Source organism: Camellia sinensis, chromosome 5 (genome assembly GCF_055761805.1).
Source record: "Camellia sinensis isolate YWXY chromosome 5, ASM5576180v1, whole genome shotgun sequence".
Taxonomy (NCBI): Eukaryota; Viridiplantae; Streptophyta; class Magnoliopsida; order Ericales; family Theaceae; genus Camellia; species Camellia sinensis.
Genome location: NC_138965.1, coordinates 201,673,476 through 201,734,524, shown reverse-complemented (window position 1 = coordinate 201,734,524; position 61,049 = coordinate 201,673,476). Strand labels below are relative to the sequence as shown.

The following is a 61,049-nucleotide window of genomic DNA, read 5'->3' as shown; positions in this document are numbered from 1 at the left end:
AGAGACCTGCATGGTCGGCCATACAAGGCCTCCAAGCCCGGCTCTGAGATTTCCAAGGCTCAAAGCCGATAATCAACTAATAAATTTTTGGGGCTCTTCACATTTTTTTTTTCATTGAATGAAAAAAAAAAATTGAAAGTAAAGGACAAAAGATTTGTGTCAAAATCACAAAAAATACTTAGCATTACATTACAATAACTAATAAGTATCGCTTGATCTTCAATCTTTTTGTATTTTTCAAAGCAAATAAATCAATCATACTTGCATAATCTAATTTTTTTGCAAAATCATTTTCAATGACTAACAATGCTAATTATTTTAAATGGACCTTTCAATTTTTTAATGGATCAAATTATTTTAAGTTAATTTGGGCCTTCCTTAATTTTTTTTGGACTTAAAATATACTTAATATATTAGACTAAACTATAATAAGAGACCCCTTTTTTGGGTCTATTTTCAATGGATAACAATGCTAATTTTTTTGAATGACCTTTCAATTTTTTAATGAGTAAATTTATTTTGAAGTTAGTATGGGCATTTTTTAATTTTTTTAGACCTAAAACATACCTAATATATTACACTAAATTATAATAGGTGGGAGCCCCTTTTTTTAGTCTATTTTAAGGGGCCCTAGGCCATGGCCTAGTGGCGTATGCCTCAAGGCCGGCCCTGAAGGCCTCAAACGGTGCCATACCGATACTCGACTGAAAACTGTTGTTGTAGGCAAACTCCACCAAGGGCAAGTGTCTCTCCCATGACCCACTAAAGTCAAAGATACAACCCCGAAGCATATCCTCAAGGATCTGAATAGTACGCTTGGACTGCCCGTCAGTCTGAGGATGATAAGCTGTGCTAAAAGTCAACCTAGTGCCCAAGGCACTCTGCAAACTCTGCCACAATCTAGCAGTAAAACGCGGATCTCTACCTGAGATGATCGACACTGGGACCCCGTGTAACCTCACTATGTCCTGAATATACAAGTCGGCAAGATGATCTACCGAATCTCTCACGCGCATAGGGATAAAGTGCGCCAACTTGGTCAACCAGTCTACAACCACCCAAATAGCATCACTACCCCGCTGAGTCCTCGGAAGACCTACAACGAAGTCCATAGTGATATGCTTCCACTTCCACTCGGCAATAGGCAAGGGTTGTAACAAACCCGCTGGCCTCTGATGCTCAGCCTTCACTTGTTGACAAGTAAGGCACCCAGACACAAAAACTGTCACATCTCTCTTCATTCCCCTCCACCAAAACTGGCGACCCAAATCACGATACATCTTAGTGCCTCCCGGATGCACCGCAAGGCGTGAATGGTGAAACTCTCAGAGTACCTCATCTCGGCAAGACTCCGGTACAAATAATCGGTCTCGGTATCTCACACTCAGGTTGGGATACACAGACAAACCCTTCTTAACCTTCCCACTGAAGATCTTCTCTCGGAGGGATTCCACCTCAAGGTCACCTCTCTGTGCTTCTGACACTCGACTCACAAGTGTAGGCTGTGCAATAACAGAAAACAAGGCCGCAGCCTCAACAGATTCGCTCAGAAGCAAATCAAACTCGCCAAGTGCACCTAACATCTCCCATTCTCGGATGGCTATACAAGCTACATCACTAATGGATTTCCTGCTAAGGGCATCGGCCACAACATTGGCCTTCCCCGGATGATAATGCAACTCGAAGTCGTAATCTTCAATAAACTCCATCCACCTCCTCTGCCTCAAGTTCAAGTCTTTCTGTGTAAATAGATACTTCAGACTCTTATGATCTGAGAACACCTTAAATCTCTCACCATAAAGGTAGTGCCTCCAAATCTTCAAGGAAAAAATCACAACTGCTAACTCTAGGTCATGTGTAGGGTAATTTCTCTAATGTATTTTCAACTGCCGCGAGCCATAGGCTACGACCTTCCCCTCCTGCATCAACACATAACCCAAACCCGCTCGTGAGGCATCACAATAAACCGCATAACCCAACTCTCTCTCCGGAACAATCAAAACCAGAGCGGTGGTCAATCTAACTTTCAACTCTTGGAATGACTTTTCACAAGTCTCACTCCATACAAATTTGACCCCTTTCCGCGTCAATCTAGTCAACGGTGAAGCTAGCCTGGAGAAATCTTTCACAAACCGACGGTAATACCCAGCTAATCCCAGAAAACTGTGGATCTCAAAAACACTCTTAGGCTGTGCCTAATCCTGCACTGCCTCAATCTTGGATGTATCAAAAGACACCCCTTCCCCAGAAACCATATGGCCTAAGAACTTGACCTCTCTTAGCCAGAACTCACACTTCCCAAATTTGGTATACAGCCTATGAGCTCTAAGCAACTCCAACACCACTCTCAAGTATTCCTTGTGCTTTTCCTCAGAAGGTGAATAAATCAGAATGTCGTCCCTGAAAACGACCACAAAACGATCTAGGAATTCCCGGAATATCCGGTTCATCAAGTCCATAAAGACTGCCGGTGCATTGGTGAGCCCAAAAGGCATCACCAGAAACTCATAGTGGGCATACCACGTACGGAATGCCGTCTTCGGAATATCTTCCTCCCTGACCCTCAACTGATAGTAACCCGATCTCAAGTCTATCTTAGAGAAACAACGGGACCCTTTCAACTGGTCAAACAAATCATCAATACGAGACATAGGGTACTTATTCTTGACCGTAGCCCAATTCAATTTCCGGTAATCGATACAAAGTCTCAAAGCCCCATCTTTCTTTTTAGCAAAGAGGGCCCCCACGGCGAAATACTAGGGCGAATAAAGCCCTTATCTAGCAATTCCTAGAGCTGAATCTTTAACTCACTCAACTCGGCTGGGGAAAAACGATAAGGTACCATAGAAATTGGCGCCGTGCCGGGCACTAGATCAATAGAGAACTCAATCTCTCGATGAGGTGGTAAGCTAACAAGGTCCTCGGGAAAAACATCCGAATACTCACAAACCACTCTCGACAATACAGTCTGGATCTCATCACACTCACCACTCATGAAGCTAGTGAGAAGACCACTAAGCTCACTCCGCCCTCGCGGATCATACACCGGTGGTAACACACTACCAACCCGATCCCCCAAGAAATGGAAACAATCCCCGCTCAAGGTACATACTGTGACCCTCTGGCAGTAATAATCGATAACAGCCCTGTATGACGAAAACCAGTCTATACCCAAAATCACATCGAAACCCGACATAGCCATAACTACAAAAGAAAATGGAAGCTGGCGGTCAGCGACCTCTATATCACAGCCCTGACACCCCTGTTTCAAAATCAACTCACCCCCAACAGGTGATACAACACATATAGGAGATGCTAACTGTGCCAACTCCAACCCCAAAACAGACGCAAATGCAGCAGATATAAAGGAATGTGATGCACCCGTATCAATCAACACATTGGCAACCGAGTTGCAAAACAAAAAGGTACCTCTTATAACAGATGGAGCCGATACAAGATCCTGCGCGGTAACAGCATACACGCGCCCAGAAGGTCTCTGATCTACCTGCTCACCCCTAGAAGCAAAAGATTGTTGCACAAACTGGGACGACGAAGCTCCCTGATTGGCCCTCGAGGCCTGAACTGACTGTGCTGGCTGAAAACTCTACGTCTGCCTCGAACCAGACGCACCCGATGTGGCACTCAACTGCGGGAAAAACCTCTTCAGGTGCCCCACCTCACCACACTGATAACATGAGAGCGATTAGCCACTGCCTTAACTCTAGCTCTGAGGTTGAGTCGAAGATGAAGCTGCTCTCTGACCTCCTTCCCTCTGCGGGTAAGCTAGAGACTTGTGGCCCAGCTGACCACACTTGTAACAAGTAATGTCTCCCTGACTGTCTCTCCCTGAACCTGCACTCGGCACTGGAAAGGTAGATCTAGAAAAACCACCCTGAGACTGCTGAGGGTTAGGACTCCTCTGTCTCCTGCCATCCCCCTGGCCATCATGACTCCTCTTGGAGCCCCTCAACCTCTCCTCCTCCTCATGCATCATAATCTCCGCAGTGTCCACAAGGCGCCCATACTCCCGAGTCATAGACCCGCCAGCTCTCATCTTGAGCCCGTGTCTCAATTTCCTCTCAAACTCGAGACAACGGCGTTCTTCTGACGCCACAAGCTCAAGTGCAAACCTGGATAAACTAGTAAATGCGGCCTCAAACTTGGCCACTAATGAACTCAGTTGCTTTAGCTAGCAGAACTAATCTCTCAACTTCTCCCTGACAGCGGGAGACAGAAACTTCTCCTAGAAAGCATCTACAAAGGCCTCCCAAGTGCCACCCACTCATCATCCTTAAGTGGCTCTTTCGGATCCCCCAAAAACTCATCCGGATTAGACTGAAAAAACTCCCTCTTAAGAAAATGGAGGCCTTGCATCAACAACCTGGGCCTGAACTTGATTCTCAGCTCTGAGAATGCCCATGGATTCCCTCAAAGCTCCTGCTATCTCGCGGGCTAAGACGCCTATGGCCTGCTGACCTACTGGCTTGGCCACATTGGCCTGACCAACACCCTTCTGCTGTGCCGGAATCTCATCCGGTATAGGCACCTCCCGCCTTCCAGGCCTACCTCGTCTACCACCACGTCCTCGTCCTGACATCCTAATAAAGGTAATGAAGAACATTAGTACATTCACAAATGTGCTAAAGCTATAACACTCGCGTCCTAATACAATGGACAACAGTAATTCACTCCACGTAAGCACATAATCACATAAGCACTTACGAATTTCATTTCCGGATAATGACAGTCCCGAGGTATTGCTAGAGTTCTAATTAGAAACAACATTGATCATGTGCTTTTCTAACAAGACTCCCAGAAAGCCAAGGATACAATCAACATCCTAGAAATGACATTCCATACCCATCTAGTCACATAAACATGTTATCACATAAGCACATAACATTATACCTAAGTCTCTAACAAGCGAGACAAACCCATTGTGGTACTAACCACTTCTCGCGTACCTAAAGTATTCGAATCCGATATGCTCTGATACCAAGTTGTAACACCCTCAAAATAATACTTAGAAACCCACATTATTGACATGTATAGACATAAGTAAACAAAACTTAATTCCATTCATCAGAGTATTCCTTACAAATGTATTACATGTTGACAACAAAAGTAAATACCCAACGGCTTACAACTTTCCAAGCCAATACTTGGTTACACAAAAGAGAGTACTAACTCATATCATATAAAGCCCTTGGCTTGAATGTACATGTAATACAACAAAAGATAACAAAATAATAAAGAGTCTTCAACTCCTAGAACCTCCCAAGCTATGTCTTTGGAGGTGACATATCACCTGGACTTGAAAATAATGTCCCAAAAAGGGTGAGCCACAGCCTAGTAGAGATATACTAAACCAAACATAAGCAATGACTAAAACAATAGCATTTGATAGATGGTTAACATTTAATAATCAGTTTATATCACCATACAGTTCCATGACAATCATGTCCGTGTTACGTTTCACTTTCCCTTACTTAACCCGATCATTTCATAAGCATGGCTTAGAACCTGGCCAATCATTCAGTAAGACTATATCTCATGTTATAACATTTCCATACTTTACAATTCAAATAAGATCGCAACTCATATTAAAACACTTCCAATACTTCAAATAACACACATATTTGCTGTATTATCACTTCCATTCAATACACATATTTGCTGTATTAACACTTCAATCTGACACACGTATTTACTGTATCAATGGAGTCCATCCCCTATCTCCTCCCAAATAGGTTTGAGAGTCCATCCCTTATCTTCCCTCAAACCATGAAGTACATCCCCTATCTCCTCCCACTCAATATACATATTCCAAGTATATAAATAATTATCATATACAAGGATCAATCAATACACATATTTGATATATTATTCCAACCGTCATATTCAATGATGTATTCAATGTAATTAGTTTCGGTTTTTCCTAATCAACATGCAGTGTCTACAACAATCAAGACTATCCTCCACCGATAGCCCAAAGCAGTTATTTCTAAATAGATAATAAATGCATCAACATATATAATATCAACAATTTCATTGGTGAGTGATTAAATTATCCAACTCCACCATTCAACTTTATAATTCTCCTATTCAAGTTCATATTCCCACAAATTAATTATTCAAATTAATTTGTCACATAACTAGGGCATTTTTCCCTAATTTAAAATATCAACCTTAAGGTTCATTTTCATCAATAATACAACAATAATTCCATTTCTAAATGTCTTACACACATATGGGTTTTATTATTTGAAAACCCCTCTTTTATAAATTACACAACAACCCCAACTTTTTCCAAAATTACCCAACATCACCAATTAATCAAGATGACCAAAATTAAAGACAAAACTCATAAGATGGAGTAGGGTACCCCAACCTCGAAAATAGAAGCTTAAAGGAGTAGATGAGAAAAAATCAAAGTGCTCCAAATCCACTATTTTTCAGATTAAAAGGAAGCCCTCAACACCCTCTACCTTTCTTACAAAGAGGTTAGGGTAGAAACACACTATAAGTAGATCAATCCCTAGAGAGAAGGTATATAGAGAGAAGGAGAGTCGGTTCTAGGGTTTTGAAATAAAAAAGGATGAAAAAGTGAAGTGTAATCCCGCTGTTGTTTACTGATATAACACAGGCTCGCTCGAGCGAAGGATTTGTCGCTCGAGCGACCAGACACGAAGAACCCTCGCTCTGAGCGAATAAAGTCTCGCTCGAGCCAACAATTTGAAGCTTCAGGTCTGTAACCCAGAAGCACGCTCGAGCGACAGAATGCTCGCTTGAGCGAAGAAACTCAAAACATACACCTCGCTCGCTCGAGCGAAGGAAGCTCGCTTAAGCCAAGAAATGCAACTCTCAGGTCCAAACCCAGACGCAGACGCATGCTCAAGCGAAGACACCCTGGCTCGAGCCACCAGATACAAAACTTAACTCTCGTTCGAGTGAAGAAACCCTGGTTCAAGCGAAGGATCTAAAACAAAGAGCTCGCTCGAGCAACAAAAGTCTCGCTCGAGCGAAGGACCAAAATTCTGGGCAGCAACCATTTGTTCCCAATCACACCCAACCTGTAACAAACCTACCCAATACATCTTATAACTCAAATACAAAGTATTGAAGGATGGAAACAAGATATAAACAACAATCAACACCATGGAACCTAAGTCCGGAATACTGTACATAAAGGGAAAAACCCGGGATCGCTATACTGACACCCCCTGAGGTTTCTGTTTAATACAGATTTTTCTTTTACGTTTAAAAAATTACATTAATATCTCTGAGATTTGTAATTTCATTACAAATTGTTCCCTGGATAGTTGATGTCATGTCTTAAAATTTTCTAAATAACCATTTTGCCATTTTTCTTGCCATTTCTTCTCCCTATCATTATAATTATATTCTATAACTTTCCATCATTAAATCTTACCTGAACATATCCTTATTGAGTTATATACAAACATAAATTTTATATAAAATTTTCAAACACAATAATGTAGCTTAATGGTAACCTTTCATTTTAAAACAAAATACCTATAAACATGATTTATAATTACAATATCACTATTACAATATTTTTATGATATTTTTTGTATAAATTTTTATATATGAATAGAATTTTGTATTTTTATTTCCACCATCATTTTTCTTTATCGTCTGTTCACCCACATTTATTATGTTATTACCAAACACCGTCATTTATATTTATTACCGTATTACTAAACTTTTATATTTTTGTATTTGGTGAATTAAAAACAAAATCATAAAATATTATACTTCTTAAATTTATCTAAATTAGGTGTATCTATAAAAAGTAAAAAAAATTATTTAAAATATTTTAAAAAAAAATTCAAAAAAAAAACACGAAAAATGAAGAAATTTAATTTTTGGTGTCAGTTAAACTAAAGAAAATGATTGTTATTTATTTTGAGATTATCTAAACAAAATATTGGTATTATTTTATTATTTTATATGTAGAAAAGTTAAGGGACAAATATGTCATTTTAATTTGACATGTGATAAGTGTAATTTTTTAAATGTGAAAGAGAGATCTGTATTAAACAAAAATCTAAAGAGGTGTCAATGTAATTTACCAAAAGAAAAAGTATATATATAAATATATATGGGTCACTACTTTTTTGATCCATCTGTGACTCCTCGACCCAAAGGGCCGCACTTAACCCATGAGAAAGACTGGCCCTAATGGGCTAGACTTCAGGACTAGTGAATGGGGGGCCCAACCACTCATCAGCTAAAATTTTCCTATTGTTTTTGTGGGTACATGATCTGGTAAAACTTTCATGATGAGGCATTGTTCAACGGTTGATCATTAATTTTTTCTTTTAAAATTTCAGAAAGTAATCAAAATAATGTTCTTAAATTTTCGAAAATTGTTTTGAAACAGAAATGAAAACAATATGAAAAAGATGGGTGTTTTTAAACTTTTTCATCATTTTTGTTTCTATGAACAAGAAAAAATAAATAAAAATGATACCGAAAGACGCCAATTGATCCTCATAGCACACTAAAGACACTTTTCTTGTTCTACAAAGGAACAAAAAGTTTTAAAAAAGGGGCTTTTCTTGATGTTGAAGCAGAGGAAGAATGAATATTAACACTTAAAAAAAGCACAAAAATTAGATTCTTTTCGTATTAAGGTAATTTTATCAAGCATTGTGGGAAATAAATCAACATGTTGCCTTTTTCACAATAAAAAAAGGAAAACTTGCATCCCACAATAGTAAGACTCAATTCTTAACATCACGTCCAGTCAAAATAAAATGCTACTAAACCGACTTTTGGTCTCCAATGTGTTCCCTTGGCTCATAAGCACTTAAAAGAAAATTAAAAAAGAAAACAACATAGGCGTAGGTGAAGTGTTGAATATAAAAATTTAGAAAGCATTTTGTTTTGCATGTTTTTGTTTTTGAGGAGCCAACCCAACTGGAAACATGGTTCCTGAATTTGTGTATGTACATGTATGGTCGGCCACAATCTAATGTTGTTGAGTTCAGCGCCGGCCTTGAGGCATAGGCCACGAGGTCATGGCCGAGGGCCCCTTAAAATAAACTAAAAAAAAAGGAGCTCTTACCTATTATAATTTAGTATTATATATTAGGTATGCTTTAAGTCTAAAAAAATTAAAAAAATGTCCATACTAACTTAAAATAAATTGACCCATTACAAAATTGAACGGCTATTCAAAAAAATTAACATTGTTATCCATTGAAAATAGACCAAAAAAAGGGGTCTCTTATTATAGTTTAGTCTAATATATTAAGTATATTTTAAGTCCAAAAAAAATTAAGAAAGACCCAAATTAACTTAAAATAAATTGATCTATTAAAAAATTGAAAGGTTCATTTAAAATAATTAGCACTGTTATTCATTGAAAAAGATTTTGCAAAAAAATTAGATTATGCAAGTATGATTGATTTATTTGCTTTGAAAATATAAGAAGATTGAGGATCAAGCGATACTTATTAGTTATTGTAATGTAATGCTAAGTATTTTTTGTGATTTTGACACAAATCTTTTGTCCTTTACATTCAATTTTTTTTTTTCATTCAATGAAAAAAAAAAAAATGTGAAGAGCCCCAAAAATTTATTAGTTGATTATCGACTTTGGGCCCTGAAAATCTCAGGGTCGGGCTTGAGTTTGTCACAATGAATGCTAAAATCAGTAGTAGTAGTTAGATTTTACAAAAATGCATCATACTACTAATTTAACACTATTAAACAGATCACTAATGACGTGGTGAGATGTGGACCCCACATTGATGTGATAGTTTGACCTTTAATTTTTTTTCTTACATTGCCACGTCATTAGTATTGCTTTTAATGATGGTGTATTAGTGGTCTGAATCGGAACTCTTAGATTTTAATATTCCAAAAATTTTATTAAAAATTCTATTAAATATCTCAAATAGATGTGAGATTCACATGAGACTCACATTGTGTGGATCCTACATTCATGTGAGATATTTAATAAAAATTTTGATCAAATTTTAAAATTTCTAACATTACTTTAAATTTCATTCTAATGCTTTGACTAATTAACCATTTTATTTATTTATTGATTTTAATTTTTATGGGAGTAATCAAACCAGCCCACAAGTTAAATTTGATAAGTTCATTGCACAAGCTTCAAGATGGTCCAATTCAAACCCTGAACTAAATGAGACAAACAAAGTCCTTCTTATGCCTACCTAGCCTCCTAGTTTGCCTTTGCCATTTTGTGTTGGGAAATTTCATAAGCTAACAAGTAAATCTTTCTAGCTATTTGTTTATGGGTTTTTAAAATAATTCAGAAAATAATATATAGAATTTTATCAAGAATTTAATGTGTAGTCTAGATTCACTTCAAGTGAGACTCTTATTATATTAAATTTGAATCACCATGACATACTTATTTTTATGGTCAAAATATGATAAAATATTTTGTACAAGTATAATTACCCTTTGTTTATTGATTAATGATATATAAATAAGAATTTTATATAGAATTGGCAAAAATAGTTTTATCAAATTTTAAACCAAATTTTGCACAAGATTTCACAAAATTTGCCACTGGATTCACTTCTCAAAAGTCTTTTGTGGTCATAATTTAGCTCTGTTAATGTGACAAAAATAATTTTGTCAAACTATAAACCAAAATCTGCACAAGATTTTACTCATTTTTAAGTAAGGTCATTTAGTTCACCATTAGAAATAAACTTTTTAGATGTATAGTCAAAAGTAACTTTGACAAGCCTTATGACTTTGTCATTGGAATTTTTCTAACATTAACAGTATCTAAAATTAATTGGCAATTGGGTATAGCGATTTAAGTGTCTATCTACACAACCTTCTCTCTCCCTCTGGTTGAGTTCTTTTTAACTGCCTTGATTCTAGGGGAAATTAGAATTCAGTGATAGTTTTTTTTAAAAGTAATTAAGATTTAAAAAAAAATTAAAATTTTATTTATTAAAATTTATAAATTTTGTCATTGATTTGTAATTTTTCTTTTAAAGTTACACTGTATTATTATTTCCTTTCATTCTATGTTTGCCAACAATTAAAAATGTTACATTTTTTTAATCTTTAATTTTTTATAAAAATTTTAAATGTGTCATTTTTCAATATATATATATATATATATTTTTTTTATTTATATGTTTGTTAGGTAAATGGAGGATCAGTGAAAATAAAGCAAAATTAAAAAGTAATATTTTTTGGAAATTTTTTTTATACTGAAGAACAAAAAAAAAAAAAAAAAAGGAAAACAAATGGGATTTTTGAAAGTTTCCCTTGAGGCAACATTTTGTTTTAAAGATGTATGGGTCAACCCAATTTGTGCTATTTTAACACAGTAAAAATCTATTTTATATGGATTTTATAAATTGCTCCATTTGTGTGTAGTATTTACTATGCACAACAATATAATATTTTTTGTTCTATTATATTTTCTTTTCATATCTATCAACCACCGTCCACTAAATATTAATTTAAATTAGAGTTACAAAATATATAGAAGTTTCATTAAACAAAAAAACCTACTATGCAATTGAAAGGGAAGAAAAATCTCATCAACAAACATACTATTCATTCTTCATTTAGAATTAAGTAATGATATATAAACAAAAAATTCATACAAAATTTCTGTATATAATACTATGACTTAATTTTGATCTTTCACTTTAAAATAATCACACTATTCTCTTGATATTTTTTGCATACATTTTTTGTATGAATATTCTTTACAATTTATCTTATTTTTCTTCTTTTTTATTTTTTTATTTTTTATTATTTACCAAACGCTTATGTCAGTAATTCGAGAAGTTACTTCTTAAATTGCTTTTAATTTCATTTCCACATTTTAAAAAAAAATTGTTGCCAAACAACTCTTAGGCCCCATTTGTTTTGAGAGATAGGGGTGGGATTGAGATTGAAATGGAGGTGTGACGCACTATATGTTGTATTTATTTTGGGAGATGGAGAAAGGATTCATAATCCTATGAGATTGGGATTAAGATGGAGGAGGTAAAGATGGTATTAGAAAATTAGTCCCATGGGATTAGGTTATTTTTATTTATTATTTTTTTATTTACATGTTGGGCGTTTTTTTAAATATTAATATTTAATATTTTTGCATTTTTCGTTAAGTAAAAATCATAATTTTATTTGTTTTAATATTTTATATTTCTTTTATAGGGTAATAATTTAGCAATCCCCACAGTAACAACTACCATCAAAATATCCACAAGTTTACTTAATCTCCTTGCTATATCAATCACGTCACTATCAATTCCCTCCATTCTACCTCTCAAAAGAAACGGGCCTTAATGTTTCTTATTTTTCTCTTACAATAGCAAACCCCGCTACCTATCCCAAATCTTTGAATCGTTTGTTTATTATCTTTCAATATTCATTGACCTTTGTTGAACTTTATTCTTAGCCTTGTTAAAAAGGCCGTTTTAATCTTGTTACCAGAAGGACTTGCGCACTCCTTGGAATTGCTTTGACATTTGTTTATTGTTAATATTAATTATTGTGTCTATTATCATTATTATTTTTTTTGATTGGCAAAAGAAATTTTTATTGATGAACCACATATAAATTACATATGAAAGGCAAAACATCAATAAAGAGGAGCTTGGAGCTAGAAAAGCCTCCAACCTCCAAGTTGGTGAGAAACCAACAACACAAAACAAAGCATAAGCAACACCTAAATGACAGATAGGCAACAGCAGCCATTAGCAGCAGACCAACTTAGATATAGACCAGAAATGAGCTACCTAGCAACAAACCACCCAAAAAACCAGTTGCAGTCCTCACTAAAAGAAGTCACCAAGACCCCAGACTACACAACACTTGGCACAACTCCCCTGCATCCAAATGACTACACCTCTGCCCTCAGCAGCACATTTCCTGCACCTTGCACACGAAGCTAAGCCACCAGCACCATCAGATCAGATTTCACCCCCATACCTGAGCACCAAAACTGAGTATACCAGGCTAAACCAGCAGTAGAAATTGGAGCAACACATTAGAAATCACTTCAAATTGGAGCAGCACTGCAGATCAATACACAGCCTAAATAACCACCTAACACATTGACTTTCATCCCATTGAAGCATCCAACATGGACTCCTAACACAACAGCAACCAGACCAACACACAGATCAGCAGACCATATCAGATGCAGCTGAATCAGGTACCCTACAGCAGAGGACCTGAAGCAGAATTGCAAAGGGTCTGAACAGACAACCTGATTTGATTGAAATTGCAAACAATATCATCAACTGAATACTCAACCTCAAAACTCCATTTTATCCACAGAGCAATCTGTACCTTCACTTTATCACAAAAATCATCAAAAATGGGTTGTACCCCTTTGAACATACATTTGTTTCGCAAACTCCAAACTGACCATAACATAACAGCTGGAACTATCTCCCATAATCTTGAGACCCAATGCTTACTCTTACCAGTAGACCACCACTGTAACAAGTCCTGAACTGATCCAGGGATTGCCCAAACCTGACCACTCCATCTTATCATTTGAGTCCAACATTTCCACACCAGTGGACAAAACATAAGCACATGATTCAAGGATTTCACCTCAGCTTGGCAAAACACACACATATTATTTGCTGAAACAGGTAGCACCCCAATCCTCTGAAGGAAGGTTGCAGTCTATATTCTGCCTCTCCAAGCCAACCAACAAAAGAATTGCAATTTTGGCCGAGCTAAACCAACCCATACCCCTTTAGGCACAACCTGACCAGTCCCTATTTGAGCATCCCACCATCTTCTCACAAAAGAGACAGAAAAAAGGCCTGAACTATTTGCTAACCAAAAGCAAGAGTCAACACAATCAAACCTCAGCACTGTAGATGTATCCAACAACTCCATCAATCTCTGCAGCTCCTCAGCTTCCCATACAAATAACTGCCTTCTAAATTTAAGCTGCCACAGCCCCATATTACTCTTCTTAGCACTGATTTGTTGAAGGGACTCATCTTTCTCAGTGGATAAACTATAAAGCCTAGGGAATTGAATCTTCAGGTCACTATTGTTAAGCCATTTATCCTGCCAAAACAAGGTTCTCCTTCCATTTCCAACCTTAATTCTAAAATGCTCACCATAGAAATCCCCCAATTGCTGATTTTCTGAGAGCAATTTCACAATGTCCAACCAGGCTATGGACATCCCACCTGAAAAGTTCAGATCTGGAAGCCAACCTCCTCCATTCCTACCATACCTTGAACAAACCACAGTTTTCCACAAAGCTGAATCTTCATTACCATACCTCTACCACTACTTCAATAGCAAGCATTCATTCACCTCTCCTACGTCTCTCACACCCAAACCTCCTTGACTTTTACTTATTGTGATGTCCTTCCATTTGACCAAGTGCACTTTCCTTTTATTAACATTCCCTCCCCACAAAAAAGATGACTGCAACTTGACTAAGACTTTAACAACACCCTTAGGCATTCTAAAGAGAGAAAGAAAATAGATTGGCAAATTGGCAAGTACTGACTTGATCAAGGTCAATCTTCCAGCATAGGAAAAAAGCTTCCTCTTCCAAGAGGCCGGCTTTTTCTTCACCTTCTGCACAACTGGGTCCTAAGTACTCTGTTTCCTAGGATTAGCCCCTAAAGGGAGACCAAGGAAAGAAAAGGGTAATTTCGTAGTTAAGCAATTCAAAACCCTAGCAAACTCCTTAGATTGATCTTCTTGGAAGCCTACACCACACACTACACTTTTATGATAATTAATTCTTAACCCAGACATCACTTCAAAACATCTCAACACCCTCTTAATATTCTAAATATCCTCAATATCCCCTTCACAAAATATAATAGTATAATCAGCAAATTGGAGATGTGAAACACTCACATCATTGGAACCAACAGTAGCACCCCTACATAAACCCAGTACTTTAGCCCTAGCAAGTAGCAAATTAAGCCCTTCTGCATCAATAATGAACAAGAATGGAGAAAGGGGATCCTTTTGCCTTAACCCCTTTTGTGGCTGGAACTCCTCTATAGGTGCACCATTGACAAGAACTGACACCATAGTTGTAGAGATACAAGCTTTTATCCACCTAATCCATTTGACACCAAATCCAAAATTTCTCATCATTGCCAGCAAGAATTCCCAGTTTATTGAATCATAGGCTCTCTCAAAATCCAATTTTAAGATAATGCCTTTCTTCTTAGACTTTTTCCACTAATCCACAACTTCATTTGCTGTTAACACCCCATCTAAGATATATCTACCACTGACAAAAGCTGACTGCACTTCATCTATCATAGAGGGAAAGGCCTTCTTTAATCTTCTAGATAGCACCTTGGCCAAAATCTTGTACACTGAGGTAACCAAGCTGATGGGTCTATAGTCCCCCAAGCCTATGAGATTGTCCTTCTTGGGTATGAGCACCATGAAAGAACTATTAACACCCCTTGCTAGCTTCCCATTTGTGTGAAACTCATACATCATCTGCAATATATCACCTTTCATTATTCCCCAACATTTTTTAATGCAAGCTAAGTTAAAACCATCTGGGCCAGGAGCCTGAGTAGCTGCCCAGATCTCTTTTTCAGTAAACATTGCTTCTAAACCCACTGCCGCCTTCGGAGAAATTGTAACAAAAGGTCCAGAAATTTGTGGCCTAGAAGTCCAACTTTTAGCAAAATGGTTTCTAAAATGACTAAGCACTGCTTGTTTCACCTGAGTTGGATCCTCATGTGTCACTTCCTCCACTGTCACAGAATCTATCAAGTTCACTCTCTGCCTACTACTTGCCATAAGATGGAAAAATCTAGTATTTCTGTCACCAGACCTAGCCCACAACAATCTAGACTTTTGATGCCATATTCTTTCCTTGTCCCTACTAAGCTTCCATACCTGACTTCTAACCTCTCTCCTGCTTGTTGTTTCCAGCACATCCAGAGATCTAATTTCTGCCTTCAAATCCCATTCATGTAGTTCTTGTTCTGCTGACCTCAACATAGTATCAATATTGCCAAACACCTCCCTATTCCACACCCTTAAGTGACCCCGTAAGGAGGATAACTTCCTCATTAATCTGTACCTTGCCCATCGTGAAACCTGTGTGACCTCCCAAATGTACTTGATTTCAGTTAAGAATGTTGGATATGATGTCCAAGCATTCATAAATTTGAATGGCTTAGGACCCCAATCTCTATCATCTTCCTTCAACAAAATTGGAGAATGGTCTGAAATTGTTCTAGGTAATCCCCATTGATTAAATGAAAATTTTTCCAGCCAAAGTGAGTCTAATAAAAAACGATCTATCATACTCTACCTATCCCCTTCCAATGCATTACACCAAGTGAATTTTCTGCCTAACATAGGCAAATTAGACAGCTCCAACCGTTCCACAAACTAATTGAACTCCTTCATCCCCCTTTCTCTTCTTGAACACCCTTTCCTCTCACTCAATAATCTAATTTCATTAAAATCACCACCCACACACCATGGATTTGGAAAATGGGGTTGTAAGCACACAAGGGAATCCCATAACTTCCTCCTCCCCAACACCTCATTTGGAGCATATATATTAACAATCACATAATCAAAATGTTGAGCCAAGGTACCTGAGAGTAGAATGAAGTGCTTACTACTGCAACAGTCTTTTAGCTCAAACATTTGTGGCCTCCAAATACATAGCAACCCTCCTGCACTTCCTTCTGAATCCACCGTTATATAACCCATCTCTTCAAAAGGCCACATGGATCTCACAAAATGCTCCTCCATTGAATTCCTTTTGGTTTCTTGTAAAAGTAAGACATCCACTCTTCTATCCTTCACCAAATTCTTTATTTTGCCCCTCTTTTGTGACCTTCTCAGCCCTCTAACATTCCAAGATAAAATCTGCATAATAATCTTCTATTTTCTCCTTAGTCCCCTACTTAACATACTGTTAAGGTCTAACTGCCCCTTCTTCACCTGCAATTCTTTGTAAATCATTTTCTTCAAGTTCCACTATCTTGTTGACTAGCTCATCCTCTTTACCTTGACATTGCAAACCCAACAGTTTTCCTATCTTCACTTTGATTTTTAGACATTACTCCCCAAAAGCTTGCACACCACAGTTTGAGACATGTACCTTAGTTGTGCTTTGTACACTTTTTGTGCATAAGCATATGAGAGTATGCATATGCAGCAGAGGTTGGATTGGGCTTTTGTTAAACTTGCTTAAACATAAAAAAGAAAAAAATAAAAAGAATCCATTTTTGCAACTATATTCTACAAGAAAAGTTAAGTAAATGATCAAATCAAGAAAAACACAGTAAATGGTTGACAAGCTCAATCACTAAAGTTAAAAATATCAATTTCACTTTCACTAAAAAGGCAAACTTCCTTTTATGTAGTAAAATATTCGATGCCTCAAGGAGAAAAGTATTTACACCTTTATATTTAATTTTAGTTTTAGTTTTTTACTATTTTAAAATATTTAATTTATTCACTAAGTATTAATATTTAAAATTTTAAATGCTTACGTCTCCATGCCTTGGAGCTTACAGCTCATTTCATGAGGGACAAAATGTCTCGAGATACGCATTCACCTTCAAAATGTCTCGAGATACGCATTCACCTTTAAAAACTTTGGTACTGTGTACCAAAAATAATTCTTTGCAATGCCTTCACATTTTCCAAGAGAAATCTTTCTCTTTCCTACACTCTACTGTACCCGGAAAATAGGAAAATAACAATCCAAGGTTCATTGTTGTCATTATTGATATATTTATATACCTCATTTGATCAAACCTTATGCACATTCAAAATCATACATACTTTCATTTGATAATATTGATTTCCTTGACTTTAATTTAATTCTTCTTGGTTCATATTGACGTTTTCTACCGTATTGCACATTTGTGTTCTACATGTGAATGTGTGAGTAAACCGCGAGACATGTTTTCTTTATATACATCTAAATAGGTTTTAGTTTTACACTTTTGTGTGTTTCCAAAAATATTTGGGATTTCTCTCATGTTTTTGGAATGTTTATGTTTCCAAGTTGACCTCTACATTTTTTTTTTGATCGGCAAAATTTTTTTTTATTGATGAAAACATACAAGGTATGGTAAAATACATCAATAAAGAGGAGCTTGGAGCTAAATCGAAGCTCCAAGCGCCAGTTGGTGAGGAACCAACAAAAAGAGAACAAGAGAAGAAGAAAGGAGAAAAACAACAAAACAGCAACCAACATACACTTGAAGCAAAACAACTACACTTCCAATTACAAAACCTAGATAACAAAACAGCGTACACAACCAAAGTATTGAAAGTAGCCACAGATGGCAATCCAATGATACGTAGCAGCAAAAAACCAGAAAACAGACTACGACACATTGGAAATGCCTTGACTGCCATTGCCCTCATTTCCTTCATCCACCAGTTGAATCAATTACGAGCACAAAACACAAATAATATAACAAACTCCTCTGCCTACCAGCTGAACACAATGAGCACAACAACCCGCTGAACCAACTAGCTGAACCCTTCCATTGCCAGCTCAAAACAGAGTTCAGGACATCAAAACAAACCAGCCCAGAAATCAGACAACAGATCAGAACTTTAACCTCTACATGACAAATCAAAACAGAACTTTGATCCTTGAATGATGCTCAAATGAGTGCTTAGATAATTAGGTTTGCTAAAAAGGTTTTGTACTTTAAGCTTGCTTTAATAGTGGTGCTGTCTTGTATTCATCGAGAGGATTGGTTTTCCACTTAACTTGCACTAACAGACTGACCATCCTGCTGATCCAAAGCATGCTATTGCTAATGTGGGTCTAGGGGGAATCCAATACATGCAGTACTAGATGTACATTGTATTGCCATGCATAAAACGGGCGAGCACATCATATATGTATGTTGAATGTAGTAAGGCTTGTGGACAAACATTTTGGTAAGTCCTTGCCATTCGACATTATCAATCATCAAAAGTCCTTCTAGATGATAGGTGATAGTAATGTATGTGAAAATGACCAAACAAAAGAACTTGTATGCATGATTCACTTCTTTAATACTCCTTTGAGTTAGACAATGCATAAGGCAGATACGTTTATTTGTAATATTGATGTTTTTTTGCAATATTTTTTGAGCTGAAAGTTCAAGTTATTGCTATTACACCATTCATCCACCTCGACATTCATTTAAATTATTGTTTTTAGATTTATTATCTATTTATCAATTTATCTTGCAGAATGATAAACGGGAAAGGGTGGTAAAAGCAAGTCGGGATATCACCATCAATAGCAAAAAGGTCATATTCCAGGTGCACAGGTAACAAGATGTTGTTCCCTGCTTGTACATTTTCCATTGTCCTTTATCACTACACTTTACCTCTTTACTGGCAGTTGATTTAAATGTCCTCTTTAAGGTCTTCCATATGATTAATGGCGTATTTCTTGGCTTTAATTTCGCTACAATTCAATGAGTCAGTTTTGTGTGTACCGAATACCACACTAGATGATTGTGGATCAGAACTCTGCACTTGATTGGACTATCCAGGAATCGAGACCCTGCAGCAATGAGCACTATTAAAGCTGCTCGGCCAGGGTTGGCCGGATAACCCCTCCGGTGTGAGAGTGAGTGATCGGAGAAGATGAGAGGTACTTTCTAAGTGTAGAGAGTTGTGTTTTAAGTGAGTATCGTTCAGTTTAGATCAATTACCTTAAGTGTGAAGTAAGTGTAGTTTATATAGAACTCCTTACTTGTTGCTCAAGATGGTTTCATGAAATTTTTAGTGCTGCAAAGTTTCCTTTAGCATTGCTCAAGGTGGGGAACCATCTGGTAGTTAACAAGGGATGTATATACTCATTGTAACCATGCTTGTAATAGGTCACATTCCCTTGATTAACTGTTTCCGTGATTCTAGGGGGAGGGGACCAGCTGAGGTGGCATCCTCCATGTCCATGCATTCACAGCTTCCACGTTTCTCTGTTAGGTTCTTTTAGCTCGGTACCATCGTGCCTCGGCTCGACCCTCTATGAGATTGCTTGTAGAGATGGGCAGGCCCAGTAGGATATATTTGTATGGGCTCAGCCCCTTTTTGGTTCGGTCTATGGATCAGGTCCCGCAGCTCGGCCCAGCCTAGCATCGTAGTTGGACTGGCTTTTCCACTACGAGTTGGGCCCAAGTACTTAAGGACTTGGGTGAATTGTTGATCATGTAATTGGGCTAACCTGACCGGCCCCTTGTTTACCCTGCTCTTCAGGACTTGAGTCTAATGGATTGGGCCGGCCTAAGGCTTGGATCCGCCCCATTTTATATTTAGTCCCTTCATTTGCCCCTTAGCTTGCGCTAAGGTTCCCCTTGGGGGGAGCTATTGCTCTGTACTCAAGCATCGCGTCACTTCGAATTTGTCCCAGTTCGGCCTTGGTGACAGTTCAATCCTAACACACGTCTCCTGCATGTGTCCTTTCATGGTGACACGTGGCGGCGTGGTACTAGTGTATAGAGATAGTGCGCTGATTCCATACTGATGGTCATGATTTATGTACATTTGTGCCAGCTAAGTGCAATAAATGCTCTGGGGTTATCCATTTAAATCCCTTTGTCTATCTCCAAACTTTTAGAGAGGCCAGAACCCTCTCCGTTCCTCTGTGTTGGTCTCGACGATGCTCTGCCCAGACGTTTCGTTGCCATTCTTGTTCTCGTTTCAGGGCTGTCTACTTGTCGTTGATGTTTTAATCTCTGTAAGTTCTCTTGAAATTTATCTTTTCTTGTACTTTTCTGTCTTGATCGCCCTCTTTGGGCCTTGCGCCATTGTTTCCGGTGTCTGGTTCTATTCTTTGCTTAGTTTGAGTTTTGTCTTCGCCCTATTAGGTCTGGTTAATGAGGAAATTTCAGTCGTAAGTTGATACCCCTGAAGCAATGGCCTTGTTTCGCCGAGATTATGGTATCCCCGATGATGTGACACTTTCGCTGGCGAAGGTTGATGCCAAGCGCATCGACACCAGAAGTACTGTTGCTTTCCCAATCACAACCATTGTTAAAAGAGGGGTCCGATTTCCCCTTGATCCTTTGGTGCGCCTTTTCCTGCACCAAGTTCAACTTACCCCCATGCAGGTGTCTGTTAATCTGTTCTGAGTTGTCTGTGGCATCTCTGCTCTTAACAGGTTGTTGGGTTTGAACTTGGAGATTTGGGACATTTTGGGTTACTATACCCTTTCACACAACATGGATCACAGTACTTATTATCTCCGTGTTCGCTCGGCCGATTGTTATCTTGTAACTAGCTTACCTGATTCGAACAAACATAATGACGATTTTCTGCAAGTCAGTGGTAATTGGGAGTTTCCTATTGGGACTGAGTTCCAATTTGAACGGATGCCCCAAAAGGATGCCTACCCAGGTCCGAGTCCTTCTTCATAGTATTTATATGTTTTTTGCCTTGTTTTGAATGTTGTTTTAATGTTGTTCTTCATTTTTACAGAGGCTTCCCATTTTCAGCACAGGCCGAACTGAGAGAACACCGAGGCCATCAAGGCTATTTTGAGGTATAAGAAAAGGTCTGCGCCCAAGCTACTGGACTACCAGACGACTTATTGTTCCACCATCCCAAAAAAAGCGAGGCTTGTTGCCTCTCTTCTGGATTCTGACACTGAAACTGATACGTCCCTTGCCCCTCTGGTCACAAACCGCCGCCGAAGCCAAGGCTTGCCGTCTTAGAGGACACCTTCTCCTGCCCCTAGTTTCAAGGGGGTGGGTCAATATCAAAAAGGAGAGTGCTGGTGGACTTAGAAGTGGAGGCTTTTGGCTCTTATAACATTTTGGGGACTCTTTTGGTGAAGGCCGAACCGAAGAGCCTTATGGATGTGAAGTTGGAGATAGGAGCCTCTGGCCGTTATACTGTTGCTGCCAAACCCTCTGCTTCGTTTGCTGCAAGGGTGAAGAAAAGGAGGAGGGAGACCGACAAGGCGGTAATTAGAGAGGCTTTTGAAGATCCTGTTGAGGGTGATTCTTTTGAAAAGTGGGAGCCACCAATGTTACATCAGGGCAGACCCATTTCTACTTCTGATTTAGTTATTGCTTCTGTAGACTTTGCTTTTGACCTGACAAGACCTTGTTAATGCCAGTAGATATGGCAGATCACAATGGGCCCCTTAATATTCCGATTCTGAAGGGGACCCTTCAAATGATGACTGCTGTAAGTGTTTTTAGGATTCTCTTGGTGTTATTCTACTATTTGCTTTTCTTTTAATATCTTGTAATCTGCTGTGGTGTATTTAGAGGATGCACCTGTCGATCACCAAAGCTGAGGAACTGGAGAAGGTCGTACTGGAGGCTTCTATGAATGTTGAAAGACTAATAGTGAATTTGGAAGCTGAGAAAGAGGGACGTAGGACTGCTGAGAGGGAGGTGTTCCGTTTGAGCAAGGTTATTACCTCGGCTGAGAAGTCCAAGGAAATTGCCATTGGGGTACAGGCCCAACTTGAAGGGAAGGTGGCAGAGCTGGAGGCGGTTATTGCGGTGATGGCCGTTGAACGTTCTGCTTTGGAGGCTAAGTATTAGCAGTAAGGTTGGGATGAAGCCGGGGCTGCTTACAAAGAAAACGTGCTGGTGTTGCGGGACAAGCTTTTTCTGAAGGGTTGGACAAGTGCTCTGGCCGCTGCTCAGATTCCTAAAAGGTCTCTCGTGTTTCAAGATATTCCTGTTCCATCAAGGTCCTTGGGTTCAAAGACTGCTGCTACCCCTATTATTCTTCCAGCTAAGACTTCCCCATGAACTGATTCTGTAGCCAAGACTCTAGAGAGCGATACTGCCAATGAGACAGTGAACGTTGAAGGGGGTGGAACCCTGGAAATTGAAGCTGTAGGAGATGTGATTAAGGAGGCTTCTACTTCTCAAGAAATTGGAGCTACCTCTATTTTTCCTCCCTAATATGGCCTAGATAAGATTGTGGATACTACTCTTAAAGTTCCTCATGTTGATGAAAGTTGAAGTCACCTTTGGAATGATTTGAAGTTTTTTCTTTTTTTCTCTCTCTCTTTTGCTCTCTTTTGTTTTTATTTTTTTACTGTACTAGGGTTCAGTCTTTTTGAGGAGTTACCCCCTTAAGTTGGTCAAGAAAATTTCTCTTTCTTGTTGCTACTGTTTCGTGGGGCCAGTTATGCCTTTGATAGAATTTCACTTATGATATTGCAATTTGATATGTTTTGTTTTCATACTTGCATTTGTTCATACTGTTTGCCCCCGGCCGAGCACTATTGGGTCCATGGGGCCGAATAGATGCTCGGTCTTCATGGTTGCATTGATTGTTGTAATTTGAATGGGAGTAACTTAGGTCCAGGTTGGCTTTAAGAAAAAACAATTGTTTTCTCCCACCTGAAGCTAAGTAAGATTGGTACTGAAAAACCCGCTCTCTGGGAGAACTACTTAAGTTGGTGTTGGTGTTGATGTTGATAGTATAATTGCCATTGATTGGGACAAATAGATGAAGGCGAAAGATGTCATACTCAAGTCCAGGTTGGTACCAAGAAAACAATTATTTGCCCCTGCCTGGAGCTGAATAAGACTACTGTTGAAAGTGTGATTGTTGAAGGATTTACCCAAGTTTGTCCTAACTTTATTTGGGGTGCAGCAGTACTGGGGTGTTGATGTGATGATACTTAAGAAATTCTGTGATTGCCAAGAAAAAGAGTTAAAAAATTTGTTAGGGCGATTTCCACCAAGCAGTTCCACTTGGCTAAGGTCCGTTTTGGTGGCCAAACATAACTCCACCAAGCAATTCCACTTGGTATGTTTGAGTGCAAACCAAAACTAAATTCTGTTCGGTCCCTTCGAAACTTTTTCCGTGTGGTTAAAACCAAAGCTAAATCCGTTTGGTAAACACCAAAGCTAATTCCGTTTGGTAAACACCAAAACTAACTCCGTTTGGTAAACACCAAGCTAGTTCCATTTATTTTGAAATATGCCCCTTGGGCTTAAGTTATAAAGTCCAAGTTAAGTAATAATCTGTCCTGACCACAAAGCGTGTACAAGTACTTGGAAATAAAAGTTCAAATAAATGGGGAGGCATTCTCATTAAGCGAAAGATAGATGCTTTTACACTTGAGAGATAAATGTGAGGTTGAGTCTATTGATAGTATTTTTTAAGGTTTGCTACATTCCAAGGCTGAGGTATGGCCTTGCCCCTAATATCCTCCAAGTAGTATGCTCCGTTTCCAGTGACGATTGTAACCTTATATGGACCCTCCCAGTTAGATCCTAATTTTCCTTCGCCAGACACCTTTTTATGATCTATAACTTTCCTCAAAACCAGTTCTCCAGGTGTGAATTGTGTGAGAAAACTTTTTGGTTGAAACTCTTGATAAGCTGCAGCTGCTGATATGCTACAAGTCTGATCAGTGCTGCTTCCCTTCGGCCTTCTGCCATATCCAGTGCTTGTGCAATAGCTTCCTTATTATTTTCACTTTTAAACAACTTCGATCGGAGGGTTGGGAGGCCAACTTCAAGTGGGATAATAGCCTCCATTCCATAAGTTAGGGAGTAAGGTGTTTCCCCGTTGAGCGTCGTGCCATGGTTCGGTAAGCCCATAACACGTGGGGTAACTCTTCAACCCATTTTCTTTTTGCACTTTCGAGCCGCTTCTTTACTCCATTGATGATGGTTTTGTTCGACGCTTCTGCCTACCCATTACTCTTTGGGTATCCCAGAGAGGAGTTCCGATATTCGATCTTGAGGTCGGCACAAAATTTCCTAAAGATCTTTTCATTAAATTATGTTCCATTGTCTGCAATCAGTACTTGCAAGATGTCGAAATGAACCACGACGTTTCGCATGACAAACTACTTTGTTTCTGCTTCTTTGATGCTTGCCAGTGCTTCAACTTCAACCCACTTGGTGAAATAGTCGGTTACAGCAATGAAGAATCGTCTGTTCCCAGTGCCCCGTGCCAAAGGTCCAACAATATCTAGATCCCACTGGGCAAAGGGCCACGGGCTGGGGAGTAGAGTAAGAGTTTTGGCTGGCTAATGAATTAGTGGGGCAAACCTCTGACATTTGTCATATTTCTGAACGTACCGTTGTGCATCTTGCTGCATCCGTGGCCACCAGTATCCGTGAGTGAGGGCTCTGTGCGCCAATGACCTTCCACCAATGTGGCATCCACAAATCCCATCGTGAATTTCATAAAGAACATTTTCGACTAGATTTGGATGCACACATAATAGATAAAGACCGAGATAGGAGCTTCGGTATAGCTTCCCAGATGGTGAGACCCAAAACCGAGCTGATCTATGTCGAATTTTGTTGGCTTCCTTCTTGTCTTCGGAGAGAGTGCTAGATTTCAGAAAAACAAGTATTGGATCCATCCAACTCGGCTCTAGGTTATTGTAGATGACTGAAGATGCAATCCTTGGTTCTAGCACAAACTCAACCCAAACTTTTCTAGCACCTTTAGCATCTACTGATGAGCCGAGGTAGGCCAAAGCATCAGCGTGGCTATTTCTGTCCCGACTGATTCGTTCCATTCGTATGGATTGGAATTTTTTAAGTAGATCCTTTGCCTTGCCTACATACATGGCCATTCTTTCGTCTCGTGTTTCATAGACCCCAGTGAATTGGTTAACAATCAATTGGAAATTGTTGAAAACCAAAAGTTGTTCAGCACTGAAATGTTTAGCACTGCATAAACTGGCTAATAGTGCTTCGTATTTCGCTTCATTATTAGAAGCCTTCCAACCAAGCCTAAGAGCTTGCTCTCAGATAAATCCTTCTAGTGATATAAGTACTATCCCTGCCCCCGAGCCTCGGTTATTGGATGATCCGTCGATGTAAAGCTACTAGATGTTACCAATGAAGAGTTTCCATGCTTCTAAAGCACATTGCTTTCCTAGTTCGATGGTGCGTGGCACCTATACCGAGCTGGAGTTCTTGTGCTCGGTGCTCTGGGTGGGAGCAAATTCAGTGACGAAATCCACCAAGACCTGGGCCTTAATTTCTATTCTGGGTTGATATCGAATGTCAAACTCACCAAGTTTAACCGCCTATTTTGCTGTTCGACTAGAGAAATCAGCTTTGCTGATGACAGATCTGAGGGGGAATTCAGTGAGGACATTGATGGTGTGACCCTGAAAGTAATGTTGCAGCTTCCTTGGGGTGATGAGTAGTGCGTAAGCTAGCTTCTCTAAGGGTAGGTATCGTGTCTTGGCATCTAGTAGAGTCTTGCTAACGTAATATACTGGCCTTTGTTCCTTTTCAACTTCCCGAATTAGTACTGCACTTACGGCGTGATATAAGACTGCCAGATATAGGTACAGTTCTTTCCCTAGTTCTAGAGTGGACAAGAGAGGTGGTGTACTGAGATATTTCTTGAGGGCTTGCAATGCTTTGGTACATTCAAGACCCCATTCGAATGTAGCCTTTCTCCTTTGTAGCTCAAAGAAGGGCCTCATCCAATCTGAATACTTGCTGATAAATCGATTCAGGGCGGCTGTCATTCCAGCCAGCTTCTATAGCTCTTTAGCCTTTATTGGCACTTCGAGCTCTTGTATTGCTTTGATTTGATTCGGATTTGCCTCGATTCCTCTGTGAGTCACCATGTACCCCAAGAACTTCCATGTTCCTACCCCAAAAGTGCATTTCGAAGCATTAAGGCGAAGCTAATGGTTTTTCAGGATGTTAAAAACTTCTCTCAGGTCTATAAGGTGGTTTGTAGCGAGCTTGTTTTACACTACCATATCATCTATGTAAGCTTCCATGGTTCTTCCGAGCTGATCCTTGAACATTCAAGTGATCATTCACTGGTAGGTTGCCCCGGCATTCTTAAGGCCGAATGGCATTACTTTGTAACAATAGGTGCCTCTTGGAGTAATAAATGTTGTTTTCTCTTGATCTGGGCCAAACAGTGGTATTTGGTGATAGCCGTTATAAGCGTCCAAAAAGCTCATACGCTCATGTCCCGCTGTCGAGTCTACTAGTTGATCAATACGAGGTAGAGAAAAGCTGTCCTTGGGACAAGCTTTGTTAAGGCAGGTGAAGTCAACATAGACTCTCCATTTTCCGTTCTTCTTTTTGACTACAACTGTGTTGGACAGCCATTGTGGATACTGAACTTCTCAAATCACCCCCGATGCTAGAAGCTTGTCGACCTTGGCAATTACTGCTTTGGTGTGCTCAACTGAGGATCTTTGACTTTTCTGCACAATGGGCTGAGCAGAAGGGTTGATGTTGAGTTTATGGCAAGCAAAATCTAGACTTAACCTTGGAGTATCATACGCTGACCATGCGAATACCTTCATATTTTTCCTCAGCAAATCCAACAGTTGAAGTTTCTCATCTGCGCCTAGCGAGGTACCGATAAGGAAATACTTTTCTGGGTCATCTTCCTTTACTAGGACTTTCTCCAAATCCTCTACTATCTATTCCGTTGGTGTTCCTCTGACATCCTCCAAGACCAGTTATTCAGCTACTTCAACTGTCTGTACCCGATTGCAGAGTTGTTTAGCCTTCATAGCTGCCATGAAGCAATGTTTTGATGTAACTTGGTCCCCTGAGATCGGTTCTACCCCGTGTTCTATTGGGAAGCGGATGAGCTGGTGGTAGGTTGAGGGAACTGCTTCCATTTGATGAATCCAAGGACGACCTAGAATGGCATTGTAAGGAGAAGGTGTATTAATAACTAAAAATTCTATCTGCAGGGTTTTTTTCCCAGCGACAACTGGCAATACTATCTTGCCAAGTGGCCATTCAAGCTGTGAATTAAAGCCGACCAATAGAGCTGCCACCGGGGTGAGGTGCTGCTCAGATAGACCGAGCTTCCTGAACAAGTCGTAATACAATATATCTGCTGCACTGCCCTGATCTACCAGGACTCATTTACGTCAAATCGTTTCCCAATTCCCATAGTTATAATCAATGCATCAGTATGTGGGTGTTGAATATGTTTTAAATCCTTTATAGTAAATGAAACAGTGCATAAGGGGGGCTTAGGTACTGTTCATACCTTTTTCGACGCAAGCCCTACTAATATGACTTGTTGAATCTGCACAGCTTTGGCAATTTCTTCTTGAAGTACCTCCTCACGCTCGTGGCTGGTCGTTCCATGGATTAAATTTATTACCAACTGAGGAGGATGCTCAATGTTCGGTTCCAGTAGAGGGTTCCCTTGTTCGGCCATCACCTTATCCTGATCAATGTAGTCTCGGAAGTGTCCAACACTACCCAATCTTCTAGGTGTTGCTTCAATGCTCTGTAATTTTGAGTCATATGCCCCCTGTCTTGGTGATAGGTGCATCTGAGCTTCTGATTGCACTGAGCCGGATCTCCCAACGTTTTTGGCAGCCAAGTAAAGAATGGCTCTCTCTTGATCTTTTCCATAATACGATAGATTGGTTCCTTGAATACGGTCACAACTGTTTCATGGGATTTAGACTTGTCTACTTCATTCATCGTGACTCCTCGGTGTTCCCCTTGGTCTGCTCTTTTTTTGTGCCGAGCTGTTTGTTTAGTTGATGCTACCTCTATGGGGATCTGATCATCTTCGAGGCGAGCATACCGCTCAATCCTGGCATGCAATTCCTTCAGTGCTGTGGCTGGGCGCTTGGTAAGTGACTGTCTCAGCTTACTTTCTGGATGCAGATCGTGTTTAAAAGACATTACAACCATCTGTTCACTACAAACGTTTTCTTCCAGATCATTATACTCCTTCCAATACCTTCTAGCATAATTATACAGCGTTTCCTCCTGTTCCTTTCAGAGACCGAACAGTGTATTTGGTTCTTTTGGGATCTTAGTATTGGAGACGAATTTGGCCAAGAACTCTTCAGAGAGCTCTTCCAATCGTAAATCAATCCAGCGAGGAGACGATCGAACCATCGAAGTTTGGATTCTCTTAAGTTGGACGGAAAGACTTTGCACATCAGTGCCTCATCTCGGCTCTATAAGGACATCATCTGCCGATAATGGTTGATATGTGTCAGTGGGCCTGACTTCCCATCGTATGACATGATCTTTGATGGAGTGAATTTCTTGGGGGGTCTCATGGCTTCGATTTCTAGGGAGAATGGAGAGCAGATGAGTCGATCCAATGCTCGGTGCTCTCTTTGATGGATAGTACGGTCAAGATGATCCCGTCATTGCTTATTTTGTCTGTTGCCAATTAGCCAAGTACGGAGATCCTGAGGAGGATATTTTGTCTATTGGCTATCTATTTTTTTCCTTTTAGCCTTTCTCTAGCGTGAACCACGGGTGTGGCTGCTCGTTGCCTCATTTTGTATCGGGATTGGCTGGCTTTGTTGCCTAGATTTATTTCTAGAGACCTTCTTAACTGGTGGTTCACGAGATGGGCTCCTCTGTCGCAGGTGAAAGAGCTGTGCGTCGATCCTCTTCTCCGTCGGGTCGCCCATCACCCTTTTAAGTTGTGCTTTCAATTCCTGTATCTCTATTCCCATGGAATCAGTGATTCGATCCCTGTAATCCTTTTATAGTAGAAAATGATGAGAAGAACCTCCAGCGAAGGGCAGTCGATGCTTAACAGATTCGAGAGTCCGGTTGTTGTTTCCTGTCTGTTCTTCCAGGACTATTGGGAGTGCCAAACCTTTATCCTTTGTCTTCTCCATTTGTGGAGTCAATGCCAAGGATGGAATGTTTTCAATCCCCATCGCCGGAATCAAGTGCAGAACTCAGAGACGAAGACGTCCACGTTCACCGCACCAATTGTGCGTACCAAATACCGCACTAGATGATTGTGGATCAGAGCTCCGCACTTGATTGGACTATCCAGGAATTGAGACCCTGCAGCAATGAGCACTGTTAGAGCTGCCCGGCCGGGGTTGGCCAGATAACCCCTTCAGTGTAAGAGTGAGTGATCAGAGAAGATGAGAGGTACTCTCTAAGTGTAGAGAGTTATGTTTTAAGTGAGTATGGTTCTGCTTAGATCAATTACCTTTAGTGTGAAGTAAGTGTAGTTTATATAGAACTCCTTGCTTGTTGCCCAAGATGGTTTCATGGAGCTTTTGGTGCTGCAAAGTTTCCTTTAGCATTGCTCAAGGTGGGGGACCATCTGATAGTTAACAAGGGGTGTATATACTCATTGTAACCATGCTTGTAACATGTCACATTCCCTTGATCAACTGTTTCTGTGATTCTAGGGAAAGGGGACCAACTGAGGTGGCATCCTCCACGTGCATGCATTCACAGCTTCCACGTTTCTTTGTTAGGTTCTTTTAGCTCGGTACCGTCGTGCCTCGCCTCGGCACTCTATGAGATTACTTGTAGCGATGGGCTAGTCTAGTAGGATATCTTTGTATGGGCTCGGCCCCTTTTTGGTTCGGTCCAAGGATCAGGTACCGCAACTTGGCCCAGCCCAGCATCGTGGCTGGATTACCCTTTCCATTACGAGTTGGGCCAAAGTGCTTGAGGACTTGGGTGGATTGTTGATGATGTAATTGGGATAACCTGACTGGCCCACTTGTTTACCCTGCTCTTCAGGACTTGAGTCTAATGGATTGGGCTGGCCCAAGGCTTGGATCCGATCCATTTTATATTTAGTCCCTTCAAGTTTGACATAATATTTTCTCCTCTTCTCTATTCTTTTAAGTTCAGGATGGGCAATACAATACCTTTTCTAATAATAAAATTTGTCATTACAAATGAAAATTATGTGTTTATTTTGTTTTTTTTGTGTCGTCTGGAGTTATAACCTTTTCACTTTCTGGCTTTGTTTAATCCTATATATAAATTTATGAACTTTAATGTTTCAAAGTTTCTAACTGAAATAAAATGGTTTGCTACGGTGTTGATGTTGCAACTTTATTTTCCTACAATAGACTGAGTAAACATAACAAAAAAGAGGTTCTTGAGAAGGCTGAAAAAGATCTGGTAGCTGTGACAGATCAATATGTGGCCTGGCTAGTAAAAGAACTTGAGGGGACTGATTTTTGAAAGCTAAGACGAGCATACTCTCCCGGGGTTCTGCCTTTGTGCCTTTCTTACCTGCTAGGGCTATGAAAAAGATGCCAAAGTTGAATCATTTTGGGCCTTTGTATATTTACAAGTACAGCAGTATGTTGAAGCAGTGACACTTTGCAAATTCTGCAAAACTGGGACTCTTTTGAATCTTGGTGAGATTAATGGAATCCTCTTACCATTGAGTGATCCTTCTCTGGACCCATTGCAGATTAATGTCCTTGACTATCTCTTGGGGGTAATTTCCTCAATCTTGTGCCTTTTAATTATTTTTGTTATTCAAATCAAAATAGGAGAAGTGGTAATATCCATTCTTTGAATATAATAAATAGCGCTTAGCCATCTATTTGTGCATGAAAGAGCAGAGATTCTTCTTTGATAATAAAAATAAGTCAAATTGACTTATGTATACTGTTAAATTATAGTTTTGCACTGTCCCCCTTTTTCCTCCATTTTGATTTACTCTAAGAAGCACGAACATGGACAAGGGACACAACAAATTATGAAAAATTAAGACATGGACATGGAAATTTTATTTATTTATTTATTTATTTACTATCACTACAGGAAAAATGGGTTTAAACAGCGTTTTTTTAACAACGTTTTTTAAAACGTCACTTTTATTAATATTTAATGATGCTTTATAAAAACATCGCATATTCCTTTAATGAAACGACACCGTTTTGGAATAGGAGGCATTTAAAAACGCCTCCAAATATGTTGTGCCTCACGTGCCTATTTTGAATCTGAGACTTTGTAAACCCTTATTTTGAATCCTCACGCCTCTCTCTTGCTCACCCCCAATTCCTTCTAAACCATTGAGAGCAATTTTGATTCAGAGTTATTTTCTTTGAGATTCATACAGATTCATCAGAGCGATTTCGATTTGAAGCTCTGAAGCTCCAATTTCTCTTTCTCTCTCTCTCTCTCTCTCTCTCTATATATATATATATATATATTCATCCTTTGTTCTCTGCGATATCGATCTGAAGCTCTAAAGCTCTAGGAGATTGCGAAGAGAGAAGAGGGGTTGGTTTTGATCGCAGAGGAAGTGATCTCAAGAGAGGTTGTGCTGGATTTCTAGGATCGGTCTCAGAGCGATTTTGATTTTGAGATTCATCTTAGAGCGATTTCGATTTTGAAGTTCTTTCTCTATTTCGAAGCTTCACCGCGAGGTATTGATTTTTCTCTCTCTTTCAAGCTCTTCCTTCCCGTCTCTCTCGATTTGGTTATTGAGATCTATTGCTTATTTGTGTTGTGTGTGTGTATATATATATATAAATGTTTGGTTTCTTCATTTTTTTCCCTCCTACTATGTCACTGTTTAGCTTACCTAAAATCATAAGGTCCTTTTGTTACCTTTTCCCCTTCTTCTTTTTGGTGATCTCTTCCATTTTATTTTTTCTCTTTAAAATTAAAATTAAGGGTTAAAAGAATACATTTAGTTTATTTCAGTGTGAATGAGCATATAGTCAAATTGTTTTAGGGCTTTATGTAGCACATGGATTTTTCCTTCATTCTAATGACAAGCTAAAAGTAGTTGGTCTCCTATGCTTGAGGAGTTGCACAGATAATCTACTCTCTGGGGCTGTATTTATTTTCTTTTTCATTAAAATTAATACTACTACAAAATGTTTCTTGTGCTTTAGATTCTAGCATAATTGAGCGCTTATGTTTGTAGCCATAACACTACGAAAACAAGGTCTGTGCAATGCTAGCAAATCCAAATTTCTGTTTGATCCCAGATTTGACACCCCAAAGTAGACAAAAATGAAATGGAATGAAGTCAAGCATTTGATTTTAGTGTGCCCTCATTTTTCAGTATTTCATGTTTTGCGACGTTTGATAGTTAATCTTCGCATACTTGTTATGCGTACCGAATACCGCACTAGATGATTGTGGATCGGAGCTTCGTACTTGATTGGACTATCCAGGAATCGAGACCCTGCAGCAATAAGCACTGTTAGAGCTGTCCGGCCGGGGCTGGCCGGATAACCCCTCCAGTATGAGAGTGAGTGATCGGAAAGATGAGAGGTACTCTCTAAGTGTAGAGAGTTGTGTTTAAGTGAGTATGGTTCAGCTTAGATCAGTTACTTTCAGTGTGAAGTAAGTGTAGTTTATATAGAACTCCTTACTTGTTGCCCAAGATGGTTTCATGGAGCTTTTGGTGCTGCAAAGTTTCCTTTAGCATTGCTCAAGGTGAGGGACCATCTGGTAGTTAACAAGGGGTGCATATACTCATTGTAACCATGCTTGTAATAGATCACATTCCCTCGATCAACTGTTTCTGTGATTCTAGGGAGAGGAGACCAGCTAAGGTGGCATCCTCCATGTGCATGCATTCACAGTTTCCACGTTTCTCTGTTAGGTTCTTTTAGCTCGATACCGTTGTGCCTCGGCTCATCCCTCTATGAGATTGCTTGTAAAGATGGGCTAGCCCAGTAGGATATCTTTGTATGGGCTCGGCCCCTTTTTGGTTCGGTTTAAGGATCAGGTCCCGCAGCTCGGCCAGCCCAATATCATGGCTGGACTGGCCTTTCCACTACGAGTTGGGCCCAAGTACTTGAGGACTTGGGTGGATTGTGTTAAATTAAATGTGACCACATCATAATATGGTGTGCCTCTCCATACTTGATCATTTCCAATTAACATGTGTATATCTTCCCGCAAGAAAACGAATTGATCTGGTCAGTTGAATTTGAACTCAATGGATGCATTGTTTCCAAAGGTTGTGACCTTTAGCAAATAGGTGCCATTGTGGTTATAAATACATTGGCAGAATGTTTTCTTCTTACTTATTCAAAACCATTGGACATCTAGATTATTCAAGACCAAACTTGGTTTCCAGATTGCTCTGTCTTGCGGAATAAACACCCTCACGGGAACTTCGATCCGTTGCCATTGTTAGATTATCTTTCAGTGGTATCAGAGCCAGTTTTAACTGTAATCGCAAGTGTTGAATTTCAGATTGGAAGAAAGAAAATTTTCATAAATTCTTTTTGCCGGAAATTCAGAGCACCGCAAGCATTTGGTTTGGTAACTTCAATTTATTGTAAACCCAAATGTTTTTCCAAATATAATGACATCTAGACAGCGACTTTTCTTATGAAAAACTACTGAAATTTTGTTCCTACAAAACCTGTTATTTTTCTTTGGTCATTTAACCCGTCACCGGAGGAGAAAGCAACCGTAATAATACCGTTGCCGTTGTTTAGTTTGAAATATAAAAGCTCTGTTATGTTTGTTTTTGGGCTAGATCAAAAGAAATAAATTAAAGGCCCAATCCAACATAATACAATACATTTTTGAGTTTGAAATACAAAAGCTCTGTTATGTTTGTTTTTGGGCTAGATCAAAAGAAATAAATTAAAGGCCCAATCCAACATAATACAATACATTTTATTATTATTGTTATTTTTGTTTTATTTTATTAATATAATAATAAATAACATAATAACCTTGGATCCTCAATTATATATATATATTTTAATTATTATTTTCATAGTAACACATTTTGTTTTTAATATGGCTATTAAAAATACCATGGATTCTTCAAGAATCGAGATACTTAAAGGAAATAATTTTCGAGCATGGAAACGCCACATTTCTTATCTTCTTACACATGAGAAAATATTGCATACTTTTTCCACTTCTAAACCAGATAATGATTCTAATTAGTTCCAAAATAAATGGATAGAAGATGATGCAATGGCAAAGGCAAAGACAACTATGTTATATAATATGAAAGATAACATTGTTCCGCTTTTTGAAGAATATGAAACAGCAAGACAACTAATGGAAGCACTAGAAAGTAAGTATGGAGTTCGATTGGATACTCAAATTCAATTGCTCTTGGATAAATATAATAACACTCGTATGAGTAATAATGATAGTGTTGGTGATCATGTTAATCAAATGGAATTAATTACTAAAGAATTATCCAACGCTGGTCACTCTTTGTCGGACAAGATGCAAGTAACTACCATGCTTAATAGTCTTCCATTGTCTTGGGATCATGTTATCACATCTCTAACTCATAGCGGACGAGAGATTTCAATGGTAACATTGCCTGTACTCTTAGTTTTGGAAGAAGAAAGAATGAAGTGCAGGCGTAAAGAAGGATTATCTTCTAACTTGTTGATGGCACAATCTTCACCACGACCACAAAATAATACTCACACACCATTCAACAAGAATAAGACGACTTCTTTCAAGAAAAAATGGAAGAAGGGATTTCAGAAAGGATGGAAGAAACCGCAAGAATGGCAAAAGCAACAACATCACAAGCATCAGATAGGCCCATGTTACAAGTGCGGTCAAAAAGGTCATATCAAAACCAATTGCCCTCAGAAGAAGCAGAAAAAGGATAATAATCCTGTTGCCATGACAATTTCTGAAGCAATGGTGCTTGAGCCTTCATCAAATTCATGGTGGATTGATTCTGCTGCAACTAGACATATTGTGCAAAATAAAGTCATGTTCATTGATTTTACTGAAAAGAAGGTTGGTGAACATAGAATCTACATAGGCAACAACTCCTATAGTGATGTTTTGGGCATCGGCAATTGTCAATTCTCTATTGATGGAACTTCTATTGTGCTTCATGATGTGCTTTATGCACCCAATACTCGGCGAAATTTAATTTCAGTTCCGGTGTTAATTCAAAAAGGTTTTGAGAATAATTTTAGATTTAACACAGTATTGATTAAGAAAGGAAGTGTATTAGTGAAAGGTGTAAGAGTGAATGACATGTACTCTCTTCCTATTGATAATAAAGTACGTATTTCTGATTATTTGCATGTTTCTACTAGTAATAGTTCTTATTTGTGACGTTTAAGGTTAGGTCACATTAATAAAAATAAAATGTCTCGAATGTTTAAAAGTGGCTTATTGCCTCAAGTATGTTCCGATGATTTTGATATATGTGAACCATGAATCAAAGGCAAAATGACTAGCAAACCATTTTTCAAAAATTGGAAATCATTGGAATTACTCGAAATAATTCATTCGGACATTTGTGGCCCTTTAAGAACTAAAACTCATCGAGGCATGGAATACTTTATTACTTTCACTGATGATTATTCAAGATATGGACATATCTACCTTCTTAAACACAAATTAGAAGCAATTGAAAAGTTTAAGGAATATAAATTAGTAATAGAAAAGCAACATAGTTGGTCCATTAAACATTTGAATAATGATAGAGGTGGCGAATATGAAGCTATGGATTCTTTCTGCAAGGAGAATGGCATAAAACATTTGTTTACAATGCCATATACACCACAACAAAATGGGGTTGCAGAAAGACGAAATCGTACTCTCATAGAAATGACAAGGTCTATGATGGCTCATGCTGATCTTCCTATTCATTTTTGGGGGGAAACCTTGTCCACCGCTGCGTACATATTAAATAGAATTGAAACAAAAGCCAAACCTCTAACTCCTTATGAATGTTGGCATGGAACTAAACCTAATGTTCAAAATCTCAAAGTTTGGGGATGTAAGGCACATGTACTTATTCCCAAACCTTTAAGGGATAAATTGGGAAGCAAAACTTGGGAATGCAAGTTTATTGGTTATGTCGAAAATGGGAGTGATTATTGTTTTTATCATCCCGAACATGGATTAATAGAAAGTAGAGATGCTATTTTTTCTTGAATCCACTAATCTTGTTACTCCTATTGAACAAATTGAATTGCTTTCTGAAGTATCTCAGGATTCTTCTCTTTCTTCTTTATCACACAATCCACATATTCTCCCTGCATCATCTAATAATGGGAGCAAACGCAAATTACATGACGTTGTTTTACCTGCTTCGAATCCTGAGATAAGTGGGAGTAAGAGAGCAAAACGTCCATCTACGTTTTTGAAAGATCATTATGTTTTTCAAGTTGAAGAACTTAATAACTTAGTGGATGATCCTACTACTTATAATGAAGCAATAAGTAGCAGTGATGCTACTCAATGGCTTGACGCAATGAATGAAGAACTTGACTCGATCAAGAAAAATGATGTTTGGGAATTAACTGATCTCCCAAATGGAAGAAAATCCATTGGTTGCAAATGGGTTCTTAGAAAGAAATTCAAAGTAGATGGAAGTTTGGAGAAATACAAGGCTAGGTTAGTAGCCAAGGGTTTCACTCAACAACCTGGAATAGACTTCGTAGATACATATTCTCCTGTTGCAAAATTTGCCTCAATAAGAATTCTAATGGTAGTAGTCGCCAGGATGGATTTAGAATTGCATCAATTAGATGTTAAAACAGCTTTTCTTAATGGAGAATTAAAAGAGAAAATTTATATGATGCAACCTGATGGTTTCCAGAACCAAGGCAATGAGGATAAAGTCTACAAGTTAAAGAAATCTCTTTATGGACTTAAACAATCTTCAAGACAATGGTACTTGAAATTTCACCAAGCCATTTTAGAAATGGGCTATGTTGTGAGTCCGTTAGATCACTGTGTTTATATCTGGAAAAATGATGACAAGTTAACAATATTGTCTTTATACGTGGATGACATATTATTAGCAGGAAATTGTCCAGATATGATTATAAGAACCAAAACTTTCTTGGCATCTAGATTTGAAATGAAAGACATGGGTCTTGCAACCTATGTTCTAGGAATTAGAATTTCAAGAGATAGAAATTCAAAATTATTATATCTAGATCAAGAGAAATATCTAGACAAGGTGCTCAAAAGACTTAATATGGATAACTGTAATTCTTTAAGCACGCCTATTTGCAAGGGACAAAGTCTTAGTAAAAATATGAGTCCTCAAACTAAGTCTGACGTTGAGGAAATGAGAAATGTTCCGTATGCTCAGGCAGTAGGCAGCCTAATGCATGCCATGACAAGCACTAGACCTGACATCTGTCATGCAGTCGGATTGGTAAGTCGGTTTCAATCCAATCCAGGTAAGGAACATTGGCAAGCAGTCAAAAGAATATTCAGTTATTTAAAAGGCACTAAAAATTTGAAGTTATGTTTTGGTTTGTGTGATCTAGACATAAAAGGATACACTAACGCGGATTTTGCAAGAGATGTAGATGATAGAAAATCTACTAGTGGTCATGTGTTCTTGTTTGGTGGAACAACAGTTTCTTGGTTAAGTAAGAAACAGAGTTGTGTTCCAAAGTATACCATGGAAGCTGAATACATAGCTTGCAGCACAACCGTTAGTAATGCGGTCTGGATAAAACGATTTGTTGATAGTTTACAATTAGGTATACCTGTCAGACTGGCCAGTATGTTTTGTGACAATCAGTCTGCCATCTCATTAATAAAAAGTGGATCAAATAGCTCTAAGGGAAAACATATTGATGTTAGTTACCACTATATTCAGGACATAGTGGAGAAAGGTGAAATTAAAGTCAACTATATACCCTCAGAAGAGATGGTGGCTGACCCTATGACCAAAGGATTGTCTCTGGAAAAATTCAGAGAACATGTAGCTAATATGGGATTGAAAAATACCTAGCTAGGTGGTTTAGCTACTTATAGAAGAGCATAGTCAGATGACTCTGGGGACGCCTAGATAACCGATGTTTTGTGACTCTATCTTGCACGGAAACATGTGTTTGGTCAGGTAACAAGATAAAGGAACTGACAAGGTACAGATATCATAGTTAGTATGAGATGTAAAGTCCATAATATGCAACGTGCAAACTAGATGATATTGTCTGCTTGATCAGTAAAAAGTCATTGATAAGGTGTGTTAAGGAAAACCTTCAGGAATGGGTCTTAAAGGAAGTACCTAACAACAATTTCAATGCAGGTCGACACATGAAAAATGTGTATGGCTGAAGTCATTAATGGTGATTGGGTATGGACTATCAACCTATCACTGAAAATTGATACCGTTCACTTGTTATATAGTGAATTGAAGTCATTTGGAATGTGTTGTCAGTGGGAGAACACATTCATACGGGTGCAGTCAGATTGGTAGCAAAAACGTGCGCACGTATGGCCAAGTCACAATCAGACGTCGATCTATGAGGCAATTTCATAGATGAAAGTTGGCATGAGGCAAAATTTTGGTACCAAGGTAAACATGCATAACTTAGGAATTTTCATATCATTATAATGTGATCAAGTGGGAGATGTTAAATTAAATGTGACCACATCATAACATGGTGTGCCTCTCCATACTTGATCATTTCCAATTAACATGTGTATATCTTCCTGCAAGAAAACGGATTGATCTGGTACGTTGAATTTGAACTCAATGGATGCATTGTTTCCAAAGGTTGTGACCTTTAGCAAATAGGTGCCATTGTGGTTATAAATACATTGGCAGAATGTTTTCTTCTTACTCATTCAAAACCATTGGACATCCAGATTATTCAAGACCAAACTTGGTTTCTGGATTACTCCGTCTTGCGTGATAAACACCCTCACAGGAACTTCGATCCATTGCTATTGTTGGATTATCTTTCAGATTGTTGATGATGTAATTGGGCTAACCTGACTGGCCCACTTGTTTACCTTGCTCCTTAAGACTTGAGTTTAATGGATTGGGCCGGCCCAGGGCTTGGATCCGACCCATTTTATATTTAGTCCATTCATTTGCCCTCTAGCTCGCGCTAAGGTTCTCCTTGGGGAGAGCTATTGTTCTGTGCCCCAGTTCAACCTTGGTGACAGTTCAATCCTAACACACGCCCCCTGCATGTGTCCTTTCATGGTGACACGTGGCGGCGTGGTACTAGTGTGCAGAAATAGTGCACCGATTCCGTACTGATGGTCGTGATTTATATACCTTCGCACCGGCTGAGTGCAATAAATGCTCTGGGGTTATCAATCTGAACCCTTCGTCTATCTCCCAACTTTTAGAGAGTCCAGAACCCTCTCCGTTCCTCTGTGTTGGTCTTCAACGGTGCTCTGCCCAGACGTTCCGTTGCCATTCTCATTCTCGTTTTATCAAGCATACAATTACGAGATGACCTTTTGTTAATGTTAGTTGCTGGGCATGAGACCATTGGTTTAGTGTTGACTTGGACAACATATCTTCTGAGCAAGGTATTACATACAGTACCTTTTATCTTAATGAGTGTACCTTTTATATTAATGATTTGTGTCTCCCTTTTCTGTTGTTTATCATAGTAGATTCTATACTTCTTGAGGATTGGCTTGATGTTGATTCAAGGTCTAATAGTAGTGCATCAAATGACAAAGAGGAAAGTGGTTTTATTTATATTTGAACCATTATACTGAAATTCATTTATCTTTGCTTGTGACATTACACATTGGCTTTTTCCTGTTGGTATAAATTATTAACTGTAAACTTATTCTATTTCCTACTTTGACCATGAGCTCTAAAAAGTGCATGTAATGCTATACGTACGAAGAAAACTTGCAAAATGATCTGGCATGTTAGTAACTGCCTTCTTTTTAAAACACAGGTTGATGTGGGTGTCACATCAAGTTATAAATGGAGTTTTTGTACAAATTTTAAGTAAGTGTAACATTTTAATATGGGCTTATTGCTTTCAGAAGAGCGCATTGCAAGCGGAAGAGGAAATGATGCGAGGAAGGACTAAACTGAGGTTTGTGTCTGTAGATGGTGTGAAATTTATTGTACAAGTTATATTTCATGGACAAATTTTTCTGTCCAAATTTCTTCCACTTCTAGACAAGCGGGGAAGCAGATCCAAGGTATCATTCGTTCATCTTATAAGATTGAAAAACAAGCAAGGGGTATGAAATCTGAGTATGAATTACTTAAATGAGCAAATTGAACTTGTGTCAAAGACATTTTTTGGGGTATGTTGGTCCCTTTATTGTTTTTGCATTGCACCAGGCTTGAAAGATGTGATTGGAGAACTTTCTCGCGGAGAAGCATCTCGATTTCGATCCCAATTATAGGTTTCATGGTCATTAATGCGTGGAATTTCTAGAATTAGAGTCCTTAAACTATTTCTTTCAAGGCCATTATTTTGTTTAGATTATTTTGTGTTTTACCTGAGCATATATGTGTGTAGAAAGTAAGGAAACTTAGTTCATAAGGCTTGATAGAACTAGAGTTTGTCATAGTTTTATATATAACCTTTTATAGGTGAGTTTGTCGAAAAAAAAAATCGAATATTCTGTAATGTAGTGGAGTAAGTAATTTATAAAAAGAAGTATATTAAAAAATATGATTTTTTTTTTATCATGTCCCCATGTCCTTGAATATGAGAATTAAATGAATCAGACACTTGCATGGAAATTTTATTTATTTATTTATTTACTATATAGATGAATATAAATTTAGGTTACATAAATGTGAGAGGCATTAATGTATATGTGGTTATTTTTTTTTATTTTCTACTTTTTCCCTCTTTATTTCAATATATTTTACTTTCTAAAATAAATAGAGACATTGGTGTATATGTGGGTGACTCCAAAGAGGCTTTCTAAAATTATTATATATATATATATATATATAAAACCTACAAAGGTGTCCTGAGATGTGTCCAAACATTGGACATGCGTGTCTATGAAGTGTTCCCAACGTGTTCTACAAAAAAAAACTAGAAATTAAAAAAAATTGACAAGTCACGTGGCGTGTCAGACACGTGGACACTTGTGTCGGACATGGACACGACCCCCCTCTTGGAGTGTCAGTGCTTCTCAGGATTTACTAGAATATAAGAGTAAAGGGTCCAAAACTTGTTTTTTTCTTTTCTTTTATGATATCATATATGTGTTCCTTTTTTTTTTTTTCTTTTATGATATCATATATGTGTTCATATGTATTAGAATTAGAAGTGTGCTAACTGTTTACTGTTGTAGTTTAGCTTGCAGACTTGACAGGAGAGCTGATTAGGATGGCTATTGGTCAGATATCTGATGGTGAACTTGAGTATGCTGAGAAGATATGCAGGTTTGTACGTTAAATTCACAGAGAGCTGACCCTTCTTGCCCCGGATATGGATGATAGTAATGAGACGAAAACAAAGATGGATACTATGCGACAAAGCGTAGTCAAAATAGAAAATGGTATGCATGCTATTGGCAGTTATTCTGTTCCGATAATTCAAACTCAATGAAGTGTCTCTTATATAGATTGAGCTTCATGCTTCAATACTTAAAACTACTATTATGATAACTGTCAGATATGCACACTTATCCTTGAAAATAAACAAGACAAAAGTAATAAAGACTAATTTCTAATAATTTAATAAGATTTCCAGTCATTGTTATATTTCTGATAGGGAAACTGTGGGGATATATTTTCTGAGTACCAACACGTGGCAAGGTGACGCCGACGTGTCAGCCGACGTGCCACGTGTCCTGGTCGTGACGCCGAGGTGATTTCAGCAAGGCCGAGGTTATCCTTGAAGATATCGGAATCCGAGATAAGAGGATAAAATATAAGGGACAAGAGTCCTAGAATAAAGAGAAGACTTAGTCAAGATGAGGATAAAGCTCTTAGGGAGTTTATCTTTATCTCTTGAGGAGTCCAAAGTAAGTATTGAATTGGAGTCCATAGAAGTGAGGCTTCCAGTGGGACTAGGATTAAGTAAACTATAAAAGAGAGGCACCCCTGTGGGTCTAAGGTACGCAATTTATGCTTTGAGCAGTGAGTTTAGCACTTGATTATCTTTGAGAGATTTATTGACTTGATCGTCGGAGTGCCCCCGGGTGGAGGAGCCATCGCCAGAGCCTTTTCTTTCTGTTGCAGGATAACTGAAGCCATCTATTCTGCCAGTGCTCTCTAGCTGATTACTAAGCGGACAGTGTGATCAGAAAATCACTCACACAATTTGGCGCCGTCTGTGGGAACTTAGAAGAATAAATGGCTAGTAACGGACAGAAGGAAAAGATTGGGGATGACACTCCTGCTGGGAGTGGCAGACCAATTGACCTTGACGTTGAAGGAGACAACCACAATGCAAAAACTCATGACCAGGGCCACGAAGAGAAAGACGTCAGCCAAGAGGGTGACACTTCGAAGAGGACAGACCAAAGCAAGTACTATAACGAAGATAACCTCTAGGTATGGAGGGATAGGTGCCTTCAGAGGGATGAGGAAGTAAAAGAATTGGCAAACAAGTTGGCAGACCTGCAGTCGGTCGTCAACTTCATGATGCAAAACAATGTCATGCAGCCACCATACCCGCTGCACGACACGCCGATTCCAGCAACTAATACTCATAAGATAGGAAGGAAAACAATCCCCGAAGCCCCTCAGCACACCAGAAGCAGAAGGCACTCTCACTGACCTTCCAGGGAAATCGGACGAGAGGAGCCGAGACGAGAGGAGTCCCGAAGGACGTACCACAAGAAGGACCCAGAGCCCAAAGAACATCGACATGTTCAAGGGTAGGCGCTCTGCTTTGACACAACCCATGGAGAAAGATCAAAACGGGCTCACCACGAGGCCGAAAGTAGTGTGCCGAAAAGATTGAAGTCCAAAGATAGCCGAGCTCCAGGAAGGAGTAAAGAAGACTTGAGAGATTACCTCAAGAGGAAGCAACAGAATACTGAAGCCGAGATAACTTCCCCAGTTAAGCCGAAGACACCATTCTCGGTGGAACTGGACAAATTCGAAGCACCAAAGAGATTCAGTATGCCGAGGTTCCAAATATATGATGGTAAGTCAGATCCCAACTTTCACGTTGGACTATACCTGAATTCAATGGCATTATATAGTGGGAATGAGCCGTTGCTCTGCAAAGTATTCCCCTCATCCTTCGGGGAAGTTGCATCAGATTGGTTCCATAAACTACCAAAGGGAAGCATAAAGACTTGGGAAGGCCTAGTCGAGATGTTTGTGGCCAGGTTTGTGACAAATAAACTTCAACCCTTAAGGGTCGACGCACTGATGGCCTTAAAAATCACCAAAGATGAAGGCCTTAGGGCCTACGCAAAAAGGTACTACGAGGTGTTCAATCGAATGCCCGAATGCAACCAAGAGGCGGCAGTCGTGTCTTTTAAGAACGGCCTGAAAGATGACTGCCCACTACGGAAGTCTTTGGCAAAGACATTGCCAAAAAGCATAGAAGAACTCATGGTGAGAATCGAGAAGTATGCCAGAGCTGAGGAGGATACGTCGGGAAACAAAGAGACAAAGCAGGAGAAAGGAAACGGCTCGCCGAGGTAACAATGGACCGATTAAACAAGAAACAGAATTGAGGGCTAAACAGGCAGTAACGACTGTATTCCGAGTCCCGATCCACAAAGTCCTGGATCAAATACGAAACCAACCCTATTTCAGAGGACCGACAAGAACACCAGGGGAATTTATGTGAAAAAACGTCGGTAGGCGTTGTGCTTACCACAATGAAGAAGGGCATCCAACTCAGGGTTGCAGAGTCCTAAAAGCACACCTAGAAGACTTGGTGAGGCAAGGCCATCTGAAGGACCTTGTCGATGAGGCCAGGACAAGGGAAGAACAGGCAAGATTGCCTCAAGCACCAGCAGCTCCGTCTCCCCCAGCACAGCAACCACAGGCAGGAGGACCACGGGTGGTTAATGTAATTCACTCAAAAGTGAACAAAAACGACATACGAGGGGAGACCCAGAAGGTAAAACACCTACAGCACGTAAACCAGGTCGGACATAAAAGACCTCGGCCTGAAGAATGCCAGGGACCGACTATAGCCTTTACTGAAGCCGACCTAGAGATGGTCCAGCATCCACATAATGATGCCTTGGTAGTATCCCTCCAGGTTGGGGAGTGCCAAGTGAAATGCATCCTGATTGATCAAGGCAGCTCTTGCGACATCATGTATGTCAGATGTTACAAGGAGCTGGGCCTTCATCCTGATGACTTAGAGCAATCCAATGGCCCGATGGTCGGCTTCAATGGAACACCGACGTGGCCACTGGGCGCAACAAGCTTGGAAGTACAAGCCGGCATTAAGAAGGTCAGGACAGAATTCATGGTGATTGACACGCCTTTGCCATACAACATCATCTTGGGAAGGCTATGGTTGCATGCAATGGGGGCAGTTCCCTCAACATTGCATCAAATACTACGATTCCCAACAGAGCATAGGATAGAAGAAGTGAGAGGCAATCAGCTACAGGCAAAGAGTTGCTCCATGGCAGTAATGAAATCTACCTGCAGCGTGCGAGAGCCAGAGAAGGCAGAAATTGAAGATGATGACTTGGAAGTCCTAGAAGATGTCGGCAAAGAACCAGCCGAGAAGAGCGAAGAGGCGCTAAAGAAAATCCTCGTCCATGATGGGGATGAAGAACGTTTCTTTCTTCTCGGCTCGGGCTTAGCCAAAGAAGAGGAAAAAGAGTTGGAGACTTTTTTAAGAGCAAATATTGAGATGTTCGCTTGGACATCTTACGAAATGCCTGGCATTGACCCCGAGGTCACTTGCCACAAACTGAATGTTGACAGGTCGGCCAAACCTGTAATTCAGCGAGCCAGAAGACCATCGTTGATACACGTCGAAGCAGTAGAAGAAGAAGTAGACAAACTTCTGGAGGCCAGGGCCATTAGAGAAGTACACTACCCAACATGGCTATCCAATACAGTGGTAGTAAAGAAGAAGAACGGTAAATGGAGGGTCTATGTAGACTTTACCAGCCTCAACAAAGTCTGTCCCAAAGACAGTTTTCCCCTGCCCAAAATTGACCAGTTAGTAGATGCCACTTCAGGGCATAGAAGAATGAGTTTTCTAGACGCTTACAGGGGGTACCACCAGATCGCCATGTAGCCCCCAGACGAAGAAAAAACCGCATTCATCACCCCAAACGGCCTGTACTGTTACAAGATAATGCCTTTTGGATTGAAAAACGCAGGAGCAACTTACCAAAGGCTGGTAACCAAAATGTTCAAACACCTGATTGGCCGAACAGTAGAAGTCTACATCGATGACATGGTCGTGAAAACCAAGGAACCTAAGAGTCATCTTGCCGACCTAAAAGAGGTCTTTGATATACTCAAAACATACCGGCTCCGACTCAACGCATCGAAGTGCGCGTTGGAGTTGGATCAGGTAAGTTTTTGGGGTACCTGGTAACAAGAAAAGGCATTGAGGCCAGCCCAAATCAAATCAAGGCCATCCTAGAGTTGAAGAGCTCGACATCGGCAAAACAGGTTCAGATGCTAACTGGAAGGGCCGTAGCCCTAAACAGGTTCATCAGCAGAAGCTCAGACAAATGTAAACCCTTCTTCAACCTGGTGAAAAAGGCCACGGACTTCCTATGGACTGGGGAATGTAAGGCCGCTTTGTCCAACCTAAAGAAATATCTGACCACGGCTCCAGTCCTCTCAACACCTGAACCTGGGGAAGAACTGTTTTTATATTTAGCAGTTTCAGAACACGCAGTAAGTGCAGTGCTAATTCGAGAGGAAAAAGGGAAGCAAAAGGTTGTTTATTATGTAAGCAAAACCTTGGCCGATGCAGAAACAAGGTACCTACCACTAGAGAAATTGATGTTGGCCTTAATAATGGCTTCAAAGAAACTGAACCATTACTTTCAAGCACACAAGATTATAGTGCTAACAGAGCACCCACTGAAGTCCTTGTTATAACAAGGAGACTTAACAGGAAAAATAGCAAGATGGGCAGTGGCCTTGGGCCAGTACGACCTAGAGTTCAGGCCAAGAACAACAATTAAGGGCCAAGTTTTGGCCGACTTCGTGGCCGAATTCACGCTAGAATCCATCAAACATCGGGCTCCGTTGAGCCAAGATGAACAATGTCTAAGAAAACAAGGAGAAGCCCAGCCAAAGGCAAAAGAACAAAGAAAGGAAAAACTCAGACCCTGCAGCATTTACATCGGCGACTCCTTTCGCCTGTTTGTCGATGGGAGCTCAAACCGGCAAGGAGCAGGGGCAGGAGTAGTGTTAATATCTCCTGATGAAGAGATATTGGAACAGTCTATTCGATTAGGGTTTAAGGCCTCGAACAATGATATAGAATACGAAGCATTGATTGCAGGACTAAAGCTGGCAGTGGCAGCCGAAGCAGATGAGGTAATAATTTTTTGTGATTCACAACTTATAGTAAACCAGACAATAGGAGAATTTGCAACCCGAGATGAGAGAATGTTGGCATACGCAAAGGAAGTCATCAGGCTGACAGCCTTATTTTACAACTGCCGACTTCTTCAAGTTAGCTGAGATGATAACAGCCACGCCGACGCGTTGGCCAACTTGGCAAGCTCAATGCAAACTGGAAAAACAAGGACAATAATGATTGACAATCTATCAAGCCCGAGCATAGAACAACCGATCACAGAACAAGAAGTAATGTGTGTGGACTTGGGACCAAGCTAGATGGATGCAATTGTTGCATTCTTAAAAGAGGAAAAGCTGCCAGAAGACCATAAGGAAGCACACAAGGTCAGATTGAAGTCGGCAAGATTCAATCTGACAGCGGACGGACATCTTTACAGAAGGTCCTTCACTGGCCCCCTTTTAAGTACACCCTTTGCAGGTGGAAGATTTTCTATATGAAATTCATGAAGGGATTTGTGGAAGCCACGCTGGGGGCAGATCACTAGCTCACAGGGCCATTACCTAGGGGTATTGGTGGCCCTACATACAAAAGATGCAGAAGCCTACGTGAAGAAGTGTGAACAATGCCAAAGGTTCGCACCTTTGATACACCAGCCAGCTGCTGACCTGAACCCTGTATCCAGTCCATAGCCATTTGCCCAATGGGGCATGGATCTCATTGGGCAATTGCCCCAAGCAACTGGGTAAAGGAAGTACTTGCTGGTACTTCACGAAGTAGATAGAAGCAGAACCTCATGCCAAAATCCGAGATGTGGATGTCAAAAACTTTATATAGAGAAACATCATCACTAGATTTGGCATTCCAAGAGCAATAGTTGCCAACAACGAAACGCAGTTTGACAGCAAACTCATCAAGAACTTTTGTGCGAAATTCAAAATAAAGAATTACTTTTGAACACCAAGTTTTCCCCAAAGCAATGGGCAAGCAGAAGCATCCAACAAAGTAATTTTGGATGGGATAAAGAAGAGACTGCAGGTAGCAAAAGGAAAGTGGGTAGACGAGTTGCCCAATGTACTCTGGGCATATCAGACTACGCCGAGAAGATCAACAGGGAAAACCCCCTTTGCCATGGCCTACGGCACAGAAGCAGTCATCCCACTGGAGATCGGCTGTCACGACCCCATTCCGCCCCTAGTAGAATGGTGCCATGATGGCCAGTAATCCGAGATTACCGAAGGCCAACTTTCAAATTTCACACACAATCAGAGTATTACATATGGGGCTAACATGCGCGGAAGCAATATATACAAAGTTAATTAGTCCATAAGAGCTGTGCATAAGTTAAAAGGAATGGCATACATCTTTACATAGCTTTAATACAACAATGAAGTACAAAAGTACATCTTGACCAAAAGGCTTCTCAGCCATCAAATACAAAATACAATGAAATACAACTAAGAAGCATAATCTTCAAGATGCTGCAAAAGTGCAAAATCCACAACAAGTAGCAAGTACATCTAGGCGTCACCGCCGTCCTGCTCGTCACCTACATATATATAGAGAGGGGTGAGCTTGGATACTTAGTGAATGGTACAGATAATAAAGGGGTTTACATGAATGATATCTGAAATCCTTATCAAATCAAAGCATAACACGTCTTGTACAAAATCCAAGGGCAAATCAAGTTTATCTAACAAATCTTTCAAGTCTCGACAATTAAAGTCTTTCAAGGCTTTCAAGTTCCAAGGGATAACATTAACAAAGGTTGTGCTAGAAATGCTTATAGTCCCCTAGCACGTACGGACTTTCAAGATTGTGCTACAAATGCTTATAGTCCCCTAGCACGTACGGACTTTCAAGATTGTGCTACAAATGCTTATAGTCCCCTAGCACGTACGGACTTTTAAGATTGTGCTACAAATGCTTTTAGTCCCCTAGCACGTACGGACTTTCAAGATTGTGCTACAAATGCTTATAGTCCCCTAGCACGTACGGACTTTTAAGATTGTGTTACAAATGCTTATAGTCCCTTAGCACGTACGGACTTTTCAAGATTGTCATTCAAAACAAGGCTAGTACTTGGTATACAAGATAGGGATCATCATTCATGCTTCACAAAATACTTTTCCAAAACAAGCAAGGCAAAACTTTATCAAAACTTAATAACATAACTTTATTAAAAATACCACTCACATAGCTCTTCAGACGTTGGGGTCAAGGCATGTCCAAGTCCAACAAACACATGGCAGAGTCTGTTGAATGCACTTCTCAAAACAAGTCTAGCATGCATGCAAATGACCTCGGCATTCTTCAAAGGCTAAGTCAAATCGAAACAAAACACAGTTTCTCATCTCGGGAAAACATGCTGGGCGACTACCAAGTCTAGGCCGAGGTCCCACACCTCCTTGCCGAGGTGTTGCCTCGATGGCCACATTCAAGGGAATGAGGTCGGGAAAATCTGGGTTTCCCTCTCTTGAAGAACATGTCGAACATGAAGAACATGAACATGAGGAGGATGAATGCAAGATCATAATTTGCTATTACAAAATCTGAGATTTCATGCTATGAATTCAAAAACATGGACCTGGGTACCCATACTCGAAGATCTTATGGAAACAAACACAAAAGCATGAATTTTAATGCAAACTTTCGGATCAAACAAGGCTTTTATTCAAGAACACATGAATACTACTTTCTCTTTCTAAAACCAAACTTTCAATCAATGCATGGCTTGCAAATCAGGTTCGATCATGCAATGCAGCTAGATGATTAACAAAGACTACAAGAGTAGGTCAAGAATCTAACCTTAATACACGAATCTAACGGTTAGATCTCTAAGAATCAAGCTCGAAGATCCACTCCTTCACTCTAAAACTCCTTCTATAGCTTCTCTCTCTCAAGGCAAAGATATGATACAAAATGATAGGTTCTACTCACTGCCGGCTGATTTAACACTTAGCTCGGACACATGGCAACGGCTGGTTGGTTCTCCCCGAAAAGGTGGCTGACAAGCCAGAAAGAGTATGGCGAAAGGGTGTTTAACAAGTAAAGCGGCATGGCACTCTAACAAGGTACTGACATCGGGTGAAAACATCGGCTCCGGTAGGTGAGGTATCTATGATCCTGGCTAGGACGGACAACACTTGGCCTAGCTGTGCCACACCTCGGCCTAGATGTGCCACACCTCGGTCTAGGTCGCACCAATCCGGAACAAGATCATTTGGGTTCAAGGATAACATTTCGACCTAGATGATACACCTCTCGGCCTTGATGATACACCTCGGCCTAGAAAATGACATCTCGGCCAATATGCCAGGACGAAGGTAGGGGTCAACCAAAGTGGTTTCAAGGTGGTTCTGGTCTAAAGGTGACCTCGGCTAGACTCACCAGAAAGAACAAGACTCAACAAGTAAATTTCACATAAGTACAAACCAAGACAAAAATCTCATTCTAATTAAGACAAGTCAAGAAAATTCATTACTGCAACTTAGCAAAACAAGATTATACAAATGCTCATGCCCGAGGCTAAGGTGAGGAATGAGGGTCACTACATCGGCATCCCAGGGATCAGAATCCAAGGAGTAGGGAATGGAACTAATGACATACTTCTAGCCCGAGATCTGGATCTCTTAGAAGAAAGAAGGGAGAAAGCTGCAATTCAGCTCGCAGCGTACCAGCAGCAGCTTGCTAGAGCTTACAATAAGAAAGTTAATCCAAGGGATTTTCAGGTTGGCGACCTAGTCCTTAGAAAAGTTGTTGGCAACAAGAAGGACCCCAGAGAGGGCAAGCTTGGCCCAAACTAGGAAGGACCCTACAGAATCACTTCGGTATTGGGCAATGGAGCATACCGGCTTGAAGATAATGAGGGCAAAGCATTGCCAAGACCCTGGAACACTTGTAATTTGAGATTTTTCTATCATTAGATGTTCCTTGTTATTTTTTACTAACGTCGTCAATAAAATTTTAGCAGAGTTCTCCAAAGACTTGTGAATTGATAAAAGATGCATAATGTTGTTTCTGAATAATGAGAACCCAAGTGGAACTCAGGTTCACATTGGGGGCAGGGGCAGAGAGAAGACAAAAATGCTTAACGCTTGTTGAAATTTGTAGCAATTTACAAGTTGAAGTTAAGCCGAGATAATTGTTTATCTTCACTTGTTGAAATTTGTAGCAATTCACAAGTTGAAGTTAAAATCGGAGTAATGCTTAATGCTTGTTGAAATTTGTAGCAATTTACAAGTTGAAGTTAAGCCAAGATAATTGTTTATCTTCACTTGTTGAAATTTGTAGCAATTTACAAGTTGAAGTTAAGCCGAGATAATTTTTTATCTTCACTTGTTGAAATTTGTAGCAATTTACAAGTTGAAGTTAAACCGAAGTAATGCTTAACGCTTGTTGAAATTTGTAGCAATTTACAAGTTGAAGTTAAGCCAAGATAATTGTTTATCTTCACTTGTTGAAATTTGTAATTTACAAATTGAATTTAAACCGAAGTAATGCTTAACGCTTGTTGAAATTTGTAGCAATTTACAAGTTGAAGTTAAGCCGAGATAATTGTTTATCTTCACTTGTTAAAATTTGTGGCTATTTACAAGTTAAAGTTAAACCGAAGTAATGCTTAACGCTTGTTGAAATTTGTAGCAATTTACAAGTTGAAGTTAAGCTAAGATAATTGTTTATCTTCACTTGTTGAAATTTGTAGCAATTTACAAGTTGAAGGTAAAACTGAAGTAATGCTTAACACTTGTTGAAATTTGTAGCAATTTACAAGTTGAAGTTAAGCCAATATATATTAACGCTTGTGGAAATTTGTAGTAATTTACAAATAGATCGTTGTTTAACACTTGTTATAACTTGAGAAAAGTTTATAAAGTTGAGATTAAACTAGTATATGTTTATCCTTGTTGAAATTTATAAACAACTTGCAGGACAGGTACTTACCGAGGTAAATCGTCAGGTGACATAATTGAGGTATGTCACCCCGAGAAGATTGCACAAAGAAGGAAGAGTACATAAGACATGCAAAATGTTCTAAGTATAGAATGATGCACAAAGCAATAAAGAGAAGACAAGAAAAGATTATATTCATTCACCAAGAAAAGGGCACATCGGCCATACAAAAAGCATACATTGTTCCAAAAGATAAAGAAGCAACAAAATACAAGTAAGTAAAAGAAAAACATGAAGCTAAGATTCCTCTCCATCAGTTGGTCGAATTTGAAGATCAGATGCTGGTTGAGAAGACATCCCAGCAGCCTTATCCGCCAATATCTCGGCATCAATTTCTTGCAGAGTATCTTCAACACTCTTGTCCGCAGAGGAGATGTCGTCTAGTGCATTCTCGGGAACAGCTTCTATAGGTACCTCATCACCTTCCTCATCCTGAGTCAAGTCTAGGACTTGCTCATTCTGGGGAGGGGACTTGGCCCCATCGGCATCCTTGGATTTTCTCACCAAGGCCTGATCCTCATCCTCATCATTTTCCTTGGATTCGGATTCGCCGACATCTTGATTTGGAGGTTGAAATTGAGGGAATGGCAGAGGAATGGCATCAGGTTTTCTTAATGGCGAGTCCTCTGGGACGTTAAGTTTCTTCAGAAGGGACATCTAACCAAGGGTAAAACCCTTGTTGCATGCCTCCTTCACTTGTTGTTCGTAAGCATCTGTGATGTCGGCCATGCCTTGGGCATATGCCTTTTCATCAACATCTTTTATTTCAACCTCTTTGGTGGCCAAGGCTTCTTAAAGCTCCTTCTCGGCTTGGGCCATCTTCTCCTCGGCCTCCTTTCGTTGGGATTTAGCCACTTTTTTGATAGCCTCAGCAGCCTCAGCCTTCTCTTTGGCATTATTCTGAGCTTTAATTGCAGCCTCGGCTTGATCCTCCAGTTTCTTCATTTTTGATTCAAGGCCCTTATTGATCTTTTGGAGAGAAGAGAATTCCTTCTTCATGTCGGCCAGCTTTTGCCGATTTTCAAAGGATTGAATAGAAAATGAGTGGGCATGCTGGATTGCCTAAAAGAACACAAGGCAAAAATTAGCACAAAATTTTCTAAATACAAAACAGAAAGAAGAAAATTACCAAGAAGAAGACACTTACTTGAACGGAACGTTGAAGCATCAACGCATAATTCTCGTACTCGCTCAACTCGGCGTTGCGGTCAAGGTCGCCGGGAAGGAGCAGAGCTATGCTTAGGGCTACGCCGACATTGATATTGTCGGCACTGTCAGTAGCCAAGACTGGTTTGTCCTCCAGAGTAATTTTTGGGGACCAGGGGGCATCGCTCTTCTTGGATCCCGAAGTCGTAGCGGAAGAAGACCTCGGCTTTTTAGATTTTGGGGACTTTGATGGCTGGGTTTCTGAGCGCCTCTTCCCAGCAGAGGGTTGAGGTTTGTCACTCTCCGCCAACCTTGAGATAGGCAGGGTATCTTCAGACTCAACCTGAGTTACCTTAGGCTTTGGTTGAGCCTTCTTTATTCTTTTCGACTTTGATGGAGGTTGGGTTTGTGTTGCCTGCTCATCAATAGATGATGGAATACTGGCCAGAAGATCTTTTGCAACAGGCTTAGGGCGGCCCATCTCGGCAGTAAGGATAAGTCGCCGCCGACGTTTTCGTTCTGATATCGGGACCAAGTATGGAGCCGAGGTTGATGCCTGATCAGCTGGATCGGATGTTGATCCTTGATCTGTTCGTGATGTGGATGTAGTCAATGGAGTTATAGCAGAGGGTGGAGAAAGGCTTTTCTTCTTCCTTTTTGGAACGTCGGGCAAAGTCGACTTGTATGATGGAATAAAATTAAGAAGCATAGACGCTTTTCTCTTATGGACTGGAAAGTCCAGAAGTTTCTTCAAATCCTTGCTGGGGACAAAGGATTGGCGAAAATTTTTTGGTGGCTGACGAATAGCTGCAAGAAGAACAGACGTCAGAAACAGACAAAGTATTTAAGACTTCGAAAGAAAATAGGCAAAGATGAATACTGGGCTCTTACCCTTGCCCTCTAAAACTGATCGGGGAAGAGGGTAGAGATGAGCAAACTCCCAATTTCCCGAGGCAATAAGATAGTCATCACCAGCCCCCTTGTTGGAGTCTGGGAGGTCGGCTACGATTTTGAAGTCTGTAGACCTCGGCTTAAGGTAATAAATGTAGCCTTTTTCTTTCAAATTAAAGGCACACATGGTATAACAATACTGGATGTCGGCAAGGGTGATCCTAGCATTTTCCTGTTTAGCTAAGGCTATGACGCCAAAGATCACTCGATAAGAATTGATTGTCAGTTGCATAGGGTTCAACTTATAAAAGTGAAGAATCTCACGAAAAAGGATGTTGAGTGGGAGCCGGAGTCCGCACTCAGTAAAAGCTACAATGGGAAAAGGCATGGAGTTTTCTGTAGGCATGATGGAGTCATCATCCACAGCCAGCCTCAGATGGACATCGGCAGGGATGAAGAACTCTTGCCTAAAGTACTCAAGTTTGGTCGGGATATCTACCCTATGTCTCCACATACCCATGATATCGGCCTGAATTAGAAGGGTTGGAATTCAGAAAGAAGATATTTCTTGTTGATGGGACCTCGGCAAAAACCTAGGTTTGGGCTGGTACAGAAATTTGTAAGGAATGTTTCAGTTTTGCCCTAAATCGTGGGTTCTACAAACAAATCCCAAACCTAAAACTATGGAAATGAAGATCAAAGGCACAGATCTAGAAAAGACACAAAAAACAGAAAGCAAGAATGGAATTTCAGAATCAAGCACAGAGATGGTTTATCAAGAGCATAAAAAATACAAGAAATACAGGGCCAAGATTAGTAACAAAGATACAGGGAAGTAGTGAAACAATGCGTGTGTTCAAGATATGGGCAAGGGCAAAATCATGGGAAGGACACATTCAGGTGTATGAATCACAAATTAAAAGTTTCAACAGATGCAGTAAAGGCAACAAGTAATGAAGAATATCAACAGAATTGAAAACGAGAGGAACAATAGCTTACCAGAAAAAAGTGAAGCCGGTATGAAGATTGCCGAAGTCAGACGACAGTTACGGATGTAACGAGAATGACGAAAGCTTCACAGGAAGGGAGAATGGAAGACAACTGTAGAGCTTGGAGCTTAAGCAATGGCGGATTTGAAAGAAAGAGTTTAGAAAGAGAAAAAGCAAGAGAAATCAGATGCAAAAGTGAAAAAATGAAGAAAGGGGGAAGGATTTTGTCAAAAATGAAAACGACGGCAAAAAATAATCAATATGCCTAGAAGAACGCATACGTCAGACGGTGCACGTGAGAAAGAGACGGCTTATGGGCGCGTCACAGGTACGAACCAATAAGAAATAAACGCGTGGTTAAAAACGGTTGAATTGTGGTGTATGACAACTCATACGCATGGAAGAATTCTTGAAGTTCTTGTTCTTGAATAAAAGGATATCGGCCAAAATAATGATCTCGACTGAGATACTGAAAACCGACGTACTGGAAAAATGGAATGATATAGTTTCCATCACCTCAGATTGCCGAGGTAATAGAACCTAAGGGGCAGTTGTGGGGATATATTTTCTGAGTACCAACACGTGGCAAGGTGACACCGATGTGTCAGCCGAGGTGCCACGTGTCCTGGTCGTGACGCCGAGGTGATCTCGGCAAGGTCGAGGTTATCCCCGAAGATATCGGAATCCGAGATAAGAGGATAAAAGATAAGGGACAAGAGTCCTAGAATAAAGAGGAAACTTAGTCAAGATGAGGATAAAGCTCTTAGGGAGTTTATCTTTATCTCTTGAGGAGTCCAAAGTAAGTATTGAATTGGAGTCCATAGAAGTGAGGCTTCCTGTGGGACTAGGATTAAGTAAACTATAAAAGATAGGCACCCCCGTGGGTCTAAGGTACGCAATTTATGCTTTGAGCAGTGAGTTTAGCACTTGATTATCTTTGAGAAATATACTGACTTGATCGTCGGAGTGCCCCCGGGTGGAGGAGCCACCGCTGGAGCCTTTTCTTTCTGTTGCAGGATAACTGAAGCCATCTATTCTGCCAGTGCTCTTTACCTGATTACTAAGCGGGCAGTGTGATCAGAAAATCATTCACACAGAAACCATATACAGATAACATAAAACATCATTTTCAAAAAGAAAAAAACTTAATTTCCTTGAAATAGATTTCAAGAACATTGAACGAAACAAAATCTCTTCTACTTTTCTAACAGAAACTGTTTTCATATCATTTGGAAGCTTCTCTTTTTTCCTGTTAAATATATCACTAGATTCTGGTTTGATCTGCATTCACACTAAAATGTAATAGGCAACTGTTTTGCTTCATAATTTCACGATTTACTTTTAGTCAATCCTATAAAAAAAAAAAAAATTCTTCTGGTGTCTAATTTGTGTATTTATGCAGCTTGTTTTAGTGTCCATGTGAGAGGATCAGAGTGTATTCCGTTGCTTGGATCGGATGTTCCGAGTTACTCTTTGCTGGGGTTGTCTGACCTTGAATGACGAAGTAAAGACCACATCCCCTCATAGATCTTTTCGTGTTTCTCATTCAATATTACTATGCCCCTGTATTTACTCGCTCTTCCTTTTCTTTCTTTCTTTCATTTTTATTTTTTATTTTTTTATCCAGCTTTTCTCATCTGGAAACAAATTGAGGAAAAAGTTCTCTTGGTATATCAGCCAGAAATCTCAGATGCCATGCACGTTCGTCTACTGGATGGCATAGGAGATTGATTTTTCATCTGTTTTTGTTTTTACTCCTCGTTATCGTTATCGTTAGGAATGAATAATATCTTATTCACCCAAAATAATTTATTTGTCTTATTCACCCAAATTTTGTTTTTTAATGCCTTATTCACCAAAATTTTTTTTTTTTAGGTCTTATTTACCCCAAAAAAATTTATACCTTATTCACCCAAATATATATATATATATATATATTTTATGCCTTATTCATAAAAAAAAAAAAATTTTAGGTCTTATTCACCCCAAATTTTTTTTTATGTCTTATTCACCCTTTTTTTTTTTTTTGTCTTATTCACCCAATTGTTTTTTTTTTTTTTACATCTTATTCACCCAAATTTTTTTTTGTCTTATTCACCCAAAATTTTTCTTTTTGGTCTTATTCACCCCAATATTTTTTTTTTGTCTTATTCACCCAAAAATTTTTTTATGTCTTAATCACCCAATTTTTTTTTTTTTTTTTTTTATGTCTTATTCACCCAATTTTATTTTTTTTAATGTCTTATTCACCCAAATTTTATTTTTTATTTTTATGTCTTATTCACCCCAATTTTTTTTTGGTCTTATTCACTCATTTTTTTTTTAATGTCTTATTCACCCAAAAAATAAATAAAAATAAAGAGGTAATTGCATGAAGACGTCCTCAACTGTTAATATCAAATTACCTCATCCATGAACTTTATATATTTTGACCACTTTTAACTACAAAAATTCATCATTTCCACCCTTAGCAAAAAGGGTAGTCATTTGTATGTTTTTTTTTTTTTAAATTTTATAATTGAGAGGGTAAAATATATAGGTTTATAGATGAGCCGTAATGTGTTATTCAATAGTTAAGAGATCTTGATGAACGTATAGTAAAGGCTCAAATTTTGATATGACGCGTCATACAAAGCCTATGAACCTTATTGGTCAAGTTCTTATACATATATTATATGGTTAAGGTTTGGGATTTTATTTATTTTTTTAAATTGAAACTATAGTGATGAAAATAAACATTAAAAAAAAATTCAAATTATTTTTACTCCAAAAAAAGAGAAATGGCAAGTGTTTGAGGCCAAGACAAGAAAAGCTCAAAAACAATCTTGAGTAGGCAATTATATTATTGTCAGTGCTCCTACTTTTTGTCAACATGAACCAACCTTATAATTAAATTTGCATAATCAATTCAGGCCGGCCCTGAGGTTTGTGGGGTCTAAAGCGCACTGTGAAAATGAAGTCTCTCTAATATATTTTTTTTAATAAAAAATTTATGCATAAAATGATAAGTATCCACAAATTTTTTATTTAAGTATACTTGAACATATAATCATTAAAATTATAAATTAAAATTTACTTTCATATATAATAAGATAGGAAGAAATCAGTACAATGACTTAAAAACATTAAAAATTGGTTTTATTGCTTTATAGTTTAGCAATATCCAGCTTACAATTAACCCAACGATCACTTAAATACTACTCTTCTTGCATTTTTAGCTTTTAAGTTTGTATAATCTAATTTATCTACCAGATCCTTTTCAATAGACAATATAGCTAATCCATTCAATCTTTCTTGTGACATTATTGATCGAAGGTAGGATTTGATCAATTCTAACTTTGAAAAACTTCTTTCTCCAGAGGCAACGGTAACTGGAATAGTCAATAATATTCTATACGCAATCCAGCCATTTGGAAAACAACCATCCATCAATTTCAAATAATTCATCACCTCAATTGGCCTATTGATTTCTTTTGGCAAAATTTCTTTGAAGACTTTCAACTCAGAAAATAAATCTCTCCCATCAACATCCATAAGCCCATCATGTTTCAAAAAGTCTTCAAGATTAGCACAATAAGTCTTCAAGCACTCATCATTGGTAGAATTTAACTTCTTCAAATCAAACAAAAATCCAAAAGTTTCATCATATATTTGAAATTGTTCAAATCTAATCTTAAGTGAAGAAAGAGCTTGATTTATTATATATATAAAATAATTAACGCTAAAGGATTCTTCAGCTGATTGTGCAACCTATTACTAACATTCTCATCAAAATGTTTCTTTCTACGAATGACACACCTTTCACGAAATGTAGGCTCAATCTCCATTTCAATTGCAACTTCTTTAGCTTCAATCATGGCCTCCAAAAATCCAGTTTCTCTATACTTTTCAATAAATGTAATGAGTCCTTTTAATTGATGTATAGCAACATCAATATGCATGTCTTCAGCTTGAAATGTCTTGCCAACAGAATTAACAGCAAACAACAGATTGTACCAAATAATCATGCCAAGCAAAAACTCAAAGTTCTCAATTTCAGATGTAACTAAGGATTCAGCTTCACACTTTGTATTGGGATCATCAGCTTCTTTTTCCAACTGAATTAAAGCATCTCTAATTTGTGGAGCTTGGTACCCTATAGCTTTAACACTTTCAATGCGACTTTCCCAACGAGTTTGTGATAATGGCTTAGGTGTGAGACCTTCCACATTGTCTTTGAAAATTTTCCACCTCTTTGTAGAAGATGAAAACAACACATATATGCGTTGTACCACTCTAAAGAAATAGATAGCTTTGGAACAAGAGATAGCCATATCACAAAGAGCAAGATTAAGACTATGACACCCACATGGCATGTAGAATGCTCTTGGATTTATTTCAAGTACTCTTTTTTGTACACCTTTGTGTCTCCCTTTCATATTAGAGCCATTATCATATCCTTGCCCTCTTATATCACCAATATCAAGCTGGAGTGTGTGCAATGCCTCTCTAAGTACATTAAAAAGTCCCAACCCCAATGTATCATCCACTTTAAAAAATTCTAAAAAGAATTCTTCTACCTTTATCGGACTAGTTGAAACATCTACATATCTTATCACAAGAGACATTTGTTCTTCATGACTACCATCTGGAGTACAATCACGAATAATTGAAAAATATTTCACTTCTTTGATTCTTGCCACAATCGTACTCTTGATCTCACTCGTTAACATCTGTATCAATTCATTTTGGATTTTGTGGTCAAGATAATGGTAATGAATTTCACTCCTTTGAATACATTGAATGTGCTCTTGCATTACTGGATCAAATTTAGCAAGCATTTCAATTAAGCTTAAAAAGATTCCATTTCTTTCTTGATAAATCTTCTCATTGTCTCCACGAAAAGCTAAATTATTTTTAGCAAGAGTGATTACAATAGCAATTATCCTTAGTAACACTTGTCTCCAGTGTTCCCTCTCTTTGTTGATTTGTTCTTGAACACTTCTATCAATTGTTTCATTCTTCTTCAATCTACTTTCCAATTCAATCTATTTGTTCATGCAAATAAAGTGCTCATTACTAGTTTCATGACTTCTAAGCCTGTTGCCCATATTCTTCCAATCTTTCAATCCATCAGTAGCCAAATGAATATTGTTCCCATCTTGCTTAAACAACTTGCAACAAAAGCAAAACACTTTGTTTGAAGCGTCTGAATAGCCACTTCCTATCCTGCTTCTCTCCATTTTGTAACTGTCGCATGTAAAATGTAGAAGAAAAATGCCTATCTTTGTCATCTAGGGGAAAATTCACACCATTACCTCTTATAGGACCTCTTTCAACTAGTAAATCCCTTAAATTTTGATCAATCTTGTCCCAATTACTAGGGTCATAAATGTTTAGAGGTCCACATTCAACATTGACATCTTCACTTTCACTAGATTCTACATCCCCCAAATCTTCATTCTCATTCTCATTCATATGTTCACTAGGTTGTTCAATCACCAAATCATCATTCTCATTATTACTCACACAATGAGTAGGCTCTTCAATTACCAAATCTTCATCATCATTGTCATTTGAACCCAAAATATCTACTTGTTTCTTGGTACCAAAATATTTATCAAGTGCTATAGCGACCCCGGTCTTTTCCCATTTCATTATTGTATCCGGACTGTTCCGTAGATTCTGTCATTGTATAATGGTTGTTGTTGTTATTCCTTATTTTCTCATTTGGAATTATAGGATGTGTTGGGCAGGTTTGTTTCAGGTTGGTTGGGTTTAGAAACCAAGAGTTGCTGTCCAGGTTTTTGGTTCTTCGCTCGAGCGAGGAGTTGTTCGCTCGAGCGAGAGGTAGTGTTTGATTTGGACCTGTAGCTGTGCATTCTTGGCTCGAGCGAGCTTTTCTTCGCTCGAGCGAGTTAGTTCATCCTTCGCTCGAGCTATAGTTCTTTCGCTCGAGCGTGTGTCTGGGTTCAGACCTGAGGGTTTGAGTTCTTCGCTCGACCGAGCTTTTTTTCGCTCGAGCGAGCTTTTGAGTTGTTGGCTCGAGCAAGGCTTCCTTGGCTCGAGCGTAGTTTCTCTGTGTCTGGTCGCTCGAGCGACCAAGTCTTCGCTCGAGCGAGCCTGTCCAGTTTAAATACACAACAGCGGGATTTGATCAGTCTTTTTCATATTCATTTGATTCAAAACCCCAGGTTCGACCTCTCTCTCTCCCTACTCACCTTCTCTCTTAGGTTTGATCTGTT

The 61,049-nt window shown here is 39.2% G+C and overlaps 1 protein-coding gene and 2 pseudogenes across 2 annotated transcripts; 1 reads left to right on the top strand and 2 right to left on the bottom strand.

The window, feature by feature from the left end:
- Positions 1-22,672: 22,672 nt before the first annotated feature.
- Positions 22,673-25,504, bottom strand: LOC145792024 (uncharacterized). Its single transcript, XM_082872499.1, has 2 exons — positions 25,026-25,504; positions 22,673-22,829 (listed from the first exon to the last, which is right to left on the bottom strand). The coding sequence occupies exons 1-2, from the start codon at positions 25,502-25,504 to the stop codon at positions 22,673-22,675; spliced, it is 636 nt and encodes a 211-aa protein (XP_082728625.1).
- Positions 25,505-30,755: 5,251 nt separating this feature from the next.
- Positions 30,756-56,553, top strand: LOC114320236 (uncharacterized; annotated as a pseudogene). Its single transcript, XR_014331230.1, has 5 exons — positions 30,756-30,887; positions 30,976-31,179; positions 41,720-41,921; positions 56,228-56,329; positions 56,453-56,553. The product of XR_014331230.1 is annotated as an uncharacterized LOC114320236 (transcript).
- A 1,458-nt stretch (positions 56,554-58,011) lies between these two features.
- On the bottom strand, positions 58,012-60,282 carry LOC145792023 (uncharacterized; annotated as a pseudogene).
- Positions 60,283-61,049: the final 767 nt, after the last annotated feature.

Bases quoted from the DNA above. Each gene is read 5' to 3' on its own strand.
- LOC145792024 (XM_082872499.1), bottom strand. From the start codon at position 25,504: ATGGAACGAATCAGTCGGGACAGAAATAGCCACGCTGATGCTTTGGCC. The intron at 22,830-25,025 runs GTTTGCCCCACT...TTCAATTTCCAG, and splicing joins AAATATGACAAATGTCAGAG to GGTTCCACCCCCTTCAACGT.